We start from the raw sequence: 72,089 nt of genomic DNA, 5'->3' as shown, positions 1-72,089 counted from the left end.
TAGTGTCTAAGTGCTTTCAGAGTCCAATCTGAGTCCTCATGTATTTGATGAATAGAAAATGGAGAGGTCCTTGGCAGTTTCATTGGTGATTTTTCTTTGGCAGCTATGCTGTGAGTTGGTGGGCTTTAGAGATAGGAATAAAAAGAACAGATCCTACTAATTTTTTCTGTAAGTCTAAAGTTTTAGAATGGTAATTAGAGCCACTGTGCTAACTTGGGGGGGTATTGCAAAACTGAAATGTATTCTTTCAAAAAATGCTCAGTCACTAACTGATAAATCTCCTTTGCTTGTGATTCTCTGTTTAAACAGGGGTGAGCAGCCCACATATGTTGGAGCAGAATCTTTCATTCTTGAATATCCAGGAGAGAGAACATGCCATTCTTAGTCATATTTATCAAAAGAAAACAGTTTACAGACTGGATCCTGAGAAAGAACTTGTATCTTTCACTTTAATTCAATCTAGCCAGAAAAAAGTAGGCAGAAAACATTTAAAAGAACTTGGAAAAGAGAAGTTTTATAGGGTTTTGCATATCCCAGCCTCTCATCCTGGAGATTCAGCCACCTACTTTTGTGCTTTGCACCCAGTCTGTCCCCCTGCCCTGCAGCTGGTCTAGGCTGTGGGTAGGAGTGAAGGCTTCTTTATTTGTAGAAGGAATTTTCTTTATAATCTCTGTCTCTAAACAGAAATTAAAGATAATACATCTCTGTCTTGTGTGATGAATCTGAGTTTATATTGAATTAAATTTTAAAAGGCAGAAAACTGAACTTGAACAACAGTTAAAATAAAAAATATTATTTTGTTACTACTGAGCTTTTATTCCCCAAAGCAGATTTTACTGATCCTGGGTCTGTTGGCCTCCAGATTCCCTTCCACTGCAGTGCCGTCCACTGTAAGAGTGCAGACCACCTTGTGGCTCAGTCTTCCAGTCTATAAAGCAAGTTTTACCCTCACCAGCAGCATTTTACTCACTTATTCTTAATCTTCATAATAATTTTTATATCTGTGCACCACTTATACTATTATTTACTAATTTAATATTAAATTGAATTTTATATTAAGTGGACTTAAAAATAGCTATGTAAATCATCCTTGTTTTAACTGTGAAACTATATATTTGATGTTCTGCTAACATTTTTTCTATTACAAATTGTAATAACATATAATGAAAAATTTAAAAATTAATCTATGGGCTGCCTGACATTATCTCCTGCATCATTCTCACTTTAGGAAACACTGATTCAGTCCATGTCCTTTATTTAATAGATAAGAAATTAATATTGACAGACATTGCATGACTTACTCAAAGCATGACATGGCAAAATGAAAGCTAGGAGTAGAACCCAAACATCCTGACCCTTTGTCAATTGCTTCCTCCACTAAAGGTGCAAAGTAGGATCCAGAGTTAAAAAAAAGGAGCTGAACATTTTAAATTTAAATTAAAAGATTATTATTTGATTATATACATTAATTTTACATAAATTAGAATATATAAGCACCCAGAAAAAATAGAGTACTCCTATAATTTTATGACATTGAAATAATGACTATTACTAGTTCTCAAATTCTTTGGTTTGCATATATATCTGCATTTTGCTATGAAAGGGGCTTATAATGTATCCAGTATTTATTAACATACTTGTTTTTCATGTAATATTTTCAATATTATATTGTAGGTATTTTCATGTCGGAAAACATACATTGAGAGCACAATTTCAAATGACTGCCTAGTTTCCATTATACAGACGTATTTCTAAAAAGAACTAATCACTTTCTGGTATTGTTTTCAACAATCTACTATTATAGACAATGCTTTTATGAACATCATTAAATCTGTAGCTTTAACGGAAATTAAATTGCTTAAATAATGTAAAAGACATGACAATGAATGTCTGATTTCCATGAAGGAATTTTCTACAAAGCTATGACTTCAATAGGAGTATATGAGGCTGCTGATTTTCCAACACTTTACAAATTATGGGTAAATGAAAATTTGCTACTAAATGAAATTTTAGTGTTTCATTTAGTGTTGAATGAAAATGAAAAGAAAATTTTAGTGTTCTAATTTTCTTTTCTCTTAACTTGTGAGGTTACATATTTCATCATTAAAATAATTAAAATAAAATAAGATTAGAAAACTTCAGAGTACATAACACAGAATAAGAATACAATTTCATAAAATAAGATATATTAAAATTTGAAAAACACCTTCGAACAGGTTTCTTTTCTCTGAAAACAATGTATTTCTCACACCTTTGATACTCCAAATGTGGACCAGCAGTAGTAGAACTTGTGCATAATCTCAGGCTCCAATCCAAAGAGACTGAAGTTGAATCTGCATTTCAAGATCCACAGGTGATTCTATCCTTGAACCATTTGAGAAACACTAACCTAACTGATAGCCAGAGTGATTTTTTAAAGTGAAAATCAAAAGCTGCCTCTACTTGCCTAAAATGTGGCAATGTTTTTATATTGCACCTAGAATAAAATACCAGCCCTAGGCTGTGATGTACAAGGTTCTGCCCAGCTCCTCAGTCTCAGCTCTTAATTCTCTTTCCCTGGTTCTCTGTGCAGCAACAGCTCTGATCTTTCTGTTTTCTGAACTTGCCATGTCTTTTCCCACATTTGGTCTTAGCCTTTTATCTATCTGAAATTTTCTTTCCCTAAATCTTGGTAAGCCTGACTCATCTTCATCCTTCAGTTCTCAGCACAAATGCCACAAAGCCTTCTGACCTCTGCTGACCTTGAGGAATGCATCTATCCATAGACCTCCTCTTAACCTCTTATCACTACAACCTAGTTATTTTGCTTAATGTGGCAATTATAACATGTAGTTATATTGTAGATTTAGGTGTCAATGCATTCATTGCTTATGCCTTCAATTAGAATATAAGTTCTGTGAGATCAGAGTTATTACTATTATTATTATTAATTATTTTGGTTTTGTTCACAGCTTTATTCTTAGCACATAGAGTAGTTATTGGCCCATAGTAGTAGCTGAGAAATATATACTCAATGAATCTTTTTTGTCCTTTCTCTCTCTCGCTCTCTTTTCCCTTCCCATTATTCCCACCCTAGTAACTTGAGTTTGTGCATGTTCTCTTTGATTGATTATGTGGTACAGTTCAATTCTTTCTGCCCATTTACCCCAGACTGAGATCTTAACCTTTCTTTGATCAGCAGGATCTGTCAAATAATTAGACCCACCCAGAGTCGCAGCCTGTTATTGCTCAACCGATATCACTTTATCAGGGTTAATCTGAATGAACTTGGTCAACCTGAAGGCTAGTAACCTCATGATGAAATACATAAAAGAATTTTTAAGTATATAAAAGAAAAAAAGACATATCCAAAAGACTTTGGAAAAAAAGTAACTTCAAGTCAAATAAGTATGAGCACATGTAAAAGTTTATTTCAAATTACTGCAAAAGAAACCCCCCTCAGGAAACATTTAAATAATGAGCCTTTGTAGAGATATTTTATAGGAGGTTAAGTTTTTTAGAAGTTGGATTAAAGATCATTATTACAGTCAGAAGACAGGTTCATAATTATTTTACTTTTGACTTTCTATCTACTGGTTATTAGATTCTTTACACAATTAATAGTCTTTTGAGTATAACAGTAATTTCCCAGTAGTCTTTATTTCATTAAAGTATATCATAAAATTGCTGATGCATTGATTTAAAGTGATAGTTAAATCTCATATGGGGCTAGACCATACAGCCTTCAAAAAAGGTTCATTCTGGACCAGTTTTGGAAAACTTATATTTCTCAATAGTAATTCAAGTCTTTACTGTAGTATCTATAAAAATGTCAGGGAAGGGATATATCAGCTCTCTGATCTTATCCTTCTTACAAGGTAATAAGCTTGCTGTTTCTTGGATGCTGTCAATAAAGACACAAGACTCCTGGGTCAGAGACAAAGGATTTATTACTCATGGCATAGTAAAGAACATGACAATCAACATGTTTGCTTCACTTGTCTTTGCCCTTAAGTCTCATAGGGTGGAAAAATTGGTGTAGATGGATTGTGTCACAGCTGAGGAACACTGACCTTAGAGAATTCACTGCCTTTTTTTCTTTTTTTTAAAGTAGTAAGCTTGCTTTTTGTCTTAGAGAAGACATTACATCATCCCTCAAGGTTACTTGTTGCAAGCACAACCCTGAGAAATATTTCAGGTTGAGAGGTCATGGCCTTACATTATTTGGCACACCAAGCAAGTAGAAGAGACTCACAATGGACTGTCTTTCAACAATATCCACATGGTCCTATATTGAGTTATTTTCTAGAATTTTTTCTCATGAGTATAAAATTTTATCAGCTATTCTGTTAATCTGACTGATAGAAACCGAGACTATATCCATTTTAACAATCTCAAACAACATTTAAAGCAATCATTAGCAGAACTCTAAATAATCTGCAGCATTAACCTCAATCATGCCTCTTAGAATTAGTCAACTGTGAATAAGTCTCAGGATACAAACAGCTAGAATATAATATAATAATCATTAAGATCCATGCAAAGTAATCAGACACTCTAATCTTTGGTTTAATTGCCAAAAAAGACCAAGAAGCAATCACCTTTTCAAATGGAGGGGTATTCTTTCTCCTCAGATATTAACATAAATCCCAGAGAGGCATAGGTGGATCCAGCTTGGGATTTATTGTTGAGCTTGATTAGAATCAGCTTTACGTCAATTTGGTCAAGGTATATGAGCAGTGTTACTGAGTATTTACAACCTTTACAGTCATTCATGACACATAATTCAAGACTGCTTGGAGATTAGAAGTGTATACATCTGTACCAGTCACACTGAAACAAGGCTCTGCTGATTTATGTGTTTACACACAACTGAGGATTGAAAATCATTTTGGGAAGCTTCCACTGTTGGTGTTAGGCACAGCGCAATAGTTCAGGACAGGCCATATTTATAGCCGTTTTTCTGTTTTCACAGAATGTAGCAGAGGATAAAAGATTAGGCCAAGTCAGAGTGCCAGTGGCAGTGGTTGCTTGCTTGGCTCCAGCAGACCATATGGTTGTTTTATTAGGCTGCGGTACTGAACCTAGTATACAAACAGCATTAACCTTCTTTCCTGCCAGGTCCTAGGTTTGCCCATCCCAGGGGCCAGGGTTGTTGCTCTTTATCCACTACCTCAAAATTGTGTGACCACTCTAGAAGCAATAACTCTGCTTTTTTAAAATCATTTCTAATCATATTCAAAACTTTTGTATAGAAGAATAAAGAGAAAGAGGGACAAAGAGACTTTTGTGCCATTTATAGAGAACAGTTATATTCACCACCTTGGCCCTCCTGGGTCACTATGAGGAAACTCTTAGAGCAGTGTGCTTAGATAGATGATAGTTAACCTTCACAATCTAGGACCACATTATCCAACAAGTGAATCAATACTGGCTGAACCAGAATTAATTCTCAATTTGTCTTTGTCTTTTGATAGCGTAATTTTTACGTCTCCGTGTGGATTTCTTTGCCTGTATTCTACTTGGTGAATACTTAATTTCTTAGATGTTTAGATTCACATTTCATCAAATTTGGAAAGTTTTTGTCATTATTTCTTTAAATATTCTTCTTTCTCCAACTCCTATTATTCTTATGTCAGCACATTTTACAATGTCCCACAGTTGTGTTAAACTGTTCCTTTTTCTTTATTCTTTTTTTCTACCTGCTCTCAGACTGGATTACTTCTCTCTTTTTTTCCTATTTTTCTTATTAGTTTATTTTGTTCATTTGATTTCTCTTATAAGTGAGATCATATGGAATCTGTATTTCACCAACAGGCTTATTTCCCTTATTATAATATTCTCCAGTTCCATCCATGCTGTCACAAAAGGTAGGAATTCCTTCTTTTTTTCTGCTTCATAATATTCTATTGTGTGAATATACCACATATTTTTTTACCTACTATTTACTAATGGGCACTTAGGTTGTTTCCCAATCTTTACTACTTTAAATAGCAGTGATATAAACATAGGGTTTTATACATTCTTTTTTAAAAAGTATATTTTACTGATTATGCTATTACAATTTCCCTAGTTTTTTCCTACACTTTATCCTCCCTCCACCCTGCACTCCCTGACCCTTGAGCATTCCCACACACCTTAGTTCATGTCCATGGGTTGTACATACAAGTTCTTTGGCTTCTACATTTCCTATAGTATTTTTAATCTCCCCCTGTCTATTCTGTAGACCCTTTTTTGCTTCTTATTCCCTGTACCTCCCCTCCATTGAAAACCATCATGTGATATCTATTTCTGTGGTTCTGTTCCTGTTTTAACTGTTTGCTTAGTTTTTGTTTTTGTGTTTTAGATTCAGTTGTTGGTAGTTGTGAGTTTGTTGTCATTTTACTGTTTATAGTTTTTTTATCTTCTTTTTAGATAAGTTTAGATAAGTCTCTTTAACATTTCATATAATAAGGGCTTGGTGATAATAAACACTTTTAATTTGACCTTATCTAGGAAGCACTTTATCTGGCCTTCTATCTAAATGATAGCTTTGCTGCATAGAGTAATCTTGGATGTAGGTCCTTGCCTTTTATGACTTCAAATACTTCTTTCCAGCCCCTTCTTGCCTGCAAGGTTTGCTTTGAGAAATCAGCTGACAGCCTTATGTGCACTCCATTGTACGTAACTCTCTTCTTTCCTCTTGCTGCCTTTAAAATTTTCTCTTTGTCTTTAATCTTGGGTAATTTAATGATGATGTGCCTTGGTGTGTTCCTCCCTGGGTCCAATTTCTTTGGGACTCTCTGGGCTTCCTCAACTTCCTGGAAGTCTATTTCCTTTGCCAGATTGGGGAACTTTTCTTTCATTATTTGTTCAAATAAGTTTTTAGTTTCTTGCTCTCATTCTTCTCCTTCCCTATGATTCCGATGTTATAGTGCTTAAAGTTGTCCCAGAGGTTCCTAAACCTCTCCCCACTTTTTTAAATTGTTGTTTCTTCATTCTATTTCAGTTGGATATTTATTTCTTCACTTTATTCTAAGTCATTGATTGATTTGAGTCACAGTTTCCTTTTCTTCATTGTTGGTTCCCTTTAATTTTGCTGTATTTCATTTTGGGTAGCCTTCATTTCTTCTTTCATTTTGCGACTGAGCTCAGTCAGTTCTGTGAGTTTCCTGATTACCAGTGTTTGCACTCTGCATCAGATAGGCTGTCTATCTCCTCTTCACTTAGCTGTTTTTCTGGGGTGTTGATCTCTTCCTTCATTTTGGCCATATTTCTCTGTCTTGGCACACCTGTTATGTTGTAAGGGGGTGGAGTCTTGGGTATTTTCCAGGGCAGGGCAACCTTCTTTGATGCATTGTGGTGCTGTCTGTGGGGAGGGGTCAGAGAGGTAACAATGCTGCTTGCTTGCTCCACTCTACCCCCACTTTCCAACAAACTCTCCTGCAAGACTAGGAGTTTCTCCTGCCATTGCAACCCCTGCAGTAATTTACAGCTAGTTTTGAATGTTTAGTTTTCTGTTCAGTCAGCCTGGCCTTGCCCTTAATGTTCCCTTTGCTTGGCTACCAGTCTCCCATCTCTGCCCCTCCTTCCTGTCTGGGTGAGCATTTCTTTAATTCCTTGGTTGTCAGAGTTTCGTGTAGTTTAATTTTCTGGCAGTTTGGGTTGTTTATTATTTTTAAATTTGTCGTTAATCTTCTTTTGGTTGTGTGAGGAAGTGAAAGCATTTCTGCTTATGCCTCCATCTTGGCTGGAACCTCAAACTGGATTATTTTAATTGACACATCTTCAAGTTTTCAGATTCTTTTTTAAAAATATATATTATTGATTATGCCATTACAGTTCTATTCCCCCTTCATTCCCCTCCACCCTGCACACCCCTCCCCCACCATTCCCCCCTTTAATTTATGACCATGTGTCTCAAGTTCTTTAGATTCTATATTTCCCATACTATTCTTGCCCTTCCCCTATCTATTTTCTACTTACTGTCTATGCTACTTATTTTCTGTACCTTCTCCCCCCTTCTCCTTCTCCCACTCCCCTGTTAATAACCCTCCATGTGATCTCCATTTCTATGGTTCACTCCTGATCTAGCTGTCCTCTTAGTTTGCTTTTGTTTTAGGTATAGTTGTTAATAACTGTGAGTTTGCTGTCTTTTCACTGTTCATATTCCTTACCTTCTTTTTCTTAGATAAGTCCCTTTAACATTTCATATAATAAGGGCTTGGTGATGATGAAGTCCTTGCACTTGTCATTATCTGAGAAGCACTTTATCTGCCCTTCTATTCTAAATGAAAGCTTTGCTGGATAGAGCAATCTTGGATGTAGGTCTTTGGATATCATGACTTGGAATACCTCTTTCCAGCCCCTTCTTGCCTGTAAGGTCTCTTTTGAGAAATCAGTTGAGTCTGATGGGAGCTCCTTTGTAGGTAACTGTCCCCTTATGTTTTGCTGCTTCTAGGATTCTCTCCTTCATTTGAATCTTGGCTAATGTAATGATGATGTGCCTTGGTGAGAACTAGTTGAAACAAAATGCCTAGACAGTTTCAGAGTTTAAAGATCAGAGAGGGCCTAAGTTACCCTTTTTGAGTAAGCTGAATAGAATTTGAAGTTCCTGGTTTGAGCCTGTGATACAGTTGATTCTTATGTCCTTGAGATCGCAGATGATGTTATCACAGTCATGGAATGACTCATACCCACAGCACGGCATGGGAGCACAGAATGACTTCAGATTTCCTGAGGAGAATCTCTGAGTAAGCATATAAATGAATTCCAGACACTGAGGACCTTGGTTATAATGATAGCATTGATCAATTACCAAAGCTCATGTGGTATTCAGGGTGTTTTAGAAAATTCCGATGAGGAAGTTGAAAATAGAGCATACAAATGTCCCTCTCCCCTGTCTCTTGGGCACTATGGAATTGTCCCACAGCTTATGCCTAAATCCAGGGAGAATCTTTATGTCCTGATGGACGTAAGACTTTGTAATAGGTATTAAGTTGAATTATAGAAAAAAGTGTAAAAGTTACATTTATTGTGAAGCTGAAGTTGTGGTTTGTTAGACATCACATTATATAGTCCAAAGGGTGGTAAAACTTGGAAAGGGCAATTAAGATTTCTGTTCAATTTTGTTCGCATAGTCAACAACTAAAAGGATGCAACCCCATAAGGACTTGATTCAAATTCTCAGTGTGCAAACTGAAGACTTTGCACAAATATTTCCAAATCATGGGAGAAAGATTTGAAAGGCATTGAGAAAGAGCAGAAAGTTGTGCAGGATCGAGATAATCAAATCTAGTTTCACTTTCATTGTTCGCCTTCTGGTATCATGATACATTGGAAAGAACTTGGTTTGTGGTGCCTGTTTAAATATCTTTTCTGTTACTAATAGGCCATTTGATCTGAGGATACACACACACACACATACACACACATATAATTTCATAATTAAGTGAGATAGCATGTCATCTAAGGTTGGCTTCCTTAAAAGCATAACTGGATTGCTATTTCTTGTGCTGTGGGCAAAGCAGGTTAAGACAAGTGAGAAAATCATGAATGTGCTTCGGTTAGAGTATTGATTCAGCCTGACCTCATGGGGTGCTCTGGAGCATGAATAGGACCACAGAATTTATCCCTTCTACTACTTTGAGTCAAGGGGGCCAGACAGTTGACTTTCTGTACCCCAAAATATGGTGGTCCTTCTGTATCTAAGGTTGTCATTGCCTGTGGGGTTTCTTTTGGCAGGGGGCAGGGTGTACTCTGTTGGACAATAGTGACTTTTATTGGCAGATGTCAATTTTCTTGGGAAGAAGGCAACTGAACCAAGAGTAGCTAACACAGTAGCTAGGGATTGGGTACACTGACCTGGAACAGGAAAACTAGACCAGGAATCAACTCTGTCTACTATTAACATAAATCTTTCCAGGCACATGGTCAACATTCAATAAATGATAGATTTTATAATTATTGTATTTGATATTTTAATTTTTCTCCACTTAACAAGGTTAATAAAGCTAGTCTTATCAATCTGGAATAAGTGAAATAATGTAGGTTAAAGCACTTTTTAGGGAAAAATATAAATAAATATAGGGATTCAAAGTCAAGACTCAAGATTTTTTTTAGAGTAATGACTGGGAACCAATATGTTATTTTCTTAAGGTTATTTGGTCACTCTCAAAATACTACATTTCCACACTGCTAGACCATAAAACATGACATTTAGCTATCATTTTGTGCCCAGGTATAAATGACTCTGATGATTCAGTTGATGACTATTGACTGCTATGTGTTGGAAAACAAATGGGAAGAGGTAACACCATACTTGTAAATGACTAGTGTTAATTTATTCTTATTTTTTATTGAATTTATTGGGTGACAATGGTTAATAAAATTATATAGATCTCAGGTATACAACTCTATGACATATTATCTGTAAACTACATTGTGCACCCACCACCTCAATCAAGTTTCCCTCCATCACCATCTATTTCCCCCATCCTCTTCCACCTCCCAACAACCTCCTCCCTCTGGCAATCAGCAAACTGTTTTATGTGTCCATGAGTCTTTTTTCTTCTTTATTTGCTTAATCCCTTCACCCTACTCTTGGTTTATATTTAAGAATGAAGTGTTGGGGAGCAGGATGGTTTCCTTATGTCATGTGGGCCCATGTTTCCCACCAGATTTCTTCCTGAATGAGCATTTGGCCAGTAGTTTGGGTATATGGACATAAAATGCTCTTTGGAAAACTTCTTAGTAAGATGAATGAGCAGGAAATTGGTTATTTAGTTGTTCTTTCCCCTTCTGCTAATATCACTTTGAAGGTGGCTTATTCTGTAAACTACTCACACTAAAAACTTTAGTATTCACAGTATCTCATTTCAACTTTAGCAAAGATCAAATGTGTAGAACTTGTATATCCTATGTACAGGCTGGCCTCCCATACTTCTCCCACTTAGTAGTTGGTGGAGGGTACAGAGGGAGACTAGCGTAGCTCTTTGCGTATTGACCTTCAGTTGCTCCCTTTGTATTCTGTCCCTGCTCCCCTCGATCATACCTACTTTCTTTCCTACCCCAAAAGTGCTCCAGGCTCCTAAGGAGTAACAAAAGTGCTCCCAAGGAGTAAGTTTCCTTCGGTCATGTTTCCAGTAATATCTTCTCATTGTTCATTCTGGGCTGTGCTATTTTCTTCTCTGTTTCATCAATCAATGTGCTCATATCTACTTTCAATCTTATTAGAATTGTTCATACCTTTCATCTTTTTATTTCTTTCCTATTATGGATTTATTTTCATCCTGTCTATTCACCTAAATTTTATTCAAGTGGAAATTCAGGAGAAAAGGGAGGAGAGTGCCTATACTTACTCATAAACTTTAAATCAGAAGCATACTCCAGCAACATTTAAAATTAGACTCTATTATTTTTTTTAAAAATGCTGCCTCCCCAGGCTATACTTTGCAAAGGCTGTATGAAAGAAAATTTATTCTTTTCTGGTTAGTGTTGTATTAAATTTAAAAATTATTTTCAAGCAGTACACACTTTATAATTTTACCTTCCTATTAATATAAACTAACATTAATTTTTATGAATGTATACACTATACATTTCATCTTTGTTTTTTATTTCTATAAATGCTCTTTAGTATTCTTAATTTATTTAACTTTCATCCTAGACATTTAGGTTTTTTGTACTATAAATAGAGTCTTTCTTTTATAATATACTGCTGTTGCTGGGAGATTGTTTAATGAGTATTTATAAATAATCTTATCTTTTAAAATCAGTGCCTTTAATTTTGACTTTTAGGTACAGCATTCGCTAATGGTTGTGTTTTACTTCTTTATTCATTTTTTATTTTTAAAGTACTTTTATTTTTTGTTTTCTAAAGTTTAAAAAAATTATATTTTATTGATTATGTTAATTTCAGTTCTCCTAATTTCCCCCCTTTACCTCCTCCATCCAGCACCCCCTACTTCCTCAGGCAATGCTCCCACCATGGTTCACGTCCATGGGTCATGTGTATAAGTTCTTTGGCTACTCCATTGCCTGTACTGTACCGTACATCCCCATAGCTATTCTGTAACTACCTATTTGTACTTCTAAATCTCTTCACCTCTTCAGCCATTCTCCCCTTCTCCATCCCATCTGACAACCATCTGGTAATTAACTTCTTTTCTCTTGTTTCTAAGAGTCTCTCTTTATCTTTAACCTTTGGCCTTTTAATTATGATATGTCTTAGAGTGGACCTGTTTGTATCCATCATAATTGGGACTCTGTGTGCTTCCTGGACTTGCATGTCTATTTCTTTTACTAAATTGGGCAAGTTTTCTTTCATTATTTTTTGATGAAAGATTTCCAATTGCAAATAGATTTCCAATTTATTGATCTTTCTCTTCTTCTGACACCCCAGTGATGTGAATGCTGGACATCTTGGAGTTGTCCCACAGGCTGTTTATACTATCCTCATTAAAAAAATTTTTTTTCATCTTGTTATTTTTTTCTTCTTGGTTGTTTTTTGATTCCTTATGTTTCAAATCATTAACTTGATTCTCAGCTTCATTCACACTGTTGTTGTTTCCCTGTGAATTGTTCTTTATTTTAATTATAATAGCCTTTGTTTCTGACTGGGTCTTTTTTATGCTGCTGAGGTCCTCACTAAGTTCCTTGAGTATCCTTATAGTGTTTTGAACTCTGCATCTGATAGATTGCTTTTCTCCATTTTATTTAGCTCTTTTTCTGGAGTTTTGATCTTTTCTTTCATTTGGGCTATGTTTCTTTGTCTCCTCATTTTGGCAGCCTCCGCGTGTTTGTTTCCATGTATTAGGTAGAGATGCTATGATGCCCTGACTTGGTAGTATGTCCTAATGTAGTAGGTGTCCTGTAGGGTCCAATATCACAGCCTTCCTTATCACTCAAGCTGGGGACTACAGGTGCACCCTTTGTAGGGACTGAATGTACTCTTCTCTTGTAGTTGAGCCTTAGTTGCTGTTGGCAGATCAATGAGAGGGATTTACTCAGGCCAGTTAGCTGTAAGGATTGACTGTGACCACTGACCCCTAACTTCCACCCTCCATGAAGGATCAGCTCCACAGGGGCAGGGTGGTGGTTCTCTGACATGGTCTTTAGCTGTCCACTGGGTGCTCTGGTCCTGAGGTTTCCCAGATGGTGCAGGCCAAGGTCAGCTCCCACGTTTTTTTTACCTGGGCATCCTGCCTGAGCTATAAAGCAATCTGAGATGGCTGCTACTAGCGCTGGGCTTGGAGATTCCCAGGTGATGTCAAGCTGTGGATCTAATCTGGTTTCTGCTAGGGCTCACTGAAGCCAGCTGTTGCTTGTTCGATAGGATTTAGGAGTCAAGACCAGCCATTGTTATGGAAAAGCAGTTTGGGTGGGCCTGTGAGTTGGGTGGGGCAGAGCCTCTGGGGATTTCTAAGGGGGGTGTCAAACAGTGTTAGCCAGCTCAAGGGAGTCTCAGACTTGGCAGTAGCATACCAACTCTGTCAGGGAAGGGTTTAGCAAAGGAGCAATGGCCTCTGCTTGTCTCGTTGCCAGATACTTCACTTTCTCCTATTATACCACTGGTACCCTTCAAGCTGCTACCCTGGTGCTGGAGCTCAGAGGGAGTGAGTCTAGGTGGGTGAGACCCTGTGTGGGTCCTTTAAGAAGAAATACATGGGCATCCAGAAGTTTCTTCCAGTAACTCAATCCCTGCTATTTTTGGCATCCAGAAGTTGTGGGGAATTATCTTCGTGACACTGGAATCCTAGGCAGGGAGGCATGATGTGGGTCTGGGACTCCTTGCTCCTGAGATACCCCTCCTGAATTTTCATCCATGTGTGGATGTTGGATGAGCCCATAATGCATCTGCATCCTCCATGCTGGGTGGATGTGGTTTCTTTAATTCATAGTTGTCAGACTTCCATTCAATTCAATTTGTGATGTTCCTTAGTGATGGTTGTTCAAATTTTAGCTGCCATTTTCATGTGGTTGTGTGAAGAGGCCAGCCATATCTGCATTTGCCACCATCTTGACTGGAAATGCTAATGGTTTTAAGAAGATTCTTTACTACAGGGTTAGATATTTTATTTTTAATTAATTGAGACTTTATATCAGAAATATATTTTGAAGTTTACTATTTTTTATTATCTTGCAAGCGTACATAGATTTTGTGTTTTCTTATTTATTTATTTTAAATAAAAAATTTAAAAAATATTTTATTTATCTTTAGAGGGGAAGGGAAGGAGAGAGGGAGCGAAATATCAATGTATGGTTGCCTCCCGTGTGTCCCCTGCTGGGAACTAGCCTGCAACCCAGACATGTGCCCTGACTGGGAATCGAACCATGGTTGCTTGGTTCCCAGGCCTGAGCTCAATCTACTGAGCTATGCCAGCCAGGTGTTTTTTAAAATATATTTTATTGATTATGCCATTACAGTTGTCCCATTTCCCCCCTTCATTCCTCTCCCTCCTGTACACTCCTTCCCCCCACATCCCCCCCTTTAGTTCATGTCCATATGTCACAAATTCTTTAGATTCTACATTTCCCATACTATTCTTACCCTCCCCCTGTCTATTTTCTGCCTACCATCTATGCTACTTATTCTCTGTACCTTTTCCTTCTCTATCCTCCTCCCACTCCCCTGTTGCTAACCCTCCATGTGATCTCCATTTCTGTGGCTCCATTCCTGATCTAGTGGTCTTCTTAAAGAGTTTGCTTTTGTTTTAGGTGTGGTTCTTAATAACTGTGAGTTTGCTGTTCTTTCACTGTTCATATTTTTTATCTTCTTATTCTTAAATAAGTCCCTTTAACATTTCATATAATAAGAGCTTGGTGATGATGAACTCCTTAAACTTGATCTTATCTGAGAAGTACTTTATCTGCCCTTTCATTCTAAATGAGAGTTTTGCTGGATAGAGCAATCTTGGATGTAGGTCTTTGGATTTCATGACTTTGAATACCTCTTTCCAGCCCCTTCTTGCCTGTAAGATCTCTTTTGAGAAATCAGCTGACAGTCTTATGGGAACTCCTTTGAAGGTGACTGTCCCCTTATCTCTTGCTGCTTCTAGAATTCTCTCCTTCATTTTAATCTTGGGTAATGCAATTATGATGTGCCTTAGTGTGTTCCTCCTTGGTCTAACTTCTTTGGGATTTTCTGAGCTTTGTGGACTTCTTGGAAGTCTATTTCCTTTGCCAGACTGGGGAAGTTCTCCTTTATTATTTGTTGAAATAATGTTTCCACTTGTTGCTGTTCCTCTTCCCCTTCTGGTACCCCTATAATTCGGATGTTGAAACATTTAAAGATGTCCTGGAGCCTCTCCTCATTTTTTTGAATTCTTGTTTCTTCATTCTTTTCTGTTTGGTTGTTTCTTTCTTCCCTCTTGTCCAATTCATTGATCTGAGTCCCAGTTTTGTTTCTGTCACTATTGGTTCCCTGTGCATTTTTCTTCATTTTTCTTCGTGTAGCCTTCATTTTTTCATCTAATTTGCGACTAAAATCAACCAGTTCTGTGAACATCCTGATCACCAGTGTTTCGAACTGTGCATATGATAAGTTGGCTATCTCTTGGTTGCTTAGAAGCATTGGCTCTGGGGCTTTGAGCTGTTCTTCTGCTTGAGCTATAATGTTTTGGTCTGTCCACACCTGTTACATATGAGGGGCAAAGGCTTATGTGTTCACCAGGGCAGGTCTACCCAATAGCCTGGCTGTGACTGGGGGCAGGGTCAGAGATGGAGAAATGGCATTTGTTCTGCTTTCTTTCAGATTTTGGTCCCCTCTGCTGTTTCCCACAAGCAAATTGGGCCTTTCTGCTGCTGGTTCCTGGGTGTATGGGTTTGTGTACATTCTAGGACCAGGTGAGTCTCTCCAGTAAACTCTCCTGTGAGGCTGGGAGCTTCTCCCAGCACCTCAACTTCTGAAAGTTTTTCCAGTTGGTGCTTTTAGGCTTTATTTTCTGTCACCAGGGCCCTGGGTTGAGTGGTCTGTCTCACTGACCATTTTTAAACATGCCTGGTTTATCTGTGAGTGAATGTGTGTCTGCAGTCAGCCAGCCGCCTTGCAAGCCTTACTGGGTTTTTATCCTGTGCTCACCAGGTCCAATAACCACTGCCTTTTCCTGCCAGGACTCCTCTCTGCTGGCCGCTGACTATGCCCCTCCTACTGGTCTAGATGAATGATTCATTGCTGTCGGACTTCGGTACAGTTCAATTTTTTTGTCTGTTTTGGTTGTCTTTTTGTTTCTAAATCTTTGTTGTCCTTAAATCTGGTTGTGCAAGGAGGTACAGTATTTCCACCTATGCCTCCATCTTGGCTGAAAGTCATCTTCAGATTTTTGTGTTTTCAACTTGAATAATTATATTCAACAATCTTTGAGTTCTTGGAATAAAGCATATTTATAAGAATATTTTTCATTTATTTCATTTTCAGATGAGAAAAATTTCCACTTTTATTCCAGTTAGCTAATCGCACCACTCTCCTACCCAGAGGGCAATAGTATTTCTGGTTTCATTTTGTGCTTCTAGATATATGAGATCTGTCTGGAAAATGTGCAGCCATTGTCAATATATGTTGAGAATGGTTTGCATAACATTGATGTAATCTGGCAGCTGTTACATCCTGTCCTTGCGAGCAAGAAGGGTCGGAGACTGCTGGGTAGTCAGAGGTGTTTTATTGGCCAAAGTTTCAAAGTTTTACCTGCGCAGGGGCGAACTCTCGGGGTGCCTCCGGAGACACATGAGTGCCAAAATGGCTGCAAATGAGGTTGCGCCATTAAGGCTGGGTTCTTATAGGGCGAGCAAGCAAGCAACTTCCAGAAGGAAGGTGGCATTGCTTTGGCTCAGGGGCTATACTAGGTGATGATCTGACCAAGGACTGGTTACTAGAGCTCGTGGACAGCCGTGATAGTATGGCTGATTGGCTCTTAAACCTCATGCTGTGGTTGTGGTCTTTTTACCCCCCGCCCCCTGCTTGGCGTTCCAGGAGCTGACTTAACACAATCAGCTCTGTACCTCCTTTAAGTTCACCCTGTCCTTATGGTCAAGCGAGCAGCTAAAATTGAGAACAATTACTTCCTCATTTCCCTGGCTCCTTCAGCAGCCAAGGAGAGTGAACTGGAAGGTGTATGTGTGAACATTGATGGCTTCACTGTACTAGTTAGCGGGGATGGTAGACACAGTTAAGTGAATATGTGTACTGTCTGGCTATTGCATTCAAAATGACTGAGCAGGTAGACCAATGAAACTGCATCAAATTTTGCTTTAAGCTTGAATATTCCTCTGCAGACACTATTTGGATGATTCAGAAAGCCACAGCTATGAACAGCTGGTGATTGACAGCTTCACCAAGACAATGCTCTGCTCATGCATTTTATCTCGTGCAGGATTTTTGGTGAAACGTCAAATCACTCAGGTAACTCAGCCCCCAAACATCCCCGATTTGTCACTCTGCCACTGCTGGCTTTTCCCAAAACTAAAATCACCTTTGAAAGGGAAGAGATTTCAGACCATTGATGAGACTCAGGAAAATATGACTGGGGTGAGGTGGGGATGCGGAATTGCTGATGGTGATTACACAAAGGATTTTGCAGAGGGTTTTGAACAGTTTAGAGACACTGGAAGAAGTGTGTGAGGTGCCTACTTTGAAAAGTGCTGAGGCATCATTGTCCTATGTATAATGTTTCTCATATCTTGTATCTTTTTCAATAAATGTCTCTATTTTTTATACTACATGGCTGGATAACTTCCAGACAGACCTCATACATTTTATATGTATGTCCAAATGCGTACATGTAAAAGGCAACAAGGTTTTTCCCCTCTTTGTTGTGAGACAGTGAATAAGACCTTTACTTTCTTGGAGGTAGGTGATATCTTCTAACTACTATTATAAATTTCCACAGAAGCTCTTCAAAATTATGTAGAAGAGAACAGACAGAGTAAAAGGTAAACTTCTTAAATAGTTGTCTTAAATAACATCAGTTCTTTGCTCAAAAAGTTTTAATATTTCTTTGTTTCCTGATGTCCCACATCCACATTTATTTTTGCAGACATCCAACTCAAGTCATCTTCCAGGCTTATCTCCAAGCACTCTTTACTCCATACATTGCTCCAACCATCATTCTCTTCCTTTTTTGACCTTTGTCAATGAAAGAAGCAAAAGTTTCTTTCTTTTCCTCTTCCCCATATCTCTCTATTTTATGCATACAGTATCTTAAAATCTATTTTTAAAACACTTATAAACCACTTAAGAGCAATTCTTCTAGACTGTGTAGGAAATAGTAGATTCATCAGGCATTAGAATTGCAAAAGATCTCAGGACTCTTTCTACCAAACCTTTTACTTTAAAGCTGAGCAATGGAAACATTGTGTAATAAACACAAAGATCAGAATCTGATTCTGTCAGTGAACAGTTGTGTGATTTCAGCCTCAAGTTCTATAATTTCCCCCATATAATTGACAGAGGTATGCTCTCCACTACCACTTCCTAAGATGTTTTTTGAAAGTGGGTACTTCTGTTATCAAATACATAACAGTTTTGCACCCATTCATTCTTGCTCCTAGTTTGATAAATATATGTGGAATATAGTTTTCTTGATATAGTTTTGATACTACAAAAATGTGTTTGTGGAGAAAATTGGGCACTTGTATTGATGTGCATGTTTGGTGAAAGAGGTGGGGGAGGAAAGTTTGCACAGGGCTGTGGTGGCCACATGCCAGACCTTACACCAGCAACATCACCTGTGTATGAGTCACCTAGAGCCCCTCTGAAGGTCTGGATTGTTAGGATCTATCCTGGATTACTCAGTCAGTCTCTGATAAAATGAGGAATTTGTATTTTTAATGAACATCATCTCTATCAGTTAGAGATTGGTTCAACTCATGTTACAGAGAAACCAAATAATGTTTTTTAACAAGTGGACTTTTCTCTCACACCAAGAAGCTCTATAACATGTAGTCCAGGGCTGTATGCTCACTTTATCATGTTATGATGGATTGAGAGTCTCTGGTCCTTAAGCAGTCATTCTTGTTTTCATACTTTCAAGAAACTGCCAGAGATCCATCACTCTGTACGTCCTCCAAGGAGGAAAGAAAAAGTCAAAGGACAATGGGCTACATGCTGCCTGAGTCAATCATTTCCAGAAACTCCATCCAAAAGTTCCTACTTCTACTTCTAGAGCACTATCTAATATCTCTACACCACTGCCATCTGCAAGGGAGACAGGACTATCAAAATAATTTTTAATCTCGAAATGTTGACATTCACATTAAAATTGTGTTGCTGTTAGGAAGAAGTAGGAGAGAATGGGCACTATATGGAAAAATAACAGCTTCTGCCATAACGTCAGTTGAGGGTATAGTAGGACTCACATTTTTAAATTCAGTTATTTGTTTTTAAAACATCATATCAAATCTAACTTTCTATCCCATTGAATTTGCCTCCTAAAAGTCATCCAGTATATATCACAACCTCCACAGCCCAATTCACCTCCACAATTCTAAATACAAATCCTTCTGAATATTTTGCTCCCCAGCCCACTTGACATGCCCCATCACCCCTCATTGCAGTCCTTACTGCTACAATGACAGTGAACTTGTCAGTGCCAATCTGACCCTGCAATCACCTCAATCCCCATTTACTCTTACAATAAAGAAAAAGGCTTTGGTATGACCTACAAAATCTTGAATAATTTATGATCTTGCTACTTTTTCAGCTTTATTCTACAAATATTCTCCTAATCTCTCACTCCTCTCCTCAATAATATTGGTATTATTTTCTTGAAAGTACTCTGTTCCTCTTATAAGCCTTTTCTGTACATCTGTCCAAAGTTCAGTAACTGAAATAAAGCTCAATGTGCATACTTAGAATCACAGCTGCCTTTTCAAACTTGCAGTTTTTCCTGTATTTATTGATTATTTAATTAAAATCTATTTTCACTGCTAGTCTGTGAGCTCTGTGAGAACAGATCTGTGTTTCTTGCCTTTGAATCCTGAGCACAAAATATCTTAGGCATTAGAATTATCATCTCCCTTTTCATTCTTTTTATTCAGTAACTCATTTAAAATACATCCTATATTTTAAGACTTCTCAAAGAGCTATGACAACATTATTGAAACAGTACAAACAAAATATGGCTGAGTTTCTCAGACTGGAATCCATGGATCTCTTGAGGTTTACAGATAAATTCTCGGGGTGTAGGAGGGGTTTGCAAGGTAGATGGCAGGGCAGATTAAAGCTGCCTGCCATCTATTTTTAAAAATAAAGTTTTACTGAAAATTAGCCTTGCCCACTTATTTATGCATTGAAGGTGGTGGCTTTGTGCTGTAACAGCATAATTGGGTACTTGCAACAAACACCATGACTTCAAACTTAAAGTATTTATTATTTGACCCTTTATAAAAAATGTTTGGGATACCCTGGGGGACAGGAATTACATGAGGATATTTTGATTTGGCATTTTTGGTTTGTTGTGAAACCTGTGAGTCTAAAAAGTTTGTATTTAACTCTTATTTTGTATATATAAGGCACCATACAATTTTTAAAATATTGAGTATAAGAATTGCCCTCTGTATGAAGATCTATACTTTGAGAAACATTGCATGCTCCTGTTACTCAGGTCCTGGCTCTGTGGAAGAAGCTGGTCATATGCTATCATGGAGACTAGACTTTCTAAAAAGATAATTATACCCTCTGGACATGTCCACTCATTCATGTATTCACTCACTCCTCAGATATTTTGTGAACATCATTGGTGAACAAAGTATCTATATATCTCAGGAACTGGCTACTGAGATTCATAAGATTCAGTTTCTGACCACAAGGGCACCAACTCCAGTATGAAAAACAGGACACAGATGGTTCTAATATCATACAGTAATGGCAGTGATGATATCTCACATGTAAAGTGGTAAAATGAGGAGCACTAACTCAACCAGAAGAGCTGGGTGGGTGCTTTCACAAAAGGTAGCATGTAAATTGGATCTTAAAAAATGAATAGAAGTGACTTAGGCAAGGGTAGTGGAGAGATGGAAAAACATTCTAAGCAGAAGGGCTCATCCCCTGGTTTCAAGGAAGCAGTGGTGGACTATATCAAGATGAGAACTCAGATAATACCTTTTTCCCACTCTCAGTACACCCTGTAATGTATGAAACTAACAATACTAAGTATGAATACACATTAGATGCTGGGTCTAGGGAGACTTCAGCGAGCCATATTGCCCCGAATCATAAAGAGAGTGACTGAGGAATTGTGCACTATCTAAGTCTCATTACACCACCATGAAGTCTGCAGAAGGTGCTTGGTGCTTCATTCCTGGAGCTTTTACTCTCACCTCAGACACTTAGCTCTAGTCCTGGTCAACAATTTAAGCTCCATTCCAAGGTAAATATCAAATTCAGAGGAGTGAGGAAAACTGCAGGACAGAGTAAAAACCACAAGAGGGCGCTGTTCCCCTTGGGTGCTGGTTTGACTCACCTTCCATTTCTGATCACGTTTCTCTTTTTTAGGGGCTGTGACAAGAAATTGAGGGCAGTTTGTCTTGCTTAACACATGAGTCAAGATTTTCTAGAAGATTCCCCCCCCCCCCCCCTCAAATTAAGAAAGTAGAGGAAAGCTCTCTTTGCTGTGGTATTACCAACCAAACCTGTGTTGATTCTCTGCCAGCCATGCTGTCTCCTTTCTGCTTGGGACTTGGAATCTTGTTGATGTTGGGTAAGTAACATTTCTTGGGATTTCTAAGGTGTTTTATTTCTTATTTTTAGGAGAACTTTTCATCCCAACGTAACTGGAGACTATCCCTCTTCATTGCCAATATAACAAAGCCTTTACTTTATTTTTAGGAGGGACCAGTGGAGACTCAGTGAACCAGACAGAAGGCCCTGTTACCCTCCCAGAGGGGAAAAATTTGACGCTGAGCTGTACTTACAAGACTACCTACATCACTGCAGAATATCTTTTCTGGTATGTCCAGTATCAAAACAAAGAGCCTGTTCTCCTCCTGAAAAGCTCTCCGGATAATCAGGAGGTCCACAACAGAGGTTTTCAGGCCAAACTGGTGAAGACTGAGAAATCCTTCCACCTGCAGGCACCGTCAGTGCAAATGTCAGACTCAGCGGTGTACTTCTGTGCTCTGAGTGACACAGTGTGGGAGTCCACAGGGGGAGCTGAGCACAAACCCAGAGGGGCTCACACAGGGCTGCAGGGGAGCAGCCTGGCTATTCTGGGAGCCCCTGGGAGCTTCCCTGGCTGTTCTCAGGAGACATACAGGTATTTGGCAGGGAAGTGGAGACTATACTTTCTAAATACAAACAAAAATACTTATTATGGCAAACATGTCTACTAACCCAGAGTGAAGGACATGGTTTTTCTGTTCTGCTACTGTGTGTATCCCATTAAAACCACTTTTACCCAGTTAGTAAATACAAGTATGATGTCAACATGCTGTGGAAGTTTCACTGATTCTCTGTGACTTTTCTAAGCACATTAATAATTTATGCTAAACCAAAGAACTATCAGGAAAAGTTTCTCATTATAAAAATGCCTCAAGTCTACTTTAATGCAAGCAGAGTTTGTTTCAGTGTGTCAAGAATTCCCAGAGTTTTCAAGGCAAGCAACCAGGTGAAACTGAGAGGAAGGGAAAATGACTCTGGGGCTGTCCCCAATTCTGATCTTAACATATCAATTTATGAAGAACAATTACATTTAAAAATTTGATGAATCTTGTCCTCTTGGAAGTACATATTCTCATGAACCTGTAACTGAAGAAGAGAAACACAAGTTCTGATGTTCAAGGCTACAAAGATTTACTGGCTATGATGCAAGGGAGAAATGCCACAGGTTATTGAATGTTGCTGGGACTTTTAATAGGATTTTATTTTTATATAATGCTCTGTTTACAAAGATGTATAGTCTAAGGATTTTCCCTATGCCAATTTTCACCATAATTAATATGTGTGGTTTGGAATCACAAGAGGATTTTCAGAAATACATGTATTGATATCTAACAGTAATCCCTGTACTTAGGCACTGGGTAGAATTTGCTCAGTTTCTGTTTACACACAATGTTTGTTTTCTCCCTTCTGTTACTGAACATGGCACACACATGCCACATTTTGTGACTCAGAGGCCTGTGTGAAATCATTCATTAACTACAAAATATTTCTCATGTAAATTTTACTGGATTCCATGCAAGGTGGAAACAAAGACTGAGACTAAAAGCTTTCTTTGCTTTTAGTCGTTAACTTTCTTGTTAGAAAGTTAAAACTCAATGCTTACTTTTCACGTTGATTTTCTTGAGAGAAAAGGAAGCTTATGTAAGACCTAAAGGTACATACATAACTATGTTATCCAGTGTATTCACTGTAGTTCATAATAAACTGCATTCTTTAAAAGTCCCACATTTTCTATCAAGGAGGAATTAACTGAACAGAATTCCACTTCTCTACTGTTTATTTCCAGTCTGATAAGTTATAATTAGACAAAATAGTCTAGCTCAGGTGTCTATCATATCCCACTAGTAGAGGAAGCATGAGACACAACACAGGCAAACTTGTCCCATGTTTACTAATTCTATTTCCTGTACAGGGGCAGAGCATCACACAGTGCAGTAATTTCACTTATACCTCTTCAGCACAGGGTACAAAATTAAGATCTGTGTTTTAGTCAAAATATAGGAATTTCACTCAAGAGAAGAGCTACCAATATGTTGATTGCCAGTGTGCTGAAGGCAGTCATAGCTTCTATCTGGTCTAGGTGAGGACGGTCTAGGTGAGGATGGTCATAGACACAGGGCTCCAGCTCCTCCCAGTGCCACAGGCTGTGGGGAGAAGCAGATCACTTTTGTCTAATGAGGCTTAAAAGTGAAGATAATGGGAAATAGGACCAAAGAGCTGGCTTCTAAGCCACTTCATCCCTATTCCCTCAGGGTGACAGTCTATTTCTCTTTTATTTCCTGCCTGGTCCAGCATGAACCAGAAAAAAGTCCAATCTGCAGTTTCTGTGGTAAAGGCTGTATCCTTGTTTGTATATATGAAACTAGCAGTTACAGTATTATTTATTCTGGTACAAACCACCATTAAGTGGGAAAATGACTTTTCTTATTCATCAGGAGTCATACAATGGGAAAAACCCCAACATCAGAGAGTTGATATTCTTTGAACTTTCAGAAACCAGACAGTTTCATCCATCTTACCATCACAGACTCATGGCTTGGAGATTCAGTCATGTGTTTCTGTGCTTGGAGCCTGTGGGAGCCCCACAAAATTGTCCACATGAGATAGGGTCCCTGGGGAGAGAGAGACTCCATCACAGACAGGGTGAAGCAGGGACTGTGCCAGCACAGGTGGGGGTTTGGTGAAACCTTCATTCAATTCCTTCAGAATGTCCAGATATGTCCTTCAGTGAAAGCAAATGCATCTCCCATTGTTTAGAATAGATTAAGATAGAATATGTAGCATATAAAATTTTATAAAACCAAAAAGGGCAACAAGAAAATCTATCAGTCTCTTGTTGATTTTATTGAGATGGAACAATAATCTAATTATCTTTAGACAAAATAAGTGACTCCATTGTTGGCACTGTTAACTCTTCAGAATCATTGATACATTTATGAATCCATTATTATTTCAAATGGTTTAATTTATTTATAATAAAAATTGTTTTCACTGATTTTTCTTAAAAACATACCATTACTCTCTGAGGTAGAATAAATTATGTAATTTAGATTTCTTCCTATAATCAAACTAATGATTTCTCACACAAGAGGATAGACTTGAAATGTTCCTCAAACTACCTTTCTTTGGATCCTCTCTTTTTGTGACCTGATCATGTGGGGTTTTCTTGTTTGTTTGTTTATTTGTTTGTTTGTTTTTTGCCTCTTGAAGCTGTTGTATTTATTTATTTATTTTCTTTTTAATATATTTTATTGATTATGACATTACAGTTGTCCCATTTCCCCCTTCATTTCCCTCCACCCTGCACACCCCCCGCCCCACCATTCCCCCCTTTACTTTATGTCCATGTGTCTCAAGTTCTTCAGATTCTATATTTCCCCTACTATTCTTGCCCTCCCCCCTGTCTATTTTCTGCCTACTGTCTATGCTACTTATTGTCTGTACTTTCTCCCCCCTTCTCCTTTTCCCACTCCCCTGTTGCTAACCCTCCACATGATCTCCATTTCTATGCTTTTGCTCCTGATCTAGCTGTCCTCTTAGTTTGCTTTTGTTTTAGGTGTGGCTGTTAATAACTGTGAGTTTGCTGTCCTTTCACTGTTCATATTTTTTATCTTCTTATTCTTAGATAAGTCCCTTTAACATTTCTTATAATAAGGGCTTGGTGATGATGAACTTGAATTTGACCTTATCTGAGAAGCACTTTATCTGCCCTTCCATTCTAATTGAAAGCTTAGCTGGATAGAGCAATCTTGAATGTAGGTCTTTGGATTTCATGACTTGGAATACCTCTTTCCAGCCCCTTCTTGCCTGTAAGGTCTCTTTTGAGAAATCAGCTGACAGTCTGATGGGAACTCCTTTGTAGGTGACCGTACCCTTATCTCTTGCTGCTTCTAGGATTCTCTCCTTCATTTTAATCTTGGCTAATGTAATTATGATGTGCCTTGGTGTGTTTGTCCTTGGGTCCAACTTCTTTGGGACTCTCTGAGCTTCCTGGTCTTCCTGGAAGTCTACTTTCTTTGTCAGATTGGGGAAGTTTTTCTTTATTATTTGTTCAAATAAGTTTTCCACTTGTTGCTGTTCCTCTTCCCCTTCTGGTACTCCTATAATTTGGATGTTGGAACATTTGAAGATGTCCTGGGGGTTCCTAAGCAACAAAATGAGGATCCTTCTCATTTTTTTGAATTTGTGTTTCTTTATTCTTTTCTGTTTGGTTGTTTCTTTCTTCTTTCTGGTCCACTCCCTTGATTTGAGTCCCAGTTTCCTTTCCATCACTATTGGTTCCCCATGCATTTCACTTCATTTCAATTAGTTTAGCCTTCATTTGTTCCTCTAATTTGTGACTAAACTAAACTAGTTCTGTGAGCATCCTGATCACCTGTGTTTTGAACTGGGCTATTTCTTGGTCACTTAGAAGTATTGGCTCTGGGGCTTTGAACTGTTCTTCTTGAGCCATAATGTTTTGGTCTGTCTGCACCTGTTACATATGAGGGGCAGAGCCATAGGTGTTCATCAGGGTGGGGCCACCCAGTTCCTGGGTTGTGATGCTGTATGTGGGGGTGGGGTCAGAAAGGGGTGTTTGTGCCCCTCTCTCTTGGATTTTGGTCCCCTCTGCTGCTTCCCACAAGCAAATCTGGCCCCCCTGGTGCCGGCTTCCAGGTGTGTGGGCCTGTACACCCTCCAGGACCCTGTGGGTCTCTCCAACAAACTCTCCGTGAGGATGGGAGCCTCTCTCTTGGCACCTCGACTCCAAAAGTTTTTCCAATTGGTGCTTTTAAGCTTTAATTCTCATTGCTTGGGCCCTAGCCTGCATGGTCTGCCTCACTGCTTGCTCCTTCACCTGGTTTATCTGAGTGTGAATGTGTAACCGTGGTCAGCCAGCCGCCTTGTGCCCTCACTGCGTCTGTCTGTTGCCACCCCACACCTGGGATCTGCCCAATGCTGCCTGTGGGCCTGGGTCGGGCTGTTCACTTTTTCCTAAGTGAGCCCACTCCACCAACCACTGACTCCACCCCTCTTACTTGTTTGGATGAATGGTTCATTGTTGTAGGACTTCTCTACAGTTCAATTTTTTGTGTGTTGTATTTTTGTTACTAAAACTTTGTTGTCTTGAACCTTGGTTGTGTGAGGAGGCACAATGTTTCCACCTATGCCTCAATCTTGGCTGGATAATCATGGTTTTTTTTATAAAAACACCAGATTGTGTCCCTCTCTCATGTGGAAGCTGTATATAGAAAAGATGTTCAAAATGGGAATCTGTCCTAACCTGTCGAGTCTCTTGCCTTCCCTTCCCCCTCACCTGAACCCCACACCCAGGTGCCAGGGCCAGAATGACAGCTGCATGGCAACCAGGGCCCATCTGTGATTGTCCAGTGTCTGCTTCCTGTGCAAACATATGTTGTTTTTAACAGATGTTACAATAGGTGCTGAGGAGCAAAGATTTTTACTTTTTGTTCCACATTAGTGTTTAAAAATCTCTGAGTTAATTGCCAACATTTAAAAGTCAGACATCACATTAAAAACTGGATTTCTAGCTTCTTTGGGAAAAGCTCTAGCAACATGAGAGTCTGGGGGTAGAGGTCAAAAGTTCCACTTGAGTACATAATGACTTTAATTTACTCTCATTTTATTTAAAAATGCTGCAGGTTTACCATACACAATATGAATTAACCTAAAAGTAAAAATATAAATTATTGGTCATAATATACAAGCTAATCCTCAAGACAAACAGGTCTGAATTAATATGTCATTTAACTATGACTATTTCACACCTGATATTTCATCCATACAACATGTACTCCACTTTGATAAACTTAAGTCTATTCATTAGTTGAAAAGACATTTCGTTTTATGGTAAGATTTGGGCAACATTAGGTAGCAAGGCTGAGGTGATTTCTGCCTTTATGGAGAGTCCACGTTCCAGTGATGTCCTGTATCAAATAGCAGGCACAAAGAACACTGATGAGATTTTAGAGCTTATCACACAAGTGACCTATGTAACCTTAAGCAAGTAGTTAACTTCTCTGAATCTGTTCCTTCATCTGTAACATGAAGAGGTTTGATTAGGAAGTAGCTGTTGACAACTGTTCCAAATATTACTAGCCTCACAGGCACACTTAGTGAACTGTTAGTTTTGAGTTTCTGTACCCCTTTATTTAGAAAAAGACTCTCAGGTGTTCTAAAAGGTGCTATGGTGCTCCACACATTACCAGGGTGATAATGTCCTGGTAACACCAAGGGGCCAAGGGGAGCAGGGGAAAAGACAGTGACTTGGGAAGTCACCTCCTTACAACATGGGAGCTACTGCTCTCTGGGCAGGAGAGGGGGTGGAGCCAAATACAGAAGGGGGGGGTGAACAGGTCCAAACTCATAGTAAAAGTTGTTATTTGCGATTCATGCTATGCTTTCTTTCACAAAGAAAGACACACTTTCTCGTCTCAGTTTTACAGAATTGGGAAATGTAGAAAATTCTGTTTTGCCAAGCATAAGATGACCCTAAAATGGGACCTGCTGGCTGGAACTCCAGATGACACAACTGTTCCTGTGAAGTTCTAGGCAGGTTGAGAGACAAATTTGGAGTTACAGGGTTGTCCAACATCCCTTGTAAAATAAAAATTATTCACCCAACCCTAGAGGATCTAAGAGGGTGAGATCATTTGATATCAGAGAGTTTGGTCTAGAGTGGGGTTTCAAGTGCTAAAGTTCACAGGTGCCATGAACAGAATGAAAATGAGTGGGGACATCCAAATATTTTTAAAAACCTGCAAGTCTTAAGCAGCAGTGATCCTCAGTAACAGAGGGGTGAAGGAAAGGGATGTTTCAAAATCAAGGTTTCTCCCAAGTAGAGTGGAGCCCTGAAAGGTGATTCAAATATTGAGGCTTTGTCCCTGAGTCCTTAAGTTCCCCCCAAGTCAGGCTGCAAGCTTACTAGCTATGGACAGGCTGAGACAGAAGCAATAGTGCAAAGAGCCTATGGGTGAGGAGCTGAGGGTGTACAGCTGCCACAGCCCACAGGACAGCTGGGGCTCTCTGAGTAGCCCCTGAAATGGGCCCATGAATAAGGTGGCAGATTGCAGCCATCAGGCTCCAGCCCTGCTGCTTTTTCACAATCCTCCCTCTTCAGGTGTTCCCTGGAATTACCTGAGCTGTCCCCCACATCTCAGAGCCTCTGCTCCAGCACATGCTATCCCTTCTGCAAAGTTATACCAGTGCTCTTGGCTAGAGTTTGACCCAAATCAAATAAAGTAACACAAACTTAAACATTTCCATAGATAAACAAAAACCTCATGGTCACTCACTGCACTGTCCATTTTCCTGAAAAGTTTAGACTACACAATTTCTGTTCTGAGCCTGATCTACTGCATTGTTTTTAAAGAGGGAATTAGGTAGATATCAAGTACATATGACATGTGATACAAAAAAGCTCTGTACCTCATCCTTTATGGCACATCTTGTGCTACATGCAGCAGTTGTGTTCAGTGTGTCACCCAGTGCAACCTGTCCATGGCCTACATCAGCTACTGCATTTGCCCTTACTCTCTTTTTATTCCAGACAATGGGATGTATGTTGAACAGTTTAGTGTCCACCTCTCATGTCATCTTTAAACAACCCTCGCATTTGACTTCATAATGAAAGTTTTCTTTTCTTTGACAAAAGACAAAATTGCCCGCCAGTGTCATATGTCCTCAGGTGTGAACAGTCCTGTTCTGTGAAGTGGGGTGGAACCCCTGTGTTCCACACCATCATCGCTCTACAATCTCTAGTCCTCAGCATATCTGGAGAGAAAGAAACAGATTAGCTGGGTGTGAAATACTAACTCAGTTTGAGGAGCTTCCTAAAGAAGTGAAAAAATTATTTTTTGTTGTTTACTAGATTTGAAAAAAAATTTCCCTTTTGGTGTAATCACCAATTTAAGGCAATACCTGTAAAGGATTGCAGGAACAGGTTAAGATCATCAGAATTATACAATAAGCAAAATGCAGTGTATGAAAAACTCACAGGACAAACCTGATTTCTCCAACAATCAACTACAATAAATGAAATGGAGTGAGAAGGCCTAGAGACTAAAAGGGGTTTACACGTTTAATGGGTAAGTCTGTGAATCTCCAGAATAATGTTTGTGCTTTAGAGTTTCCAAATATGCACAGTAGTGGAAGGACAGCCAGGTGATCTGCTCAGCCAGAGATGCTTGCCAACATGCTGACCCTACTCGTGAACTGAGTATTTGTGACAGTTAGAGCTTGTTGTAGACCACTCTGCCTGGTTTTAGGAATTGTATCTCGATCCCTTCTAACTAACGGTGAGGGACGACCTCTGGAATGCCAGCCGCAGGAGACAAAGATCGTCTCTGGTAGCAAACACTGCCTCAGTTTCCTCTTCCTGCTCTGAAAGCTTGGTCGGAAGTCAATGATGGGTTAGACCCCTCACAGTGGTGGGCAACCTAAGCCAGACTCAATCCCTTGGGAGGCCTTCATGGAAGGACTTGGGGGGCTGCAACAAAGAGCAATGGACTCTCGCCCCCAGGCTTTGACAAAGCCCGAGTCCCCATGTTCTCTGGGAGAAGCACTTCCTGGCTCTAATCCCCTTAAGCCTGAATACCTGATGGGGAGAGGTGCAGCTCCTTGCCTTACTAGAGCGTGTCCTGTGCAAAAACCTGGCATCACAAAGATTTCCTGTTAAACCTGTGAAATCTGCTCTCCTAAGAGTGCTTTCAATCATATGTTAAGGGTTTGAGCAAGAAACCTTAAAACTCTTTTCCTGACAGACTCAGACTCATAGTAAGCCCTCAGATTTCTTTGAAATGTTATCTACTGTTTGATCCTTGCTGCCCTGTATTTCTGTGTATTACCCAATAAAAGCCCGAGAGCAGGGGGCTCCTGGCCTTTTTCTCCTCAGAGAAATTGGCCACTGCTGGCCTTTGTCTCCTTTAAGCAACTGGCCACTGCCCACTTCTCCTCCCTAAGCAGATCCAGCATGTCTCAGCCATATTTACTCGTGTCCGTGGAACTCGGGGGGACTTGTGAGAAGTAGCTCCCACAAGAGCTAATTTTAATTTGGTGAGGAAATCTGTTTAGAGTGCATATTTTTCATTTGAAAAGAACTAACTTTGTGTTCCACAGACTTATTCCCAGTCATTGTTACTATATGGACAGCAGAGCCCCTAAGAGTCTGTGTAGGAAAGCATCCCAGAGGTCTGCTAACAAGGGCCTAGTGTCTTAAATGGTTAATGGAAGCAGGGAACAATGCTTTGCTTTCTTGCTATTACACCATCAGAACTTGCATAAAGTAAACCCAGTCTCAGACAAACAACAAGCTGTAAAAATGGCCATTTTCAATCTGTTGGGTTTGTTTTAGCAGCACAAATAATAACTACGGAAGTAAACAGCTGACAATGAACAAGCAGTACCTTAGCTGGGATTCCTGCATTCCCTAAGAAAACAAATAAACAGGAGGCAGCTATGCACCACATGCATGTCTCTGGAATGAAGAGAGCTGGCCCAATAATATTAAGCAGCAAAACTTGGCTTTCTAATGGCAAATACTTAATTGGATTAAAACAATGATGTGACAGAACTAAAAAGATTGTGTTTCAAAAACCAGATTACCTCAGTAAGCTTACCTGACCCCCAAAAGAATAAAGGTGTAAGGCAGCTGCTATCCAAGTATGGTCCAGCAACCCCTAAGGAGACCACTTCAAAAGGGAGGGGATACCACACTCAGTGAGTGTCCTCTCTCCTGAGTGCAGATCAGTACTCAGCCAAAGACTCAGAGTGATCTGTGTGCTTTTGCAGTTCTCATATTCTCTGTCTGTCTGTCTCTCTCTCTATCTTGCTCTCTCTCAGAAGATCCCTCCTCTCTAGTGCACTGTTCCACAAATTCCAGGTGTTTCTACATTTGTAAACTTGTCCTGTGTCTCAACAACACAGTGAGACCCCTGGGTTATTTTTGCTATGCTCTCCCTGCAGTGAAAAGGCCTTCAGGAAGCAAGCTGGGGATATGTTAGGACTCACTTCACTGTTTTTATCTATCTCTGTGCCACCTGTAGTCCAATGTCCAAAACTTGTTTCATTATTTTGTCCTGCCTTCTGTTTGGAAGGTCAATTCCTATAGTACTCTAATTTTGCCAGTGAAGCAGAAATCACAGTAATTTATTATATTTGCATTTTACAAATGCAGCAGTCCATGAAAGACTGGGGAAAAACTGGTTATTCCACCACAGATTATTTGAGAAGAACTGCATTAAAAAGTGCTCCTTGTATGGCATGGAATCTTGGGGGATGAATAAAACTAAGTCAGGTAAAGAACTGGAGGATAGTAGGGAGCAGTTTCTAAGCAGAGGGATCCCACTCTGCTCATGAGAATCATGGGGACATATTGCATATGAAGAACCTCAGACTATTCCACTGAAAACTTGTGCCCGGGATTATCTGGGAAGCATTAGATCTCTTCATGGAAGAAATGGCAGAAGTTATAATTAAAGATTCCCCTAAGAGTACTGATGAACTTACAGATTGAATGTTTAGTACTTTCTTCTTAGAGTTCAATCCCATTCTCCTATGGCTAATCCTCTAGCTGTTATTAGGAGGTATAAGGTTCAGGACACGGTTGTGGTGTAATTTGAGGGACAGCCACAAGAGGGCGATGTTTCCCACTGATGCAGTTTCTGGTTGTGTTCAGGTGGTGCTTTGACTCTGGTGCCTTGGTGGCAACAAAAAAAGACTGTCGTGAAGAAAGGAGGTCTAAGTTATGGGTGAGAAGTGTCTGTAAGTGCCCGCTGGGGACTAGCCTTATTGCATTCGGTGTATTCCAGGGAGCAAGGATCATTTTCTTCTGCCAACATGCTTTCTGCCACCTGTTCTGTTCTTGTAATCTTAATACTCAGTAAGTAACAATTTATCTTAAATGTTAATGATTTTTCATTTTCCTATAATTATAGATAACTTTTAGTTTTCCTCTTTCACTGAACACTCTTCCTATACATTTCTATCATAACAAAGTTATTCTTTTTTAGGAGAGACCAGTGGAGACTCAGTGATCCAGACAGAAGGCCCTGTTACCCTGCTTGAGGGGACAAGTGTGACCCTGAACTGCACCTATCAGAGCAGCTACCCTGCCCTTTCCTGGTATGTCCAGTACCTCAATAAAGGTCCCAAGCTACTACTGAAGAGCTCAACAGAGAACCAGAAGGTGGAGAATCAAGGGTTTCAGGCTGAGCTTGTGAAGAGGACCAGCTCCTTCCACCTAGAGAAATCATCACTCCAAATGTCAGACTCAGCGGTGTACTACTGTGCTGTGGGTGACACAGTGGGACAGGCTGCAGGGGGAGCTGAGCACAAACCCAGTGGGCTGCAGGTGGGGCCTGGCTGTGGGCAGCCCCGGGAGGCAACTTGTATTCTCCCCCTAAGCAGTGAGAGAATATAACTGCTTGATTCTATTTAGAGTTTTCTCACAGAAATGAACCAAGCTCAGACTATTCATAGAAGCCTAAGAGGCTCGCAATTGCTCTGCAGGTAAAGAGGGGTGGATGTCAGTGTTAAACAGAACCCACACTTGGACCCCCATAAGGGCTCAGCCAGAAAGGCTTCTCTCTTCTCCAGACTCCAATTCTCTCATAGAAAACATTTATAGGAAAACTGTATCATGAGATGAATTTCTACCAAGATATTTTAACTATTTAATTATTGAAAGGCCCTGTAACCTTGTGCTTTTCATGCAAACATTCACAAACCAACTGAGGGACTTAGGATCTGGCCTTTAGTGTTCTGCACAACTAAGTCCACAGCTAAGATGGACATGCCCCCTCTGGCTCGGTCATTGCTACAGAAAATTCAACCCAACTGCACACTAACTCATCACTCCATACAACTTCTCAGGAAACACTGCTGTGGAAAGAGTCATAGGTCAGGCCACTGAAGGAATCCCCTCCTCTGGTCCACACCCCTCACTAGGTGGGAGGCAGCCAGTCTGGAAAGGCTGAGTCCAGGGCCTCCTCCCCCTGCATGTTCAGTCTCCTCTGCCATCACCCAGGTCCTTATCCTGAGGATGATGTGCTCAGTCACTGGGTTTGGGCTTCAGGTACCAAGATAATTCATCTGAAAGGAAGCCAGGATTTTGACCCATCTTCACTCTTTAAACTAACATATGTTAATATTATTATATATTTCCCTGTAAAACAAGAAGGATCTGTATGCAGAGACCATGGATACTTCCAACAAGAAGGGTATGTATTGTCTGGAGAGTAAGAAAATAAAGAGTTTAGGAATAAGAAAGTAGATTAGCCAGTTCTAATAAGAAACCATGGAGAATTCTTTTAGATTATTTTTACTGACCTTATGCACTTATAGGTGGGATTATATGGTATTTGTCTTTCAATGCCTGGCTTATTTCTTGTACCATAATGTTCTCCAGTCACATCCATGCTGTTGCAAATAGTAGTAGTTCCTTCTTTGTTTCTGCTGCATAGTATCCCATTGTGTAAAGGTACTATGGTTTTTTTATCCACTTATTTACTGATGGGCACTTAGGCTGTTTCTAGTACTTGGCTATTGTAAATAATGCTGCTATGGACATAGGGGTGTGTAGGTTCTTTTTAATTGGTGTTTCAGAATTCTTAGAGTATAATCAGAACAGTAGAATCACTGGGCAAAAGGCAGTCCCATATTTAATTTTTCAAGAAAATCCTAGAGTGTTCTCCACAGTGGCTGTACCAGTCTGTATTCCCACCACCAGTGCACTAGGATTCCCTTTTCTCTACATCCTCACAGCACCTATTGTTTGTTGACTTGTTAATGATGGCTATTCCAACTGGTGTGAGGTGATATCTCATTGTGGTTTTAATTTGCATCTCTCTTATGGCTAGTGACATTGAGCATCCTTTCCTATGTCCTGGTCAACCTGTATGTCCTCCTTGAAGAAGTGTCTATACAGGTCTTTTGCCCATTTTTAATAAGATATTTTGTCTTCCTGGTGTTGAGTCGTATGAGTTTTTTATATATTTTGGAGATCAAACCGTTGTCTGAGGTCTGATGGAAAATATGGTTTTCCATATGGTCAGTTCCCTTTTCATTTTGATGATAGTTTCTTTAGCTGTGCAGAAGGTTTTACTTTGATGTAGTCACATTTGTTTACTTTTTTCCCCTTGCCCTGAGAGACATATTGGCAAAAATATTGCTCTGTCAGATATCTGAAATTTTACTGCCTATGTCTTCCTCTAGTACTTCCATGGTATCACAACTTATATTTAAGTCTTTAATCCACCCTGAGTTTATTCTGGTTTATGGGGTAAGTTGGTGGTCAGGTTTCTATTTTTGAGGGGGGCATGTCCTGTCCAGATCTCCTAGCACTCTCTATTTAAGAGGCTATTTTGACTAAATTTTATGCTCCTGCCCTCTTTGTCTAATACTAATTGATCATAGAGTTATGGGCTTATTTCTGTGCTCTGTATTCCATTCCATTTGTCTTTGTGTCTGTTGTTATGCCAGTACCAGACTGTTTTGATTACAGTGCCCTTGTAGTATAGTTTGATACCAAGTACTGTGATCCCTCCTACTTTCCTGAATATGGGATATGCTTCCATTTATATGTATCTTCCTCATTTTCTTTCCTCAGTGTTCTATAGTTTTCCAAGTACAGGTCTTTTACCTCCTTGGTTAAGTTTATTCCTAGGTACTTTATTTTTCTTGTTGCTATAGTATGGGATGTTTTTCCTAATTTCTGTTTCTGATATTTCTTCATTGCTATTCAAAAACACCTTCTATTTTTTAATATTGACTTTGTGTCCCATCTTTTTGCAAAATTCACTTATTAGATTGAGTAGGTTTTTGGTGGAGCCTAGAGGATCTTCTATGTATACTACTATGTTATCTGCAAATAATATGTAGGTATATTGAAAATAACATGCAAAGCTGATGTAGGGTCAGATTGTTTATTTGAACTATATCTATCTTTTGTAGGTAGGCCTGTATTGATATGTGTTCCCTCTCAGGACTGCCTTTGCTGTGTCCCATTGGTTTTGGGCTTCTGTGTGTTCATTTTCATTTGATTCCAGAAACTTTTTTATTTCTTTCTCCATCTCATTGTTAACCTATTCATTGTTTAATACCATGTTATTCAGTCTCCATGAATTGAATGTATTTGAATTTTTAATTTGAGGTTGGTTTCTAGTTTCAAGTCATTGTGATCTGAGAAGATGCTTAATATGATTTCAATATTCTTAAATGTCTTGAGGCTTATTTTGTGCCCTACCGTAAAGTTTTTCTATGAAAATATTCCATGTGCATTTGAAAAGAATGTGTATATTGTTTCTTTGGGGTGAAGTTTTCTATATGTGTGTATATGTGTAAATACATGCAATATGTGTATATATATCAATTACATGCATACACACATTTATATGCATGTATACACAAATTATGTACATTATGTGTGTACATGCAATGTATATATGTATATATGCAGGCTCATATATGTATATATGTATATATATATCAATTAAGTCCATTTGATCTAGTGTTGTTCAGTTGCACCATATCCTTGTTGATTCTTTGCTTGTAATATCTGTCCATTGTCAACAATGGGATGTTAAAATCCCCTGTGATGATTATGTTGCTGTTGATATCTTACTTGAAAAGTTTTCTTTTATGTTTAAGTTCTCCTACATCAAATTCATGTATGTTTATAATGCTTATATCTTCTTGATGGACTACTGCCTTGAGTATTATGTAGTGTCTTTCTTTGTCTCTTTTTATTGTCTTTGTTTGAAGCCTATTTTTTCTGATGTAACTATTGCTACCACAGCCTTTTTTTGTGTCCATTTGCTCGAAGTATTTTTTTCCATCCCTTCAGTTTTAGTCTGTGTAGGTCTTTTGTTCTGATATGGGTCTCTTGAAGACAGCATATATGTGGGTCATGTTTAGTTTTTTGTCTTTTGATTGGGGAATTTAATCCACTTACATTTAAGGTTATTGTTGAGTATTTATTCATTGAAGCTTTTCCCTTTGTACCTGCATACTCTCTCCCTCTTTTTCTTTATCTTCTTAGAGCAGTTCCCTTACTGTCTCTTGCAAGGCTGGTTTGGAGGAGATGTAGGCTTTTAGGCCTTTTTTTTTGGTCTGGGAAACTCCTTATTTCACCTTCCATTTTAAATGAGAGCCTTGCTGGGTAAAGTAGTATTGGTTGCAGGCCTTTGCTTTTCATTAATTGGAATACTTCTTGTCATTCTGTTCTGGCTTATAGTGTTTTTGTTGGAAATCAGCTGATAGCCTCATCTAAGTTCCCTTGTATGTTACTACCTATTTCTTCCTTGTTTCCTTGAACAGTTTTTCTTGGTCTTTAAAGTTTTCCCATAATATCTCTTGGAGTGAGCCTCTTTGGGTTCGTGTTGATTGGGATCCCCTGTGCTTCCTAGAGCTGTGTGACTTTTTGCCTCAACAAGTTAGGAAAGTTTTCTACCATTGCTTTTTTAAACAGTTTTTTCCATTCCTTTTCTGCTCCTCTTCTTCTCCTTCTGATCTCTAGCATATGAATATTACTAGGTTTTCTCTTGTCTTGAAATGCCTTTAGACACTATTAATTATTTTTAGTCTTTCTTCATTTTGTTGCTCCATTGGTTTTTTTCCCTCTACCTTGTTTTCTCGCTCACTGATTCGATCCTCTGCTTCATCTAGCCTGTTTTGAGTTCCTTCTATTGTATTATTCATCTCAGATACTGTATTCTTCATTTCCTACTGTCTCTTATTCATAGTTTCTATGGCCTTTTTCATGCTGATGTAGCTCCCACTAAGTTCCTTGTAGCTTCCATAGACTTCCTTTTGGTTCTCACTGAGCTTCCAACCATTATTTTGATGTAATGTCTATCAGACATTACATGTCTGATAGATTTCTTGCCTCTATTTCATTTAGCACTCTTTCTGGGGATTCCTTTTTTTCTTTGGATTGGGGATTGTTTCTTTGTGTCCCCATTTCAGGTGACTTCTTGTTTGTTTCCATGTATTAGATTGATCTTCTTGGACTCTCTGTCCTTGTTGTGTGACCTTCTGTGGTAGGAGACCCGTGTGACTCTGTGGTGCACTCTGTGGGGATTCTCCTTGATCTACTGAGCTGAAAGCTATTAGTATGCCTGGTGTGCCATTTATGTGATGGCTCTCTTGTTTTAATTGGATTTCGCTGATGTTTGGTCATTCTTTGGTGGGTTCTTCCTTCAGCAGGCTGCCTGAGAGTCACACTGCCCACCATGTCTTGTATGCTTTTGTACATGTGGTGCCAGAACAAAGCAAAACAACCCAGGAAACTAACCCCACAGCTGAAAAAATAACCCCCACCCACAATCATGCTATCAATAGCAAATGAGCAAATATTAATAAGGGTATAAAGAGATTAAGACTATTATAAGAAAGGAAAATTGAATATGAGATGACTAACTGAAATAAAAATGATTTCAGAGGATAGATAGAGGAGAAATAATAAGAGTAAGGATTAGAAACAAAGCAAATAAAGAAACAAAATAGAAACTACACCATAATAAAAAGCAGAAGGCAAAATTGAGTAAGAAAAGGGAAGAGTATAGTATGGGTTTTAAAATAGAAGAAAACTTAAAAACAATAGTGAAGAAAGTAGAAACCATAATGGAGAAAAAGATTCACCACAGCAATATCAAGAACAAATGAGCAAAGATCATTACTGGTGGAATGGGTCTAAGAAGAAAAATAAAGCTCATGAGATTTCTAGAGAAAGAAAAGTGATTTTGAGAGGATAGAGGGAGAAGAAATACTCAGAAAAAGGAATGAAAACTAGGCTAAGATGAGAAAAAAGTAAAATTTAAAACAACATAAAGAAAGGACAGGAGGAAGGCAAAATTGAGTAGGAGAAGGGAATGGTAAAATTTGAGATGTAAAATACAAAAATAGTGAAGATCTAGGAATGAAGTTGAAGAAATGCAGCAACAACCACCTTATCTACAACCAATGAGCAAAGATTGATGAAGGTGGAGAGAGAATCAGGGTAGTTTAAGAACGGGAAAAAGAATTCGAAACCACTAATGACAAAAAAATGGTTTTGAGAGGTGGGAGGGAGGAGAAATAGTAAAAGTGCAGAATAGAAACAAGTTGTAGCAAGAGAGAAAATAGAATTTAAAACAAAAATAAGAAGAACAAAGAAGAAGGTAAAATGGAACAAGAGAAGGTAGGAGCAAAATATGAGATTTGAAATAAACTAAAATAAAAAAACTAGTGAAATGATAGGCACAAACTTGAAGGAAAAGAATGTTAAAAAGCTATGCAAGAGAGAAAATAATTCAAATAATGAAGAAGACAGTGGTGGAATTTATCTCAGTAGAATCAAGAGTTTTCCACTGCCTTTTCTTCCTGGACCCATCCATGGGGGTGTCAGATGGTGTCCCAGTCTGGCCCTAAGCAATCTGCTCACGACTACAATTGATCCAGTCTTTGGCTGTCTCCTTCACATTTGGCTGGTCCCCACTGTTCTACACTGTCAGCTTTCTATAAGCCCAGGGCCCAGAGTGGTTCATTGAATGACTCCAGAGGACTGCCAGCACCTGCTGCCAGAGGGGGCCTCAGGTGCAACCAGAAAGTGGGAACCCTGGGTAACTCCTGGGGCAGATGCTGTTCAGTTTTCAGGGAAGTTGGAGCAAGTGTTTCCCTGCCCTCTCACCACATCTCTGGGTCTGTCCCAGATTCATTACAATAGTGTATAGTTTCTGATGGATTAGCTATCTGTTTCTTGTGAGGGGACCCAAAACCTTGATGTTTAACACCTTTTTTGTGTATATGAGGCACCATAAAACTTAAAAAATAGTCAGTATGAGCATTGTCCTCAATATGAAGACCTGTACTTTGAGAAAAATCACAAGTCCCTGCTACCCAGGTTCTGGCTCTGCCTCCTGAAGAAGCTGGTCATATTCTCTCATGGAGACTAGACTTTCATAAAAAGATAATTGTACCCTCCAGACATGTCCACTCATTCATGTATTCACACATTCCTCAGATATTTTGTGAACATCATTGGTGAACAAAGCATTTGTATATCTCAGGCACTGGCTACTGAGACTCATAAGATACAGTTTCTGATCCCAAGGGCACTAACTCCAGTATGAAAAACAGGACACAGATGATTCTAATATCATACAGTAATGACAGTGATGATATGTCACAGGTAAAGTGGGAGAAGAGAGGAGCACCCACTCAGCATGAAGAGCTGGGTGGGTGTTTTCACAGGAATGCGGAGTATAAGTTGGATTTTAAGAATGAATAGAAGTGGCCTAGGCAAGGGCAGTGGAGAGAAGGGAGAACATTCTAAGCAGAGGGGCTCATCTTCTAGTTCCACAGACCAGTGGAGGAATGTCAAGAAGATAACTCAGATCATGTTTATATTCCACTCTCAGTATATCTTAAGATGTCTAAAATTACCTTAATACTCAGGGGGAACAGACATTAGATTCTGGGTCCAGGGAGACTACAGGGACACTTATTGCCCTGAATCTTAAAGAGAGTGACTGAGGAATAGCGCACTGTCTAAGCCTCATACATCAGGAAGTCTGCATAAGGTGCTTGGTGCTTCCTTCCTGGAGCTCTACTTCTCATCCCAGATACCTATTTCCCTTCTTTGTCCACAATTTAAGATCCATTCCAAGGTAAATATCAAATTCAAAGGTGTGAGGAAGGCTGCAGGACAAGGGAGAAACCACAAGAGGGCGCTGCTCCCCTTAGGTGCTGGTTTGACACATCTGCCATTTCTGAACATGCCTCTCTTTTTATAGCCTGTGACATGAACTTGCAGGGCAGTTTATCTTCCCTAACACACGAGTCAAGATTTTTAGAAGGTTTCACCAAAGGATTACAAAAGTAGAGGAACAGCCCTCTCAGCTGTGGTATTACCAACCAAACCTGCTGCTGGTTCTCTGCCAGCCATGCTGTCTGCTTCTAGCTTGGTACTTATGATCTGGTTGATGATGGGTGAGTAACATTTCTCAGGATTTCTAAGGTGTTCTATTCCTTGGATTTAGGATGCTTACCAAACTGGAGATGATTCCTCTTCATTGCCGATATAACAAAGCCTTTACTTTTTATTTTAGGAGGGACCAGTGGAGACTCAGTGAACCAGACAGAAGGCCCTGTTACCCTCCCAGAGGGGAAAACTTTGACGCTGAGCTGCAAGTACCAGACCACCTATGGGTATTCAGTTTCTCTCTTCTGGTATGTCCAATATCCAAAAAAAGAGCCTGATCTCCTCTTGAGAAGCTCATCAGATAATCAGGATGTCAGCAACAGAGGTTTTCAGGCCAAACTGGTGGTGACTAACAGCTCCTTCCACCTGACAAAACATTCAGTGCAAATGTCAGACTCGGCGGTGTACTACTGTGCTGTGGGTGACACAGCGTTGGAGGCTGCAGGGGGAGCTGAGCACAAACCCAGAAGAACGCAGGTGGGGCACTGGCTGTGGGCAGCCCTGGGAGAGAGAGTTATATTCTCTCCCTAAGCAGAATGACTCTATTTTAGAGTTTTTTCAAGGAAATGAAGCAAGCTCAGGTAATTCTTAGACGCTTAGTCCTTACTACAGAAAATTCAACCCAACTTCACACTAACTCATCATTCTATACAGATGCTCAAGAAACACTGCTGTGGAAAGACTCACAGGTGAGGGCACTGAAGGAATCCCCTCCTCTGGTCCACACCCCTCACTAGGTGAGAGGCAGCCAGTCTGGAAAGGCTGAGTCTAGGGCATCCTCTCCCAGCAGGTTCAGTCTCTTCTGCCATCACTCAGATCCTTATCCTGAGGATGATGTGCTCAGTCACTGGGTTTGGGCTTCAGGTTCCAAGATAATTCATCTGAAAGGAGGCCAGGATTTTAACCCATCTCAGCTCTTTAAACTAAAATATTAGTTTAAACTAAAATATCTTAATATTATTATATATTTCCTTATAAAACAAGTAAGATATTTATAGAAAGATCATGGATTATTCCATAGGAAGGATCTATATTTATCTATTGAGTAGGAAATACAAAGAGTCTAAGAGAATAGGAACTATAACAGTATACTTCAGACTTATTCTTTCATCATTCTAGAGGCTAGAAGACCAGGATCAAAATACCAGCAAGTGTGGTTTCTCCTGATTGTTGTTCCTGATTCATTGACAGCTGCCTCCTTGCAGTGTTCTCACATGGCCTTTTCTCTGTACACAAGGGGAGAGAAAGAGACAGGTACACTCACACACACAGAGACAGAGAGTGATATATAGAGAGAGATCTAGTGTCTTTCTCTTAAGAGGTCACCTGTCCTATGAAATTAAGAACTCTTCCTTATGAACTTGCTTCACCTTAACTACCTCCTTCAAACCGTACCTCCAAATATAGTTATGTGAGCAGTTGGGGATTTATCATAGGAATTTCAGGAAGACACAATTCAGTCCATAAGAGAAAAAATACATACTGTCTATTATTAACTTGGGAGCTAAATGAATTAGGTAATCTCTTATTTCTGGATTTCAAAGTTGAACTATGATAGCACTACACAGGAAATAAGAGTCATCTGAACATTGGCCAAGCTTCAAACCATAGAATAAACTCTCAATTCTAATAAGCAACCACAGAAAATTCTCTTTTATTCTTTTTACTGACCTTAGTACTTCGGCTGAGGAGTTCATTGAGACAGGAACAATCCAGGCTTCCTCTCCATGTGTCTGTCCTGTTCTATGCCCTGGTAGTCCAGCCCCTGTGGGTGGAGTCATCCAGGTTTTCTTTGCTCTTTAGCATCTTAACTGTATTAATCCATTGATAAGAACTGGCAAGAGATCTGTGGGTGGGAAGAGAGAAAGATTAAGTACTTCTCTTTTTGCCCTCTGCCTGCTGGGATGTGCTGGATCTGACATTGGCTGCCTCACTCTCTGCTTCAGACTAAATGTTTATGCCCCTACCACCCATTCCCAACTCCTTTGTTGGATTGCTAACTCCCAATGTAAAGGTATTTGGAGGCAGAAACTTTGAGGGGAAATTACCATAGGTCATGAATATGGGGCTGTCATATTGGAATTAGTGTCACTTTTTTTTACTTCTTTTAGAACAGCATGATCTCAAGTATGACAAATACAAAGAAGGCCACATCAAGGCTTATTAGATCAAAATTCTGTTAAAAAATGAAATAAAGATCAGATCTTAAAAGTAGTCACTGGAAAAAGACAGATACATTACCTGCATGCAGGAACAATAATGCAAGTAATGACTGATTTTTTTATTCAAAACAAAGGAAACCAGAAGACAATGAAACAATATAAATTAAAATGCTGAAAGAAAAATAGTTGACTACCACCCAGGCTGCCACGGCTCAGTTGGTTGAGTGTTGTTCTGCAAAGCAAAAGTTCACTGGTTTGATTCCTGGTTAGGGCACATGCCTGGGTTGCAGGCCTGGCCCCTGGTTTGGGCATGTGTGAGAGGCAACCAATTGATGTTTCTGTTACACATCGTCTTTTTGTCTCTCCCTTTCCCTCTTTATAAAAATAAATGAATAAATAAAATCTTAAAAAGGAAGAAAATAATTGACAATCTAGAACTCTATTGCCAGACAAAATATCCTTTAAAAATGAAGGCAAATTTGTTTTGCTCGTTTGTTCGTTTTTTGCTTTCAGTTTTGTATCCCACATAAGAGTGAAATCCTATGGTTCTCAACTTTTTCTGCCTGACTTATTTCACTTAGCATGATACTCTCAAGGTCCATCCATGTTCTCTCAAAATGGCAGTAATCATGTTTGTTATGTTCCAGCCATTTCTAGTGTATCTATCTAATCCATCTGATCTCTATTTATCTGTCTCAATATATATTTCAAATGATACAGCAATTCTATAATGTGTGTACTATTCTTTCTGAATTACTCAGTTGAGGGAACTACTTGCTCAGAATCTCACAGCAAATAAACCACAGGACTAAAGTATTCTCTCTGTCATTCTGACTCCAAACTAACAAGCAGAATTATGAACAGGACTTTTAAATAAGTACATGCAAAAAGAGTTAAAATTATTTTTAAAAAACCAGCTTTACTGACAATACAGAAGTTGAAAATGATAGTCTGAATTACCATGTTTCACCTATTGAAGTAAGAAAGCTAGAGAAGTTTGCTTATGTAATGTGTTGGCAAGGGAGTGGAGAAGCCAGTACTGTGGCACATTGTAAATGTGTACATTGACACTGCATATTTAGAGGCATTTGGCAATACTCATTAAATGAAAAATGCATAGTTTTTCATAGTTTTTATACTTTTAATAAAATTTATGTTTGTGTTGGCAAAAATCTTTGTATGAGGATATTAATTTTAGCATAATATGTGGTAGTAAAAAATCAGAATCATCTAAAGTTCAAAAAATACAAAACTGCTAAAGTAAAATTTGGCATATCCATATAATGCTATGCCATGTGGCCATTTTGCATAAGAAAAAAGCACAGCACAGAATGGAAAATATAAGTTTGTTGAAAATAATGAGTGTGTGTGCATGTGTGTTAGAATACTTGCTTCTGTGAATGAACTGTGGTGGTAAAAGTCAAATGAAGAGGGAAGACTACTATGGTATGTTATTTATATGATGTAAAATGTTTAGATTTGCATGGATACTGGTCAACCCCTGCAGTGATTTTCTCATCTCTCTGAAGTCTAGAAATGGAGTTATTTTCCTTCTGCATGCTCTTCTTTCCCAGCTTCCTAAGATCTGTCAAGTTTGTGTTGCTGGGTTTCTGTCACACTTGGTCCCTGTAGCCAGGCATAAGATGTTTGAAGAAATGGATTTCTTCTATGGTATCACAACTTACAGGTAAGTCCTTTATCTATTTTGAGTTTATTCTGGTGTGTGGAGTTAGTTGGTGGTCTAATTTCATTTTTTTGTATGTACTTGCCCAGTTCTCCCAACACCATTTGTTGAAGAGACTGTTTTTACTCCATTGTATGCTTGTGTCCCCTTTGTCAAATATAATGGACCACAGAGACATGTGTTTATTTCTGGGCTGTCTATGCTGTTCCATTGATCTATGTGTCTGCTCTTATGCCAGTACCAGACTGTCTTGATTACAGTGTCCTTGTAGTATAGTTTATAGTTTGATATCAGGTATTGTGATCCTTCCTACTTTGTTCTTCTTTTTCAGGGTGAGGCTATCTGGAGTCTTTTTTGGTTCCATATAAAGTTTTGGAATATTTTTTCTAGATCTGTGAAATATGCCATTGGTGTTTTAATAGGAATTACATTGAATCTATAGATTCCTTTGGGTAGTATGGGCATTTTAATGATGTTAATTCTTCCTATCCATGAACACAGTATATGCCTCCATTTCTATGTATCTTCCTCAATTTCTTTCTTCAGTGTTCTACAGTTTTCCAAGTACATGTCTTTTATATCCTTGGTTAAATTTATTCCTAGGTATTTTATTTTTCTTGTTGCTGTAGTACATGAGATTCCTTTTCTTATTTTCTCTGATAATTCGTTGTTGGTGTACAAGAAAGCCACCTATTTATGAATACTGACTTTGTATCTTGCTACTTTGCCAAATTCACTTCATAGGTCAAGTAATATTTTGGTGGAGACTACTGGGTTTTCTATGTACACTATCATGTCATCTGTGAATAATGACAGTTTTACTTCCTCCTTTCAAATTTGGATGTTTTTTATTTCTTGTCTGATTGCTCTGGCCAGACCTTCCAGTAGTATGTTGAATAAGACAACAGCAGGAATGGAACTGGAGACTATTATGCTAAGTGAAATAAGCCAATCTGTGAAAGGGAAATGTCATATGACCCCACTTATAAGTGCAATCTAATGAACAAAATAAGCTAATGAGAAAAATAGAACCACAGGCATGAAAACATGGAGCATACTGATTGCTGTAGGAGGGGAGGAAGGAGGACAGAAATGATGGAGGGAAGGGGGTTTAGTCAAAGAACATGTGTGAATGACTCATGGACATGGACAACAGAGAGGAGGTTGTGGAATATGGATGGTCTGGGTGGAGGAGGGCAAAAGAGAAAAAATTGGAATAACTGTAATAGAATAAACAATAAAAAAATAGATGTTAACTTATGTTCTCAATTTTCTGACAAAGAGGTTTCTAGACACATCCACAAACAATTTAATTTCTTTTTCAGTACTCTAGTTCTTTTAAGATTTTACCTGTTGAGACATTTGTGTATTATAAAAAGAAGCATAATCAGTTATATCCACACTTGGGTTCAACTCTTTTAACCTGTTAGTAGTTCATTTTTAAAGGCTATATAGGAACAATGAAACAATTAAAAATGCAAGTAAGAAAAGGCTTTTCTGATTACTTTTTAAAACTCATCTATACCACCAAATACCAAAATGTCCTTCCATCAATCTTTTTCTTTGTAGGTAGCATGAAGTGGGTACCATGTGATTGTTTGTGTGACCATGAGGTGGCAGTGGTTCTATTCCTCTCATTCTACGAATGCCTTCAATGTCAAAAGCAGGATGGTTACTGGAGGATTTGCTTCTGATTGGCTCACCCACAAACAGAGAGGCTCTCTTGAGCATGAGAGAACAAGAATCAGACACAAAAACAGCTCCTCAGAGAAGAGAAGTTTTGGAGTCATTACAAGTTGTATCAAGACAGATATCATGATGGAGAACATGCTGGAGTGTGCAATCATAGTCTTGTGGCTTCAGCTTGGCTGTAAGTTAGAGGTTCAGGGATGAGAACTATAAGCACCGATTTATCCAAAAGTGGGAAGATAAGACAGGGGTTTAGTCTCAGCTCCTCCCAAGTTTCTTGTAGGGATTTTTCAAAACTCTGAACTCAAAGCTTTGTCTCATTTTTTATTTTGTTTTCCTGAACAGGGTTGAGTGGAGAAGACCAGGTGGAGCAAAGTCCTCAGACCCTGAGGATCCAGGAACGAGAGAGTGTCAGCCTCAACTGCAGTTACACAGTCAGCAATTTCAGAGCACTGCAGTGGTACAGGCAAGATCCTGGGAAAGGCCCCAAAGTCCTCTTCACCCTGTATTCCAGTGGGAAAGAACAGAAGAATGAAAGACTAACGGCTATGCTATCAGAGAAGGGGAGTTCTCTGCACATCAAAACCCCTAAATCTGAAGACTCAGCCACTTACCTCTGTGCTGTGGAGGCACAGTGCTCCCCAGGCACCTGCACCCTCTACCAAAACCCTGCAGCTGAGCCTCTGGAATGAGGGCATCGCTGCTGTTTTCCCTCCTCAACAAAGTATTTACTTAGCACCCAGAACTTCTTTCCGAGTGGTCATATGGAGAGTGAAATCTTGTGATATAGCCAGATGGCAGAGATTACTGTTCATTCTGTCCAGTAAAGTATTTACTAAGCACCCAGAACTTCTTTCCGAGTGGTCATATGGAGAGTGAAATCTTGTGACATAGCCAGATGGCAGAGATTACTGTTCATTCTGTCCAGGTATCCCAGACAGTCCCTTTATGTATCTTCCTGGGCCAGTCTGGATCCTTCACACAGACTCAGATGGGCGAGCTGTGATACAGACAGGCTTGGTTTCTCATCTTGGGCCACTTGAAAAGAGACTGCATAGGAATACATTATTCCCTAAAATTTATTTTTTTGGATTCTCTTATAATAATCTGGTCACATGTCTACAAGTGAATGTTTTCCATTTCAATATAGTCTTCTTGAAGTTTCCATTGCCACCAGCCACATTTCTACATTTCTCTTCTTAATTTTTAAAGCAAGTAAAAGAATTGTCTACTTGTCTCTGTTTTCTCAACTCCCATTTCTCACTCCACTGGAACCTGGCCTCTGGTGGCACCCCTCCAGCATAAGCCCTCACTTTAACACCAGTGACTTTGGTGTTGATAAAAGCCAATCGATATTTTTCACTTCTCTTCTAGTCTGAGATTCTCATCAGTCTCCCTTCCCTTTAAAAAAAAATAAAGTTTATTTTTATCAAAAGAATACACTAAAGAACACAGGTGAACATCCGGATGGAAGAGATGCACAGGGCAGGGTATAAGGAAGGGACAGGGAGCTTCTGTGCCCTCTCGGGGCACTGCTCTCCCACACTGCTCTGTGTTCACTGGCCCAGAGGCTCTCTGTTCCCCCCAGTGCCCCACAGGTCTGGGCTGCAGTCCTGGACCTCACTGTCCTGCTCAGGGCCCTGCATTTTCATTTCTCGGTGGGCCCCACCAATTACTTAGCAAGCTCTACTTATCTGGCTAGCATCACCTATAGCATTTACTGACTAGAAATCTCTTTATTTCTAACCTCAAAAGTGAAGCATTCAGAATTTCACTGTGACTGTTAGTTACAATGTTCTTTTTCTGGTAAATATCCTTTATGTAATCTAATTATTAAAGAGTCTCCTTCTGATTTCTAATTCATTGAGAGTTGTTATCATAAATAAACATAAAAGAAATTTTATCAAATTATCAGTACTTTTTCTCTATCTGCTGGGATTATTGTATATTAGTGCTGTAAATTATATTAAATTTTAATTTTTAAACCAACTTCATTTCTGGAATAAAATACACTTAGTAATGTTATATTTTCCTTTTCATATTGCAACATTTTTTGCTAGTATTTTGTTGAGGTTTTGCTTGCATGTTCCTGAATAACACTGGTATTCAACTTTTTCTTTTCAATGTCTCTGCCAGATTTTATTATCAATATTATAATGAGCCATCAAATGAGTTGCAATTTATTTCTCCTTATTAATCTATAGAAAATCTGTGTAGGATTTTTTTATTTTTAAATTTTTTTCAGAAAATTCACTAGTGAAGCTATCCAAGTATAAAATTTCACTTATGAGACAGCTTTATTAAATTATAGATTAAGTTAAATTAACCTCTAAGAGATTCTTTATATGTTTGATTTTTCTCTTGTTGATAAATTATGTTTTATTTTTTCTGTTCACATTTTATTATATGTTTCTTTTATTTTCTTTGGCTTTACTAGCTACTTTTTGTAGTTTTTTGGGTTGCAAGTTTGACCATTGATTTTCAACTTTTCTTCTTTCCTAACAAATGCATTGAAATCCACAAATTTGCCTCTAAATGTTGCCTTAGCCATATTCCCCATGTTTTGATATGTCATATGGTCATTATTACTTAACTAAAATATTTTCTAATATGCATTTGAATGGGGATTTTGTGTCGGATAGTGATATCGACAGGGACCTAAGAGTAGCCAAATCCTACCCAGCCTGCTGCCAGAAAGATTCCTAAGGACACTATATAGTATTAATTCATATTACCAGTATTATTGGAATATATTTTATTGTCATATATATTTATAATCTATATCTTATGTTTTATATAACATAATTATTGGATTATATATGTATACATTTTTATTTTCTCTTTTGGATAATTAGAAACCCTTAATGGTAGGGTTTCTTATAATTATAGGGTTTCTGTTTGGTTCTCTAAGAGTGACTTATAGAACCATACAGATTTTTTTCCTATTTAGATGTACTGTGGGGAATTTAACATTATCATGAATGTGGCCAGTAGGATCCCAAGAGGGGACCCAGAAGCATTAGGCATCCACCACTTTCATAGCCTGATACTCTAGGATTTATGAAGTAGCAACTGAACAGGCTCTGCAACCTCGGACCTTCAACCTCTTGGCTGATGTGAGGGATGGGGGAATCAAGAGGTGAGTGTCACCAGTGACCCTGTTCCTCCACAAGCCACTTGAGATGTTAATACCCCAAAGTAATTATTTGAAAAGGCAAAGGTCACCTGAAGAAATAGAAAAATTGCATGTCCTTCTGTCCTTGGATATCTGCTTCTGAAGCAGATTTTGATCTACTTAAGCAGAAGACAAGGACAGTGGAGAACAGTGGTGGAGTGGAGAGGGATGGCAATGGGCTGCCTGGCTTTCTCTGAGAGGCTTGGTCAGGAGAGCCTGTATTCTGTTAGGCAAGTGATGCCTCTGAGGGCTGCAGAGCCTGAGCTGCCCTGTCCATGATCCACCTAGGAGAAGAAACAGTAAGATGTTCTGGAAAGTGCTCCTTGAGAAGGAGCTGACAGGAAAGGGAGACCCCCGCCTGGAGGAGACCTCTGAGGTTCTGGTGCTCTCTCAGGGAAGACCCTCCACCACACAGAGGCTGTCAGTGGTTGACCAAGGAAGCAGCTCCTGCTGTTTTTTCTTCTTAATCTTTTTCTAGAACCATAGAGAAAAGGGGGAGGAAGTAAACAGAGTAAGGCTATGCTGACTTTAGTGTATCCAGGAGTAAAGTCTCAAGTTCAGAGAGCAAAGGAAAGATGAAGAGGAAAATGTTAAACAGGGATGCACTGAGATTTTTTCAATAACTGAAAGTGGCCCTGTGGTCTTCTGGTTTTCTTTCCATGATGTCTTTAAAGGGATAAGGTTCAGCACCCTTCCAAAGGACCTAATTCACACTTCAGCCACTTTTCTTTGATACTTTTCTCTCCCCCTTACTCCACTTAGAAAATGTTTTGGTTTGTTTTTGTCTTGGTTGGGAAAACTTGTATTATTTCATTGTATCTTCTTAATCTATAGTTTATGGTAGATCATTTCATTTGCCTATATGCCTGAAACTTTGAAGCAAAATGGTAAGAAAGGCATCTTTATTTTCTTTTTTTAGCCATATGTTCTCTCATTGAAGTGATGAGTAGAGAATCACCCAACTGCCTGAAGGGAGGAAAGATCATGTGTTTTTTTTTAAAATAAGAAAAAGGAAAAACTCTGTTAATGTTGCAAACATTCTCCTCACACTGCAGTCATTTTGACCAAAACTGCTTGTCTTCTCTGTTACATATTAAGCACACATAAGCTATTCTTCTCCATATCTTCACAAAGTAGGTTTCTGACTTGTCTGGGATGTGAAGAAGGCATTCACATATTTCATCACAAGAGGGTGCTGCTGTGTCTGTCAATAACATCCCTAATGAGTTGGGGAAAGAATGGCTGGCTCACATTCAATACTGAAATTATGCATGAACTCTGACAAATGGTATATTTTACTTTCTTTGTTATAAGTAGAACAGTCTGTGCACAGCTTTCAACATTCAGTGACTCTTGGCCTTGTCCAGATCCCTTATGGAAGGTCTTCCTTCCACTGAAAATAAGACAACACAGAGAGAAGAAGACAGGAAGTAGCTATGCAACTTTCAAACTTAATCTATTTTTTCAATTTTTTGTAGTAATAGAGAAAAACATTTTTTTTGGTGGGAAGGAAATTATTTTACTCTATCTATCTCAGTTTTTTAGATTTGAGGAGATAACAAGAAAATGCTTTCAAGGCTACTCCTTTACATTTTACAGTGCCTTTCTTTTCTGCTCTTCTTTCTCTTCTCTTCTGTGTATGTGACCACTAAGCACACACAGAGAATGGGGAAAGGTGGGTTGTGCAAAGGACTTGTGGAATATAAGGTTCACTGACTTTTCTGGTCTCTTGTTTCCTTTATAATAAGATCCAAGTCTACAAATGCCTTCCTAGAGACATGTGGTCTCTAGAGGCGTTTTGAGATACCAGAGAATTGGGAAACTTGGCTTTGATAGGGCTCTGACTTTAACCTTCCCAGACACTTCAGGACATCACTCTCTCCATATGAGTTTCATTTGCTCTTTCTTGTCATTTAGATGGGCTTTCTCCATCCTCTCAGGGCTGTATGAGACTTGGTGGTTTTCTGGAAGGTAAAGAAAAAGTTGTTGAGTTTCTCAGAGCATTGGATCAGCAATAACATATATTCTCTCTCTTGGGCTGTGAAAAAGCAGTAAGAATTCTGGATGGATGCTGTCCTTATTTTCCTCTTTTAGATTCAGCCTCTTATAGTTTAAAACTCACAAATTCTCTCAATGAACCCTTGGATTGAGAGTGGATGCCTGTTACATATTTTTACAGGGACATGACTAAGCCTTGGAAGATGTATCAGCTAAGGAGCTACCATTGCATTGGCTAACTCCAAGCCTGGGGACTCCCAAGAGTGACAGCTGCCAGGTGAAGGGATGCACTGGAAGAAAAATAGCTGCTATATCTGTTCTGTTAACCTGTTCCAGCCCAGGTTCAGACACAGAATCTGAGCCATGGGCCCTGAACTCTAGTGTCTGCTCGAAACATGAGGCAGGTGATGAAGATGTGTGTGCTTCTGACTCTGGGTGAGTCAGGAGCCTAAGAAAAGATGGTGTTTGAAACCAAGGGATCGGAGAAAGGACTTGTTATCTCCACTTGTTTCAATGTCCTTCACCCAAGATGTTTAAAGCAAGAGTTCAGATCATAGCTGCATAGTTTGTGAAGAAGTCACAGCCTGAGTGTGAGGGGTTATATATTAGTCTGCCTAGAACTGTCATAACAAGTACCATAGACAAGATGATTTAAGCAATAGAAATGCATTGCCTCACAGATCTGGAGGCTAGAAGTCTTGAATCATGGTATTGGCAGGTTTGCTTCCTTCTGTGAGGGCTGTGAGGGCTGTGAAGAAAAGTTCTATTCCGAGCTCCTCCCTTGGCTTATAGAAAGCCATCTTCTCCTGTGTCTCTTCATATATCTTTCCTTCTATGTGTGTTTCTGTCCAAACTTCCCCTTTTACAAGAACACCAGATGTATTGGTTTAAGGCTAATTCTAATGACTTCATTTTGACTTGTTTAAAATGTGAAGACCCCATCTACAAATAAAATCACGTTTGAATTACTGGGGATTAGAACTTCAAAATATGAATTTGAAGGGGACACAATTCAACCAATGATCCTCAGCAATTAAAGAGGAGCTTGCCTTGCTTTCTTATGAATATAAGAAATAAGGAATTTCTTATATCCATTGAGCCTAAGGAGAATGTGAAGAGCATAGTGTTCCACCTCTTTCTCAGTGACTATAGATAATTATAGTCATATTTTGCTCTTTCTGTAGGATGGAAATGAGATAAAGTTGAAGTAGAGGGTGGGTGTTAGGGAGGAAACTTCTGAAGGTACCATATCTTGACCTTGAAAATCTACTTTTTTTTATTTTAAAATATTTTATTTATTTATCTTTAGAGGGGAAGGGAAGGAGAGAGGGAGAGAAACATCAATGTATGGTTGCCTTTTGTGCGTCCCCTGCTGGGAACTGGCCTGCAACCCAGGCATGTGCCCTGACTGGGAATCGAACCGCGATTGTCTGGTTCGCAGGCCTACGCTCAATCCACTGAGCTACACCAGCCAGGTAAAGTCTACTTTTGTTGTTTAGAGACAATCTTACATTTTTCCCCTCTTAGAAGTCATTTATGGCATTTGTAATGCCACACATCCCAGCTCTTTGGACAGCGCTGAAGGACAAGAAGTGAACATACCCTGTTCCCACTTCACTTTTGGAGGAAATGAGAATGTTGTCTGGTATTTATAACAGTTTTGTAACTAGGACCCACAGTATTTGATTTGAGGTTTAAAGAACAACGTGATCAATAAAATGGCTTCTCTGCCTATGACTGTTAACAGGAACTTCAGTGCTCGGATCCTGTACCAGCTCACTCTGAAGACACTACTGTCCATTATTGTGTTGCAAAAGATGCACAGAGGGGCAGACTTGGCCATGCCTGTATCTCTGGTGGGGAAAAGAAAATAATCTCTATTCAAGGAGGACATTATACAGAAAATGTAAGCCTAATGCAATAAAGTAAAAAAACCAAAAAACAAGAAATAAATAAGAAAAATGTACGTGAAATCAAGAAAGGAACCAGGGAAGAAAAAGCGGGGAGAAGTAGGAGGCTGGATGTGTGTCCTGTCTGCAATCTAACTAACATTCTCATCCTTGCCTAAGGTCTAATGTGAAGTTCATAAATTTAACATTATTCCTCTGAGCAATGTATTAGTTGTCTTGGTTTCTTTCAACTATAGCACATGCATCTGAGAAATAAATAAATTTTGAAAGTTTGCTAGAAAAGGACAATTATGTTAGTATTTTTCATTTTGATGTTTTCTTTAGTTTCCTATATGGTCACTAATTTTTCTATTTTTATGATTTAAAAAGCTATATGTTAATATTTAATTGTTGAAAATAGTGAAGCATTTTAAGTATATAAAATAATAATACTTCCTCAATTTGTTCTTCACAAGTCCTCAATTATTATTTAAGTTTTAGTGAGCACATTTCAACTATTTTGATTCATTTACATACATGCATGGTAAACATACTGTTTAAAAACATAAATTAGCCCCAGCTGGTGTAGCTCAGTGGATTGAGCATGGGCCTGCAAACCAAAGGGTTGCCAGTTTGATTCCTAGTCAGGGCACATGCCTGGGTTGTGGGCCAGGTCCCCCAGTGGGGGACGTGGGAGAGGCAACCTCACATTGATGTTTCTCTCTCTCTCTTTCTCCTTCCCTTCCCCCTCTCTAAAAATAAGTAAATAAAATCTTTTTTAAAAAACCATAAATTACACTTATATGTAAAGTACTGTGATTTAAGTCAGAACAATTTTTACAAGTCAGGAAATTTAAGTCTACTTATTCTTTTTACAATTGTATAGTATATTAGAATGCAGATCTACCATAATGCATTAAATATGTATACTGAAGGATATTTATTTTTTACTTTTTTCCTGCTGCATATAATGTGCAATTTTATATATATTTTACAAGGATATTTATTAAGAATAAATTCCCAGCCAAGTGGAATTTTTTGGCATCCAGTGATATGTAAATAACACCTATAAATTTTACCAGTTTATGCTTCAGCTATGAGATACAAGAATGCCAATTCCTTGACATTATCATACACTCAAAATATTAATAGTATAATTTTATATTCTTTGTAATCTACAGATGACAAATGATATAAAGGAACTTTTCAAGAAAGTGTAAGTTAAGGGAAATCAGTCATTAAGGACTGAAGTGGCAAGAGGAGGGAGTAGATAGAGGAAAATTTAGATTTCTTCTTTTCTAATATATTTATTCTATTTATTTCTCTTTGTATACTGATTTAGCTACATTCTAAACATTTTTTTTGTTTTTGTTTAAATTTTTTTCTTTACACTATTACAGTTGGTCCTACTGTTTTCCCCCTTTGCCCATCTCACCCCAGCCCTCTCCCACCCCCGCTCAGGCCACCCCCTTTGTCTGTGTCCATGGGTCATGTCTATATGTCCTTTGGCTAATCCCTTCACCTTCTTTCATCCAGCACACCCTGCCCTCCTTCCTTTTGACAGCTACCAGTCTGTTCCATGTATCTATGCCTCTGTTTCTGTTTTATTCATTAGTTTATTTTGTTCATTAGATTCCACATACAACTGAGATCAAAACACCAGTTAAAAACAATATATTCACCCTCATGTTCAGAGCAGTGTTATTTAAAATAGCTAAGATCTTGAAACAGCCCAAGTGTACATCAGTAGATCAGTGGTTAAAAAAGTTATGGTACCTTCAGGAGTGCATAAAAAAAGTATGCAGCCCAGGATGGCTATGAATGCAGCCCAACACAAAACTGTAAATTTACTTAAAGCATTATGAGGTTTTTTAAATTAGTGTTTGTGTATTTAATGTGTGGCCCAAGACAGCTCTTCTACCAGTGTAGCTCAGAGACTCCAAAAGGTTGGATGCCCCTGGTACACAATGGAATACCACATGGCAGTAAAAAAGAAGGAACTTTTACCTTTTGTGACAGCATGGGAAGACCTGGAGACTATTACATTAAGTGAAATAAACCAGTAGGGTGAAAGATAAATATTACTATACAAATTTGATATTATAAAAAATTGGGCCCTGACTGGGGTAGCTCAGTTGGTTAGAGCATTTCCCGATAAACATTGCAGATTCCATCTGTGGTCAGGGCATATACAAGAATCAACCATTCAATGCATAAATAAGTAGAACAACAAATTGATGTTTCTCTCTTTCCCTCTTCCCCCCTCCTTCTTCCATCTTCCCCCGCCCTGAACCCATTGCCTGTCTTGTCCCTTTTCTCTCTTTAAAAAAATGGTTTTCACTTAGGAGAGGTGAGCATTTCTCTGGCAATTCTGGGCTCCATCACTAGATGGCACTATTTGCACTTCTGCTTCTGACTGTGCAGATTAGTGTGACTCGTCTCTGATTGGCTGGGCTGACAAATGTGTTTCATGTAGAAATGTTTGAAAATTTAGGTTAGCAAAGCGGATCCTTTAGTATTGACAGTGACCCTGTGAATTCTAAAGACATAAGAACAGTTCTCAGTGAGTGTGACAGAAAGAATGGACAAATTCCTGAGCCTGCTCATCTTTTGGCTGCAACTAGACTGTGAGTTAGAGGGGTCTGGAAATGGGCAAAAAGGGTAGACCCCAGGGCATTTCTCCCAAAACAAAAACGGAGAAAGACAGGGAGCTTGTACTAGTGTAATTTACTGGGAGTTTCTGTGGAGATTAAAAGACTAAATTGAAAAGGAATTGCCAAAGAATAACCATCCACTAACCAGTCCCTCTGTCTGCATGTTCTCTTTCTAAACAGGGGTGAGCAGCAAAGAAGAGGTGAGTCAGAGTCCTGAAGCTCTGACTGTCAGAGAAGGAGACAGCTTGTTTCTCAACTGTAGTTACTCCAGCAGCAATATTTACTTCTTTCAGTGGTTTAGGCAGCACCCTGGGAAAGGGCTCACACCTCTCTTGTTGATCCGGTCAAATCAGAGAGAGGAAACAAATGGAAGAATCAAAGCCTTTTTGGATGAAACATCAAGACATAGTACTTTATACATTGCAGCTTCTCAGCTCAAAGACTCAGCCACCTACCTCTGTGCCGTGAGGCACACAGTGCACGACAAGCACCTGTCACCAACACCCAAACTCTGTGGCTGAGGCCCCAACCACATGTCCTTTCTGGAAGCTGAGGAACCCTCTCCATTAAGGGGTTTTTGAAATGGACTCTGTAGATAGAAGCAATTAACACAAAACCTGATATAATGGACTAAAAAGAAATAGTTAATTCTTTGAACTTTAGATTTTTATCAACATCCAATTACATAAAAGCTCTATTGAGATTAATGCATGTTATATAGTTCTCTCTTTTAAAGTGAACAATTAAGTGGCATCTAATACCACCCTGAAAGAAAATCAGATACCCATTAAGCAATTACTCACCATTCTCACCTGCCCAAGTCTCTGGGAACTAACCACCAGCCTGCTTTCTGTCTTTATGAATTTACCTATCTTGTACACTTCATAAATTATACAGTATGTGGACTTTTGTCTATGGCTTCTTCACTCAGCAAAACGTTTTGGAGGTTTGTCCAACTCAGGACCAAGTGGAGAAAGGCAAACTTTCACTCCTGACCAATCACACACAATGCCCAACTTCTAGTTAACCTGCTTATGTCTGCCCCATTTTCCTTTCATTTTGCTAGAAGATTGTCAGTTAATGATCTTTTAAACAACCATTGATTTTTCTCTATTGTTTTTCTATTTTCAATTTCATTGATTTCTGCTTTTATCTTTATTATTTTCCTCCTTCTGCTTGTTTTAAATTTTCCTCTTTTTTTTTTCTAGATTCTTGAGGTGGGAGTTTAGATCCATTAAGAAGGCTTTGTTTCCTTAAAGGCATGATCGTCTACCATCAGCAACTTCCCAGTGTTTAGAACTGTATCCCACATCTCTAATTTGTTCCGATTCTCTTATAGTAGTACTGCCCACTGTTGCCATATCTGTGCATCCCACTCTACATACACTGGATTCCTTAACTTTGCTGGAGGTTGCCTTTGCTTATGTCCTTCCTTTGGTTTGAAACGGCTATGCATAATCATATTAAGGTTTTTCTTAACTTCCTGCTAATTGGTCAAAAATGTTTACATTAATGGGAATAATATAAAAGTTATAATGCACATGTACACTGAGGACAGAACTGTGGTATGCAGAATTCTAAGGTGATACCCAAGTTTTCTGCCCCTTTGGTATACATGCCTTGTATAATCTCCTCTCCTCGAGTTTGGGCAGGACCTAGAGATGATGGGTGGCACTCCCATACTCATAGTTCTTAATCAGTTTGACTTTAAGTTAATCAAAATGGAGATTTGTGGACCTGATGTAAGTTTGCGTGCTCTTTGAAAGAGGGCTGAGGCTTTTCCTGAGATCAGAGAGATTCTCATGCTATTTTTCAGGAAGCAAGCTGCCATTACTCTTACAGCTACAAGGAAGTAAATTCTGCCCACAACCATGTGAGCTTGGAAGAGAACCCCGATGCCTCAGACAACATGGCAGTCTTAGTTGACCCCTTAATTTCAGCCTTGTGAGATCCAGCTTAGCTGTGCACAGACTTTTCACTCACAGAAACTGTGAGACGAATGGGTATTATCCTAAGTAACAAAGTGTGTAGTACTTTATTACACAGCAATAGAAAACTAGTACAGGTTTAATAAACTGGATAATGAGTGTCATAAGTTCATAATATTTAGGATTTGTTACAGCATGAAAAACTTGAAATGTAATGAAATTTTACAGCACATAGAAACTTGATAGGTATTTCTTCAAATCTGACTATAATCCTAAAAACTAATGTGGTAATATCAAAATTCACTGTGAATTTCAAAAAAAGAATTCGATGAACCATGCTGAGTAAAAACTGAATTATCTTTCTTTTCTCTTTAAAAGAAGTATTATAAATCTATTGTCATAAGAAGAGACAATTAAAAAGATAGAAAAATCACAGAAACAAAAAGTATTATAGAAATGTATAGAAAAATAAGTAGAAACAATATTATGTCACTTTCTAGATTTTATGTGTGTGGTATTTGTTTTTTTAAATTTTCACTTTGTTATGATTTTATTTCTCATTCTAAAATTCATTTTGTGTACAATTTTTAAATTCATAATTTTGTCTACTTTTAAAAATTCCCCACTTTCTGTTTGCCTACAAAACATAAACACTCCTCTGTTCATAATCATAATGCTTTAAATATCCACCATAGGAGGCAGAAAGGAGGTGGGGAAGGTTCACAAAATTGTGAGTATTTCCTTAGCTCTCTATTTGCCCCAGAAGGTATAGTTGCCTAAACTGGAAATGGCTTTTCAGAATAAGAAGGAATGCTCTGACAGCAGGTTTTAGATAATGACACATAAAGAAATTCAGATGCCAAAAGCAAGCAGTTTTGTCCAGAGAGCATTTCTTCCTAACAGTGCCTTTCAACATCTCTGAGGAGAAGAAATTTAAATCCCCTGTCATTCCTCCTCAGTCTCAGAGCCATCTGGGTTCAGTCTCCCAGTCAACAGATTTGTTTTTGTTTGTGGGGAATCTCTCAGAAAGGAGCTTGCTGCTTCTTTACTGCTAGGCCATGACCTTAGTGGTTACCTTGATGCTTGGGGTGCACCTGTTCCCGAGTGAGTAGCATTCCATTTCACTCCCTTGTCCACAAACAGAACTCTATTTTGTTTTGACTGTGAATAGAAACTTTTTGTTTTAGCTGAGTTTATTGACACAGAACTGGTGTTTCTGGAAGAACAGGAGCCCAGTGAATGAACCAGCCTGACAACAGCCAGGTCATTGTCTCTAAAGGAGCCCCTCTGGTGCTGAGTGCAACAACTATTTTTCTTCTTTTTAACTGTATCTCTTCTGGTATGTGCAATGCCCCAGCCCAGGACTCTGGTTTCTCCTGAAGTACACTTCTGGAAACAGCCTTGTTTCAGGCATCAAAGATTTTGAGGCTGAATTTAGGAAGAATAAAACCTTCCACCTGAGGAAACTTTCAGCCCATTGGAATGACTCAGCTGAGTACTTCTGTGCTGTGAGTCACATGGCGACTGAGATTTTAGGGGGAGCCAGTCACAATCTCCTAAGACTTTATAGCTTAAAAGACTTTGGGTCTCAGCCTGTGTTATTTCCTGGAAGCTGGCATGTCTTGTGAAGGCAAACAATACAGAGAATACAGAATCCTGGGAAGTGTCTGATTCCTATGGAAATCTTGAATTGTTTTCTTTTCTATTCCTCTCCATTTTGCAGAGAAAAGTTCCGTTTTCTGAAGTGAAGCATTTTTATCCTCTAGAGTCAAGATTCTACAGGGAATGAGGCTGTAGGATTTTCAACAAGCTGGAGGAAGTTACTTGCTCCCATGTTAATGGAGATAGTGATGGCTAAGGTGGCTGAGTTGGTATAAGGCAACTCAGAGAATTGCTTTATATTATTCATCTCATCTCTCAAGCAATCAGAAAACCCAGGACAATTGCTTATTTCAAACTATTTTATCTCCAGAGTAGTTTATTGGTAACCTGAGAGGTCTCTTTCCTCAATGTACTCCACCTCTTTGACTAAAGTATTTGAGATTGGTGGATTTAATAAATCTTGACATTGAAGGATGTATACAAGGTGACTTTTCCAAAAACAATATAGCATGAAGGGAAAAAGACCTTCTTTATCCAGCGGTCTCCAGTAGCAGACATTCTAAATTAAACAACATCACCCCCAATTTCCATGTGGAATCTCAGGGTTGGGTGTGTATGAGTGGCCAACCCACCTTTTCTTTATCAGACCCATCCAGGTTACCTCTCTCCTATTTTTCTCCATTTTAATTAAATTTCTCTAATATCCACCTAATGCCCACAATAATCAGTTATTCCTCGGTCATCTTATTCTCTTACACTATTTCTCACAGTGCCATTATTAAACATTCACACCATTCTTGAATAATTCATCTGATCTTCAGTGTCTGCAGATCACTTGCTTTTCTACTTTAGTAAAAATATAGAGGTCCTCATTTTTATTGTTTTTACCTCAAAATTCATCTACAGAGGAATATTATCATTTATAGTATCAGAGACAAGAACACAAACTAAAATTATTTACACATTTTCAAAAATAGTTATTTCTCTTGTAAAATAATCTACCAAAGCTAAAACATAAAAGTGATAAAGTATTTTAATAAAATGTATTTTAAACTAAAGTTTTATTTTAAATGTACTTTAAAACTTAGTTATAGATTTTCATAAAAATAAAACTATTCACAATTTTTGTTTTGATGTCCATCTAATTGCTCAAGTAAATAGTATCACTCTTTATTGGGTTAAGTTTGGGAAGACATGTACAATTTAAAAGTAGCATTGTTTAATACTGCAAGGTATTCTGGCCAGCATGAGCAGCTACAGTGAATACTTTGCTAATTCATGAACACCCTTCAGAACCATAGATGAATACACAGAGAAGCAAGACGCATCCTGAGCACTCCTAGGAAACAATACTTTGTTTTGTAAGAATCTATTGCATCCATGCAGTCTGAGAGGAAAGATTGGTCTAGTTACTTAATTTTTCCTCACTCCTCAAATTCCCCCATATTCCAAATCAGAGTCTGTCTTCTTATTTCAAATCAGAGTCAGTAGCAGCACAACTCATGACATTTCTGATATTCAAATACAGTTTCAAGGACAAGTGTTAGGACAGTGAACAAGCATTTTCAATGGGCCTGAACAGTGTATTGGTTAAGGTTACACTCTGTGCCCACATTCAAGTGACAGAGACAGCCTGGGTTCTTTAGTATATTTATTTAGTTTGTGTGTGTATGTCATCAGTGGCCCTGTCAATACACTTGCTCATTTTCTCTGTTCCTTGTATTTAAAATACATGGCTCCCTGTCAAAGATCAGTCATCTTTGCTTTTGTTGCTCTCTTGTCACTTCCACAGAGGACATCCAGTATTGTTACAGAACAGACCCCAGGAGGGAGGGGTGAACAATATCCTATTACTGAATGGACCTCTGCTTCTTCTCTGGTGGTATTTGCCCCTATACTAGGTTCACCCTGCCCACTGCCAAGGAAAGATGTCTCTCAATGCCAGAGACTGGTGAGAAGGAAAGGAATTATTTATTCAAAAAGTTAGACAGACTTAGAGTAATGACTTAATGTCTTCATTAAAATACTAAAGTCCTTTAGAACACCCACAAATGTACACAGTCCTCCCTTCTCGTTCTGCCCAGTCTGGGGTACCATATCTCAGGAAAAGAAGTAGAAGTCCATGGCCCAGGTAGTCCCTCAGTTCCCGGCACCATCAGCTGTGTCACCACCACAATCTCAGTTAATCCAAAACCATGTGGCAATTTCTGGCCCACCAGCAAGAGTCCTTGCACCCCTTTCCTTTCCAGCAAGTTCTTTCCTGCTTCCTAAGCCATGTGGCAAAAAGGAGCACCCCAAAGCCATGTGGTTTCCACCATCCCACATGGCTGCCACACCTGGGTTTAAATCCCAGCGTCAATCTTTCTCTGCTGCACCATTTCCTACTCCTCCCACAACCAGTGACACTTGCCAGCATGCCCATATTCTTCCAGTCTTTCTTGGTTGCCATAATTCCAGGCAGGTGTGTCCCCATGGTATGGAGCCAATCATCTCCAAGCTCTCATGCAGGCTCTGTAACCAGGGGGAGTGCTTCCCACTTACATCCTGGGTGGAAGTCACTTTCATTTCCTGTCTCAAAGCATGGCCATAGCTATTTAACATATCTGTGAAACCAGTTCAAGGTTTATAGACATGTTAAATGACCATGCCAGAGGTTAGCTGCAAAGCTGTTGCTGTACAAAACACCTCTCAATGGCCCTGCTCAATGTATCACATTCCTCAGTTCAGACTTGGGGTGAGGACATCCCATACTTTTTTAATATTTCCTGGACACCCTGAGTTCTGGATCCATCACGAATCCCTATTTGGGGTCCCTCTGGCTGCACCCTGCTACAGTGTCACATGCTCCATTGAACTGTCTCCTGTAATATAGGCTTGAAGTAATTGTTACTTGTCTTGATGTTCATGTAGTATTTATCATGCTTTTATAATGGCATTCTTTAGGCCTTTATTACATATAAAAAGATGTTCATTTCTGCGACTTCACAAGGTCTGTGGAAGAAGATATAGTGCTTAATTTATTTTGTATATTATAGGTCTAGAACATTCTTAAATATATTGGCTAAACTGCATTGAATCACTTTGGAAGGTTTATTTTTTATAAGTTCACAGGTAAGAGATAAATGAATTGATTTCATATAATTACAAATAATTACATTATATAAAATAATTTATTTTCATAAAAAGACACTGTGGGGACTCATGGTCCTGTTTATGTTACTCTCTGTCCTTGCGGACACTTCCAAAGCTTCATGTCAATCCACAGGTACAGCCCTAGGTAGAAAGGCTAGGCAGAGCCTTCACATCTGCTGACTGGTAAGTGCTCTTGTCTTAAGGTTTAGCCCATTAGGAGGTGCTATAGGCTTTTCTTAAACCAGGACTACTGTGAGGAATCTAGTGTTGCAATAGGGGCTAGTAATAGTAAAGAGGGAAGAATAATTGTGTGTGAAGACAAACAAAATCCTTATCAGCTCATAAGAAATATGCTTCTTGCTGGGTATTTTTTTCAGTTAATAGCTTTGTCTATTCCTTGATTCGAGTACTAGAAGTTGATAGCTATAATGCATATTATCTCTATTTACATTGTTATCATTATCTTTATTTATATCATCTTTATCTGTAGCTATCAGAAAAGACTCCTGGATAAAAAAGAGTCATCTAAAGCAACAGGGAAGAATAAGAATTCCAAAGTATATATTTCAGATTTTCCTGATTTTTAAATTTTTATTACCTATGGTTTTTAAATATCACACTTTCCAAATTATTTCTAAACCATAAAATACCATCTTTTATTTCATATTTTTTCTGTTTCTTTCCTGTAACTAGAAAACCAAAAAGAGGGAAGAGAGAGGCAGTAAGGGGGAAAAAAGGAGAATATGAAATTAAAATGTAATGAGAAGCGAAAGTGGGAGGAAAAGAAGACATCAGAAGAATTTGAGAGAAGAAAAGATGAACTAAACTGCCAGGATGACTCACAGGAAGTTTTCATAGATAAGAGTTAGAAAACCATTAGATTCCTCTTATGAGTGAGATCTCATGGTATTTGTCTTTCACTGACTCATTTATTTCACTTAACAATACTCTCCAGTTCCATCCATGCTGTTGCAAAAAGTAGGAGTTCCTTCTTTCTTTCTGCTGTGTAGTGTTCTACCGTGTAAATGTACCACAGTTTTTTAGTTCATTAACCAGTAATATGGAAACATGAAACAAACTGACAGCTGCCAAAGGAGAAGAGGAAGGGGGGAATGATGGAAAGAAGAGGAAGGGATTAGTAAAAGAACATGTATGAATGACCCATGGACATGGACAGCAGTGTGAGGATTAATAATGGGAGCAGAGGCTGGGCTGTGTGGATGAGAGCAAAGGGTGGAAAATTGGGACAACTGTAATAGAAAAAACAAGAGAAATATAAAATAAAATTAAAAAATAGAAAAACATGATGTGAAGCTTGAAGGATAATATTTAAAATAATGTCTGAATATATCCCATTCTTTTCCTCACAATTTATAGTCTCATTTGGTTTATTTCTTACAACATTTGCCACTAGTCTTGGTTATTCCAGGAGAGTTCCCACCCATAGATGTCATACAGTCCAATAATAGGAATTCATTAAGTAAATAATACATAAATTTATGTTCTTGTTACATTGCATGACTGCAGTGACTCTCATATGATTAGTTTACAGGTTAGTAAACATCTTTTTTGTCAGAACAGGAGCCTGTCACTTGGATATAATGTATGGATGTTCTTTTTATGGTCCTCCCTAGGTTTTAGTTAGTGTAGGTAAGGGAGATGGCCCCTCCCTTTCCTGCTCACATTCTTTGCTACCTCTAGGATTATCAGAAAATGTCCCTCAAGTAGTACAGTAGTGACCTTTCTTTTTCCCTCTCCCTCCACCACTCTCCATCCAGTTCATTCTCAGTAGGGGTGAGGCTGAAAGGTGGGGCTTCCTGTCACTCTCTGAGCAGGGTTTGTTGAGTGAGGCTGATTGGTTACAGGTGCAGGAACAGCTCCAGAATGAAATCATATCACTCACCATCCAGGGTACAGTTAAATACATCTTAGTGTGAAAATGTCTCAAGCAACAAGGCAAAGCATCATGAAGACGCTGTTGGGCACTGTGCTGGGGCTTTTGTGCACCCACGTTTGCTGTGAGTTGGGGCTGTCCCAGATTCGAGTCGGCAGGGAGTACTGTTCAGGAAGGAAGAAGTTGCTCTAGAGTCCGGCAGACTTTCTGTCATTCTCATGATTTATGGGGGCATTTTCTGTTTTTATGGATGTTATACTGACCATCACTGTGACGGTTTCTGTGTTTCTTCTTGTCAGGTGTGAAAGGGCTGCAGGTGGAGCAGAATCCCCCAGCCTTGAGTCTCCAGGAAGGAGCCAGTTCCACACTGTGGTGCAACTTTTCCACCTCTGTGACCAGTGTGCAGTGGTTTCGCCAAAATTCTGAAGGCCACCTCATCAACCTGTTTTACATTCCTTCAGGGACAAAGTGGAATGGAAACTTAAATGCTACGAAAAAGGAACGCCACAGTTTGTTGTTTATTTCCTCTTCCCAGACCACAGACTCAGCCATTTATTTCTGTGCTGTGGAGCCACAGTGCTTCCCAGGCACCTGCAGCCTGAACACAAACTCTCAGCTGGGCTCAGCTCCTCCCCAACCACAATCATGTCACAGGATCACCACCCAGCATTTGCACTGCTCAATATTCCAAACCCACATTGGCAGGGTTTTAACCACAGGTACCTTTTTAGCTCTACAGGTTTGGGATTTTGATCTCTATCTTCCCTTCTTAATCTACACCTCTTTCTGCATTATAAATCTCTAACTTGGAACCAACAGAGAAGCTGATAAGAGGAAAGAATTAATGTAAATAATTAAGCCGCAGGATGCTGGACTCCAAAAGAGTAAAAAGAGAAAGGAATAAAAAGAAAAATTACTCCAATAGAGATGTTGTTGTTCAATGATCCAGCTTAGTGGGTGTCTCAAAAATGCTCAAGTCAGCCTCACCACAGTGTGTCCCAAGACAGCTGCAAATACTTATATCCCATCCTACTAGTGCAACAAAGCAAACAACAAAAAATTTCTAAATGTTCCTATGTCGATAAGTCTGTAGGAGAAAACTTTAAAATGTGTATTTCATTCAGTCCTGTTCTTGAGGCTCGCTTTATGCCCTGGGACATGGCCTATCCTGGAGAGTGCTCCCTCCATGCTTGAGAAGAGTGTGAGTTCTGTTGCTGTAGGGTGAATGTCTGTTGGGTCTATTGAGTTTATAGTTTTGTTCAAGTTCTCTCTTTCCTTGTGATTCTGCCTAGTTGTTCTGTTATTGAAAGTGCGATACTGAAATCTCCAACTATGATCATTGAATTTTTTATTTCTTCAACTCTGCCCATTTTTGCTTCATGTATTTTTATGTCTCTTATTAGGTACATAAGTGTTTATAGCATCTTCTTGATGGGCTGGCCATTTCATCATTATATTCTTATCTCTAGTGACATTTTTTGTTTAAAGTTTATCTTATCTAATAATAGTATTGCAACTCCAGCTCTCCTGTTTGCTGTTTGTATATCTTTTCTCATCCTTTTAGTTTGACCTATTTGTATCTTTGAATTAAAAATGTGTCTTGTGGAGATAGTTTATACTTGTATATCACTTTTTAACCAGTTGATCATTTACTTTTTGATAGAATTATTTAATACATTCACATTTAATGTCATTATGAATATTGTTGGATTTGTCTGTCATGTTAATTTTGTTTTCCACATGTCCCATGTATTTTTTCTAGTCTTCACCAAATTTATATTTTACTGATTTTTTTAGAGAGAGAGATTGATGTAAGAGAGAAGCATCTGTGGGTTACCTCCTGTATGCACTCTGACTGGGAATTGAACCCACAACCTCAGTATGTCCTTTGACTAGGGATCAAACCTGCAACCTTTTGGTGTATGGGATGGTGCTCCAACCCACTGACCCACCTGTTTGGGGCAACCATGTATTTTTTATTCTTCTGTTCTTCTTTTACTGCTTTCTTTAGGAAGCGTGTAATTTGAATATTTTCTAGTGCAATATTTTAATTCCTTTAATTATCTTGTACTGTATTATTCAGTTATTTTCTCAGTGGTTACTTTAGGGCTTCTGATATGTGTCTTACCTTTGTGGATAAAAAAAGTCACATATTAAACCTGACAAGCTCAGAGGAGGCCTGCATGGCAGGCCTTAAAAAACTCAGAGACCTAAAGTAACTACAAAGTATAGTCTGAAATTAAAATGTCCTAACTAAAGGTGAATCACGGCAGGCAGTCAAGTCTGAGGCTAGTATCTTTCTTAACAAAGGTCAGTCTTTACCTTAATTGAGCTTGTCTATTGTCTTCTTGCATCCACAATAACATACCTTTGGAATGTCAGAGTACTTATTGTTCTTTTGCCAGAGCCTTCAGTGCACAATCTCCCACCAGAACACAGACCACAAGGCCCTCATTGTTACCTTATTCTCCTGCATACCATTCTTATGTGCTGTAAATGTTAACCATCCTATACCTACTAATGTAGAAAAAGTATGTGTTTACTCACTTTATTTGTTATCTAAGCCCGGTGACTTCCCTGCTTTGCTCTCTTCCCATTCCCTAATCTATCACCAATGAATTTCATGTAACCCCCTTAAGTCTTTCTTTTTTCTTTTCTTTTTTTTTTGTGGCCACTATCTTCCTGCCTGAGGTGTGGAATGGACCCATACCAAGCACAGCCGGCAAGATGGCCAGGGAACCAGAAAGGCTTAAGTCTTCCTTTTTGGTTCTGATGTATAAAATGGTGAAACCTGCCCTGGCTGGTGTAGCTCAGTGGATTGAGTGCAGGCCTTTGAACCAAAGGATCGCAGTTTGATTCCCAGTCAGGGCACATGCCTCGGTTGCAGGCCAGTTCCCAGCAGGGGATGCACGAGAGGCAACCATACACTGATATTTCTCTCTTTCTCCTTCCCTTCCCCTCTAAAGATAAATAAATAAAATATTTAAAAAAATGGTAAAACCACCATTTTCCAAAGCATTTTCTCAATCTCTTGAGATTTTTGTTTCCTGCAATTGTCATTAGTTTGATCCAGATAAACTCATAAAAATTCTCTACAGGTTCAGACATTTCTTGCATTGACAACGTATTAGTGAGTGTTACTGGCATCAGGGGTTCTTGGGAACTCCAGAGATGGAAGTAGATTTCACCACAAAAATAGTACTCAGGCATGAAGTTTATTAGAAAGCTGGAGTATGCATGCAAGGGAGTTGGCCCTGAGGGAAAGAAAAAATAGACTGCTCCTGGAAAAAACGCTGGGAACAGTGTTAAAAAAAATTGAGGTGAGACAGATGACATGTAAGTGCGTTGTCTAACAATGTAGAGGGAAGTTGGCTTGCACAGTGGGACTGAATGCATGTAAAAGCGTATTGTTTAGAAGTCAGTCTTTAATTTTATTAGAGTTACCTTCTATGTGAAGATTTTTCACTTTTTGCTTTCAAAGGTTTTGGTATATCTTTCAACATTTTAACCATGTGTCTGGGTGTGGATTTCTCTGAATTTACCCTACACGAATTTATTGAGCTTTTGAAATCAGTAAATGGTTTTCTGTCAAATTGGGGTAGTTGAGAGATATTATTTCTTAAAATAATTTTTTCTGTTACTTTCTTTCTCTTCTCCTCTTCTGATACTACCATTATGTATATGTTGGTGTTTTTAATTGTGTCCCATATTTCTCTAAATCTGTGTTCCTTTTTCTTGATTCTTTCTTCCTTGCTATTTCAAGCGATATAAGCTCTGTAAATCTACCTTCAAGTTCACTGATTTCTTATTCTGGAAGCACAGATTTACTATTGAGAAACTTTAGTGACTGATTCAATTTGGTTATTACATTTTCCAACTCCAGAATTTCCATTTTGTTCTACCTTTAAAAGAACATTTCTACCTTTTTAATAGATATTCTCTATTTAACGAGATGCTGTCAACATACATTTTTTATTTCCTTAAGAATGCTTTCCGGACTTCTGCCAAGATGGAGGCGTAGGTGGGAATACTTTTCATTCTCCCACAACCAAATCTAAAAACAATAAAGTTTTAAGAACAATAAACACAACCAAACCATACAGAAAATCGAATATGGAGTCCGGAAATAAGGGACCACTCAGCTACACCAGTGAGAGGGACGAAACCAGCAGTGGAGCCAGTTGGACAAAAAAAATCCCGGCGGTGCACAGGCAACCGAGGGGGTGGATCCCAAGTGCAGGCTAGCTACGGGCGGAACCCAGGGAAGAGGCGCTGCTGGCTGTCTGCAGTCCCTCTCGCATTTGCATGCAGATAAACCAGTAAAGAGGTGAGCGTTGAGACAGATCTCCCAGGCCCAAGCGACTGGCGCAGGGAGGCACACTTGTACATTTTCACTGGGATAAGCAGGTTGGGGCAAGCGGTGAGGTAGACTGGGCAAGCAGAGAGGACCACCTTCGTTCCCTCTCTGACCCCGCCCCCACATACAGCCTCACAAACCTGAGACCTGGGTGGCCTTGCCCAGGTAAACACCAAGGCGCCTCCTCTGGTACGTAACAGGCACAAACAGATCAAAACATGGCTCAAGAACAATTCAGAGCCCCAGAGCCAATAAAGCTAAGCAATGAAGAAATAGCCAAACTTTCAGATTCACAGTTCAAAACACTGGTGAGCAGGATGCTCACAGAACTGGTTGATTATAGTCACAAATTAGAGGAATATAGGAAGGGTAAACTAATTGAAATGAATGGAAATGCACAGGAAACCAATAGTAATGGAAAGGAAACTGGGACTCAAATCAAAACAGTGGACCAGAAAGAGGAAAAGAATGACCAAACAGAAAAGGATGAAGAAACAAGAATTCAAAAAAATGAGGAGAGGCTTAGGAACCTCCAGGATATCTTTAAATGTTCCAACATCTGAATTATAGGGGTACCAGAAGGGGAAGAAGAACACCCACGAGTGGAACACTTATTTGAACAAATAATAAAAGAGAACTTCCCCATTCTGGCAAAGGAAATAGACTCCCAGGAAATCCAGGAAGCTCAGAGAGTCCCAAAGAAGTTGGACCCAAGAAGGAACACACCAAGGCACATCATCATTACATTACCAAGTTTAAAATAAAAGAGAGAATTCTAGAAGCAGCAAGAGATAAGGGGACAGTCACCTACAAATGAGTGCCCATCAGACTGTCAGTGGATTTCTCAAAAGAGACCTTACAGGCAAGAAGGGGCTGGAAGGAAGTATTCCAAATCATGAAATCCAAAGACCTATATCCAAGATTGCTCTATCCAGCAGTTTTCATTTAGAATAGAAGGACAGATAAAGTACTTCTCAGATAAGACCAAATTCAAGGAGTTCGTCATCACCAAGCCCTTACTATATGAAATGTTAAAGGGACTTATCTAAGAAAAAGAAGATTAAAAAGATGAACAGTGAAAGGACAGCAAACTCACAGTTATTAACAACCACACCTAAAACGAAAACAAGTTAAGAGGACAGGTAGATCAGGAGTGAACCATAGAAATGAAGATCACATGGAGGGTTAGCAACAGGGGAGTGGGAGAAGGAAAAGGGGGGAGAAGGTACAGAAACTAAGTAGCATAGACAGTAGAAAATAGATGGGGGGAGGGTAAGAATAGTAGGGGAAATATAGAATCTAAAGAACTTGAGACGTGTGTTCCTGAACTAAAGGGGGAAGAATGGTGGGGGAGGGGTGTACAGGGAGGAGGGGAATGGAGAAGGGGAAATAGAATGAATGTAATTCATAATCAATAAAAAAAGTTAAATATGCTTTCCTTTAGTTTTAAAAATTATATTTATACTATCTGCTAGTCTAAAATCTGAACCCTTTCAACAATAGTTTCTATTGCCTACTTTCTTCTGTGTAAAGGTCACACTTTCTTATTTCTTTTCATCTCATAATTTTTGATAATATATTAGATGTAGTTTGCTATGGCTACTGTTATGGGTCAACTTGTGCTCCTCCCCACCCCAATTTATGTGTTGAAGCCCTAATCTCTAGTATCTCAGATTGTGTCCTTGTTTGGAAATAGGGCCATTGCAAATAATTAGCTAAATTAAAACTAGGTCACTAGGATGGGTCTTAATCGAATAGGACTGATGTCCTTACAAATAGAGAAAGTTTGGACACAGAGACAGATATGTAGGGAGAACACCACATGGAGATGAAGGCAGAGATTGAAATGATGCTTCTATAAGCCAAAGAACATGGAAGATTGCCATCAAACTGCTGCCAGTGGAAATACGGCTCTTTCACAGAGCTACAAGGAAAACATTCCAGGGACCCGCGTATGGGAGGTTGTGGTGTAGTAGAGTTTATTGAAGTTAAAATAGATAAAGGGCTGTCCCAGTTCACTTCCATGTCTCATCCTCATTCATCCTGCCATGATATAAATTCAGCCTTGTCTTCACTGGGTTCAGATATAGGGCCATCCTGCCTCATTCATCCTGCCATGATATAAATTCAGCCTTGTCTTCACTGGGTTCAGATATAGGGCCAGCGTCCACACATTTTGCACCATTGGTTTAGTCCATTTATCCCATCTGGCTAGCTCAGTCTTTGTTCCCTGCTGCACTCTGGCTGGTGCTGTGCCTAGACCTGCACCTGGAGCCAACACAGTTGCTTAGAGAGAGAACACGAGAACAAGGTGAGCATGTGTTATCCAGAGAGAGAGAGAGGGAGAAGGAGAGCTCCCTTGTTATGTTGGGATTATATTATCTCAAGTTTAGGAAGGACTAGGCACCCTTTCAACCTATCAAATCAACTTCCCAATCCTTCCCAGGCTTGTGTTGGGCATGACACCTAACCAATCCATTTCCTAGATCTTTCAGGGTTCTGTGACCCTTATCTAATCCAACCATTTTCTTAAACTAGACATTCCCTCATATGGTAACCATCTTTGTTCCTACTGAGCATACCTCAAATTAGAAGCACCTCCCATTGCACTGTCCTGGCTTCTGCTGGGCATGTGTGCTACAGAGAAATTTCCCCTTTATTGTTCTATTCCTTCTCTCAGTAATCTGTGGGGAAAGACCAGCGGGTCTCTGGGGAATGTGTAAAGCTGTAGCTTCCTAGTGAAGCAAGCCCAGTATTGGATTAAGTTTCCCAGTTTATTAGGCTTCTTAATGCCTGATTCCATTTTCTACCTTTCTTTATGAATATATAGCTACCTATGCTAACAAAACTATCAGAAGCCAAGGAAGAGGAATGGAATGTTTTTGTTTGTTTGTTTGTTTTTGTTTCACAGCCCTGAGAAGGAAACAAACTTGCTCACACCTTGATCTTGGACTTCTAGCCTAAAACTGTGAGACTATCGGTTTCTCTTATTTAAACTTCCTAATGTGTGATACTTTGTTACAATAACTATAGCAAATTAATAAAACTGATATAGTAAATTATCACAAACTTGGCCACTTCAATTTTTTTCTCTTTTGGTTCTGGATGCAGGAAGTCTGAAATCATCTTTATTGGCATATCTATAACATTGAACTGGTTTCACAGATATGTTAAACAGCTGTGGCTGTGCTTTGAGCCCAGGGGATGGGAGTGACTTCCATCCTGGTTGTAAGTGGGAAGCAACTCCTCCAGGTTGCAGAGCCTGTATAGAGCTTGGAGATGATTGGCTCCATGCCATGGGGCCACTTTAGCCTGGGCTTACTATGGAAGCCCAGAAAAGCTGGAAAAATATGG

General features: G+C 39.0%; 5 gene segments (V, D, J or C); all 5 read left to right on the top strand.

Annotated features, from left to right (window-relative positions):
* The first annotated feature begins 21,529 nt into the window (after positions 1-21,529).
* On the top strand, positions 21,530-22,952 carry LOC128626117 (T cell receptor alpha variable 18-like). The segment is given in 2 exon segments: positions 21,530-21,653; positions 21,782-22,952. Coding segments are annotated over 2 exon segments (549 nt in total).
* A 9,393-nt stretch (positions 22,953-32,345) lies between these two features.
* LOC119048877 (T cell receptor alpha variable 18-like) lies at positions 32,346-33,032 on the top strand. The segment is given in 2 exon segments: positions 32,346-32,492; positions 32,623-33,032. Coding segments are annotated over 2 exon segments (453 nt in total).
* Positions 33,033-40,430: 7,398 nt separating this feature from the next.
* LOC128626120 (T cell receptor alpha variable 18-like) lies at positions 40,431-42,738 on the top strand. The segment is given in 3 exon segments: positions 40,431-40,579; positions 40,699-40,992; positions 42,683-42,738. Coding segments are annotated over 3 exon segments (396 nt in total).
* Positions 42,739-46,145: 3,407 nt separating this feature from the next.
* Positions 46,146-46,798, top strand: LOC119048876 (T cell receptor alpha variable 20-like). The segment is given in 2 exon segments: positions 46,146-46,287; positions 46,452-46,798. Coding segments are annotated over 2 exon segments (402 nt in total).
* A 17,625-nt stretch (positions 46,799-64,423) lies between these two features.
* On the top strand, positions 64,424-67,559 carry LOC128626119 (T cell receptor alpha variable 22-like). The segment is given in 3 exon segments: positions 64,424-64,502; positions 64,678-65,097; positions 67,477-67,559. Coding segments are annotated over 3 exon segments (582 nt in total).
* The last annotated feature ends 4,530 nt before the right edge of the window (positions 67,560-72,089 follow it).

The sequence above is a fragment of the Artibeus jamaicensis genome, unplaced genomic scaffold (assembly GCF_021234435.1).
Source record: "Artibeus jamaicensis isolate MK-2021 breed Jamaican fruit bat unplaced genomic scaffold, CSHL_Jam_final scaffold_3047, whole genome shotgun sequence".
Taxonomy (NCBI): Eukaryota; Metazoa; Chordata; class Mammalia; order Chiroptera; family Phyllostomidae; genus Artibeus; species Artibeus jamaicensis.
This window is presented reverse-complemented; position numbering and strand designations above follow the sequence as displayed.